Source organism: Coptis chinensis, chromosome 7 (assembly GCF_015680905.1).
Source record: "Coptis chinensis isolate HL-2020 chromosome 7, ASM1568090v1, whole genome shotgun sequence".
Classification (NCBI taxonomy): Eukaryota; Viridiplantae; Streptophyta; class Magnoliopsida; order Ranunculales; family Ranunculaceae; genus Coptis; species Coptis chinensis.
This window is the reverse complement of record NC_141462.1, coordinates 30695927-30768015: the sequence shown is the minus strand read 5'-3', so window position 1 is coordinate 30768015 and position 72089 is coordinate 30695927. Positions and strand designations below refer to the sequence as shown.

Here is a 72089-nt window from a genome sequence, read left to right as displayed (position 1 = left end):
ACAATGATGGTTCTTAGAGGGTTGAAGGTAATGTAGTGTCTCTGCAATACCTATCATAGATATGTTATATATCCATCATTGACCCACAGCGTCAAGCCGGTCAAAAACTCATAGCAATCTTCATTATATATAGATCTGCCGAATGGAAAAAGTGGGAGGAATCAATCGCATTACCGACGGTTCGAGAACCGGAAAAAGTTACCGATTGCCAAGTGCCCAAGTATCTATTTTTGGGTCTCCGGCAATATTATCGGATAAGAAATGCATGTCTTCCTCGGAGCACCGAGTAACATTGTACAACGTAACATCCAATGCACCCGGAGTGCTAACAACATTTTCTCTCTTCGATCTACAGCTCCGGTTCGGTAAAACCAAAGACATGCTCACCGTCAGCTCGAGTTTTTCAGGCTGTAGGATATTGGAGAAAATCGGTTGCTATAAGCTAGATTGTGAGTAGAAGTATTTGTTTTTTGTGATGCTGTAAAGTTTCATACAAATCCTCATGATTAGTTTGAAGATCACTACGACCAATACAGAAAAGGCTTCGTTGAATATATCACTGCGAAGGTTTTGCCATATATCCCAGAAACACACAGTGAACACATGTTGTATTATTGAAGAACGTTTTGGATATCTTCATTGAACTTGGGATGGGGGTAATGGATATATTGCTATGCAAACGACTTTGAAGCAGCCTTTCTTGCTGATACTTCTGCTAATTATGATGGGAAGGGCACTAAGTGGATTGAAGAAGATTCCTGTGCAGAGTACTGAGTACATGTTGAAGATTCAAATGTGTTTGAGACAAGAGAAGGACAGGGTTTCTCATTACTTGCATTCTAGCAGCAGAAAGAACCTCGATCATACTCTACCTTCAAATTGCTTCTTTTCCGTTAGTCGATCAACTTTCATGATCCCCCAAACTTGAAGCCTTACATTTATAAGCTCTTCCCCATATCTGGGTATTTAAAACCTCAATCTCAATTGGGTATATTTTTTATTAGAATTTCTTGGTTTTGTATTCCTTCACTTAACTTTAGAGTTCCGAATTATTTTGTTGCACCCAATTGATTTGCTACATGTTTGATTCTTTATTTGACTTTGTGTTTGAAAATTTGAAGTTCTAAAATCTAATTAGTTCTACTAATAAATTAGTTTGACGGTTAATAGTTCTTGTGGAGTTTTAAATTTTGTGTAGTTATACCATAAAGGCAAAACCCATAGATAATCGTGTGGTTAGTATCTTGGCCAAAAGATTTTGATCATACTATTGTCTGTTTGAGTACTAATTAGTTGCCCATCGATGCTACAAAACATATATTGAGTTTGGATTTGGTCTTTATTCTATTAAGTTGTTATTTTTAAACTTCGCATTTTTACCCAGTGATTTGTGAGGAATAGGTGCTTCACATGTACGACATGGACTTGATTGATTATTTGACATCACCTGTGTAACAACTTCTCTCGGCTGTTCAACAGGACGTTTGGGATCCAATTGATTGAAACAACAGTTGAGGTACTTTATCAGTTTTTTGTGGTTTACCTTATATTGGTTAAGATTAGTTGGAACTTTTTTAGTGATCAAGATGTAATATTGGTACCTCAACTGTGCTATATATCCAAACCATTTTATAACGAGAAAAATATATAAAAAACCAAGTTTAGCCATTTGCAAATAAATGTTCAAGAGATTGGCTTTTCATTTTTCATTCAGTAGATAGCAACAGATGGTTGTCATTGCAATGCAATGGAAGTCAAAGACGTTGGTAGCGAAAGACACGCATTTACTTAAGATCATCTTTGTAGGTATGAGCAATGTTACGAATTTGTATGTTGATTGTTGATTTTGCCTTAATTTATGTTTTGATGCAAAATGAAGTTGGAATGCGCCTTTGGTTTGGTGGGGTTGAGATAAATTACCTAAGATCATGTTTCTTCTTTTTGTTGACTCTCCCATCCTCTTCATCAGCAATTCTTATTTTTCGAAGTCTCACATTTAGTTCAAAGGTTCGTTCAGCAACCTTGGGCCATTTCTTATCTTCTCTTCTTTTAATATATTTATTTCGGGATTTTTTTATGGTTCTCTGAAATATTTTCACGGGGTTTTGAGTTCACTAAGAGTGATTTGGGGATTTCTTTGCAATTTTTAGAGCCAAGTTATGTGTTTTTTGACATTTTGGATCTTCTTTATGATATTGAGTTTTTAGGAATTGCAATGGGAATTTGCGTTGCTTCAATGTACAACTAAAGGTATCATCCACATCATTCTCTTCTTTTAACGTTAATATAGCTTAGTGTTAACGATAAGGTAGCATCGTCAGTAAATCCCATATATTGTCTAATGTATCAAAAACAGAATGCTCTCGGATAAAGAACTTTAAACAATATCATATTGGATTTCTGATTAAATTGTTCGCTTTGGATAACTCAGTTGTTTGAGTGGTAAATGAATACACTCATTTCCACTTTTGTTTTGCATTTGTTTCATAGGCCAGTTCTATTAATTAGTTGCACTGATTATATTGAAGCAAAACATAATTGATAACAGGATTTGGGATAAAATTGTCAATTAGAAAATAATGTTGTATCTGTTATCAAATTTAAACGTAGTAATTAATGAATAGAAACTTTTTTGAGGTTTAACGATATTTGTTATATGACAGTGGAGTTCCAAATGCAGGTAGTTGCATGAAGTAAAAGTTTACCACACTAATCGATTTAATATATTATGAGACAGTTCTTACTCTTAGGCTTGGGATTTCATTAATGGATGTGAAGAAGTAGGATGTAACATTCATTTTCCAGCAGCTAAAAACATATTGGTAAATAGAGGAGCAATTTGCAAAAGGACGCAAGACCTATGCTTTTTAATTATGACTTATGAAGATTGACTATACTTGAAATTAAACAATATATATCTTCCACCTTTGCATTTTTACGTCAGCTCTCTTGGAGGTGCTGCAATGTTTAAGGTAGTCAATAAAATAGGAATTGAGGTCAGAGTAGTGAGGTTGCATGAACATATATGTTGTTTAACTCACGTACATACACCTAATATGGTACTACTTTCATTTTTGTCCATACTTTCAGCTAATTTGTTGCGTGATTATACATATTTTCTTAATTTGTTCATGACAGACTATTTTCAAGTATTTTTTTCATCTATACAAGATGTTGTCAACAAAATTTGAACCAGTTAAAACGTTACATAAAAACGATTTAGCATAATTGGGATTTCCGTTCTTAGGATGGGTTTAGTATAAGTTAGATTCAAATTAAAAATGGTCTGTTTTCTAATTGATCCTCCAGATTTAATTTATAAAAACTCCTATTGATCTCGTCAAATAAATCAGGATTCAAAGTAATAGCAAAATCAATGAGACATATCTGAGACAAAGCACCGACATCACAGTCATCACAGGTAAGGGCAATTTTTCTTTTGTCTCACTATCGGTTTGGTTTCTCATCTTCTTTTTTCAATCAGCATTTACTCATTTGTAATTTTTATATGAAACAACTATTAATATATGCAGGTTTGCAACTCTTGCTATGGTAGTTGTTTGTATATAGGTTTGCAAGCAAAGGTGCTCTATGCACTTCACTCTAATCTGGTACAATTTTTATGTTATAGTTACTATAATCATAATAATGTGGTTGCACCATAGATACTTAAACTTTATAGCTTTCATTTGTGGTGTGAGTGCTAATCATTAAGCAATAGTGATTTCATCATAGCTGAGTTCTCTAAGTTGGAACTATGCATGGTATGTATCAGTGCAGCTAAAGAGATAGATATGTTGTAATGTCAAATTAATTATTATTTTCATAATCGGCATTTTACGTCTTACTTCAATCCCTTTACGCAAGTACATAAAGTGGATAGAACTGAAAATAAACGACTAGAGTCCATTTACACAAATATATAGACAAGAGGGTTAGTTCATGTTCAGCCACTATAATTTGTTAACATGTGTATCTATACTAGCAAAATGAGTGTGTCATGGACGTGAAGTGCTAATGTTTGTTCCTTACTTGGACTCATCTTTGTTCATCATGATTTGTTTGTAAAGTTGAAAAGGGTTCATAGATTAACTCACATTACATACGACAAGCGCCTCAATTAGGTCATTGGTGAGTTTTGATAAGATTTCATTTTGAGAGTCAATTTTCTTTTACCCATTGATCGAATGCATTTTGTTTTCTTAAATGGTTAAAAATAAATAGAACTTGGTACATAGACAATGTAATAGACAATGCATATCATGCCTTATGATGAAGGAAAGTCAGTGGCAAATTCACTAGCTAGACAATGTAATAGACCATGCATATGTGTTATGTTTTCTTTTTAATCGTTATGAAAATATACACCCTTTTATCACAATTATGATAAAAAAAAACACTTGGATCCTTATTGCAGGACAAGGATATTGTTGCTGGTATTGTTTTTTTCTTGCAAATCATTCTTTCTAAATTTTCAATGAGATTTTGAGTTTTGTAATTTACTTACAAGGAAACAACCTTGATGACTATAAGAACCTAGATTAGAAGCTTTGGAGAATATCCCTACATAACATAAAGGTGAGTTGAATGATTGGTGCCATTAATAGATAATGATGGAGAGGGAAAGAGTATGTGCGTGACAGGAGGTGGAGGGTATCAAACATCGTGGTTGGTCAAGTTGCTCCTATCTTAAGGTCAGAGACCCAAGTACAGACTCTCTTTCCCTGTACTTAGTGCTAATAATACACTACACATGCAAATTCTCTTCCTCAAAGATTAAAAAAGTCAGTTTTACTTTGGTTTTCAGGTTGCCAATTAAGCTTTGAAATTGTGTTTTGGGCTTTTACATTATGCAAATTCTAAAGTTGATTCAAAGCCACCAATGTCGATAAGTTATTCTCGAGTTATTGTAAGATTATATTACAATCAATAATTGTACTTTTGCAGCTGTTCCATTTTATTTCATTTGCATTCACAGTACCTGTAAGTTTTAATTTCTTTTTAATTTCATTATTATAGTTGGATTCATCATTGTTTGCGATTAAGTTCTTAAAAGTGAGTCTCCGTGTTCTCTTTGACCTTTCGGTCTTAATACATAAAGTTCTTTTTGGTAAGTATCTAAGAGTGTGCAACGACTTAGTAATATCAATTGTCTTTCGGAAAATTTATCTTCTCTTTTTTGTAGCCCTAAAATTCTGTTTGTTTTTCTTAACTTAACATTGATTCTTCTGACTTTATAGGGATTGTTGCTTCAGTTATTATTATTCCCTGATGGGGAGAAGCTAATCCGATCCCTTGAAAAAGGTATTTATGAAACTATCCTTGAAAAAGGTACTGAATCCCAAACTCGATCTTTTCCTGTTTTGAAATCATCTAATATAGATTATCTAATTATATTCTTCCATCGGAAATGATACTCATTGTTTGCATCACATATTTGTGAATTAGCAAGAATTTTGAGTGGGGACAAGGGTGAATTGAATCATTGCCGGTTGTTTCCATTTTTAATTTTTAATTTCTTTCCTATGAGTTGATTGGGACATTATTCTTTTTACTTGAATTTTGAGGGCTTTGCAAATTTCTTATGCTTACTGGAACATGTATTGTTAATTTTGTGGTTGCGGAAAAAGATATGTCACGGGGACCCTTCTTTCAATTAGGTGCATTTCAGTTTTATTATCCCTTCACAGATTCATGTGTTGAGTGTTATTTAATGAGAGTGGGGAGCCAGATATAGGGAGTTAATTAGTAGAAGTACGTCCACTCCAACAAATGGTTTGTAGTCTTTTTTAAGTTATTGGTCACTTTAGTTTGCCCTCATGATATAGGTTGGCTGACAATGAAAGACCTTCATATATTGTTTTGATACCGCAAGAAATACTTCATGATACCTTAACAATGTAATTTAATGCTCCTTTCAAATTGAAAGCTTACATAGTGAGGCTGCCTTGATAATTCTGACCAAGCCTTTGTCTGTTGTACATAAAGAATTCTTATTGAGCTAACTCTCTGACATACATGATACCATTAGAGGGTATGAAGGACTTGAATTTAGGATTGGTTGCAAAGAAAATAAAATTTGAATATGTTGCCTATTTCTATCCTACTAATATGATGGCTATTTTTCAGAGAAAAAAATAGTAGTGCCCAGAAAAGGATTGGCATAAAAGTGATTGAACAATCAAATTAAAGATGTGTTAATATTGATAGCCTAGCTTAAAGTAAACTTGGGTTAGCTGGCTTTGGTATACTGAACATAGTTCATCATGTGTTATTCTACAAGTTCTCCGGTGTGATTCCCAATTCTCATTTGTTGGCGATAATAGAGTGTTGAAGTTTGCTCGGGGATAAAAGGCTTCGATAGGCTATGGGTAGAATCAGATTCGGTTGTAAGATCGGTTCTTCATACTTGCCATGGTTCATTAAGCCTGGGTGAAAGACCTACAAACAAAGATTGAACATCTGTTGTGTCTAAAATTCGTGGATTGAAGCAATTTTTGTTGCAGACAACTAAGCATGCTACCAACTTATAAATTCAAGTTATTGTTCTCAATAAAGGAAGACTCAATGGCTAAATGTCTAGGAGTTGCACTTTAGAAAGTAATTAAGAGAAAGCGGTGTTCATAGCTACAACATTTCAACTGATGTCCTTAAGTTCAAATAATTTGGTGCCTCTGCACACAATTATATTGGACCTCTTATAACATCTTCATCGTCTGTTATTGCAATCTTGGTGATTAGGATATGATGGTGGCTGTAAAAAAATTTTGTATTCGTCTTTACTTTTGTTTATCATTTTGTTTGTGTATGTACGCGTGAGTGCTATCAAATTTTGGGAAACTTTCATAGTGAACTTCATTTCATCTTTGTAATTCTATTATTGTACTAATGGAAGGTTCTTTGTTTATAGGAAGCTTTGTACTGTGGCAACTATCTTTGACGGCATTGATGTCTATTTAAGTTTGAAAATCATTTCATTGGAGTGATAGTAATAAACTAAGAGTAGTCATATTTCATGAACAAATTAATTTAACCGAATGCACGTTCAAAGTGATATTACTGTTGTTTTCTCCAATAACATTCAGAGGATTGGGATCACAATTAAGTCGAATAATAAAATCTCATAATACATTCATGAATTTTCATAATTGTAACCGAAAAGTTAGGCCTTCATCTTCTAAACCTTCTATTCCCCACTTTGAACTTTAAAGAAGTGAAACACACCAAAAACCATTTCAGATCTCTTATAACTCCCATTAAAAAAAGAACATCTTAAACACTTCTTATGAGTCTTTTTCAGTCTACTATTTAAATAATGCTGAAAAATGGAATTGGGAAAACCAAACTTTGTCCCTCATACCGCCATTTCCCAAGACCTCATGAACATTTTTTATCCTCCCATCCCAATATTTATTGCAGAACCAATGACATGAAGCTAGGAGACTGCTTTGCTAATTCGCATTAAGGTAATACTCTGTATTTGGGTTTTGGAGTTTAAACTTCTTTGTAGAGGTTTGAGATTTTGTTAATTGGGGTTACTTCCCATTGATTATCATTAACATGGATAGATTTTAATTTGATCCTATTATATTAAGTTCAATTCTCTGACCTAGGAGTATCATTTCAATTGTTAATGTCGCAGGGTGGTGGTAGTAAAGGGACTCAAGGAGATATTTGATTGGCGGACTTTGCCACGCTTGGCATGAACCTTAAACCACATGTAGCAGGTATTACTTCTTCATCAGGGCATTGATTTACAACACGTAAACAGATACCTTATTTATTAGTAGATGGATGGATTTTTGCTTTGTACAGATTTTGTTCTTATTTTGGATAATATGCTTATTGTGAAAGTTGCCTTGGTTTGGTTTTTCATTTATTAGAAGGTACCTTAACAACATAAGTTGCAAGGGGATTGTAAGTTAGTGTAGGTGCCTTGACAACTTAAGTTATCATAGTATGCATGGTAAGGACATTGATTAATTAGAAATGCACGTTGGAAACATTGGAGTAATAGTAATGGCATGGACACAAACACAAGTACTAAATTTTTCTAAGGATGTAAGCTTTTGTTTTTTTCCCCTAATTTTTTTAAAATTTTCTTTCAAACCATGGTGACCCTTTCAAACCAGTTTTCAAGTTTGATAGTATCACTTGGTAAAATCTAATAAGAGTGTTTACTTTTTATTATTGTCTTTTATTTCCTGCTGTTGTTTACAATTGTTCTTTTCACTTATGGTATCCCATTTCAGTTGTAAGTGTCAGCTAGATTAGTTGGTAAAACCTTTAGGTGATAATACCAGAGGTCTGGGGTTCAAACCCCATTTGCACTCTATCGAGTTACTAATCTCTTTAGAAACAGGCATGCCCACAAATTTTGTAGGTGCTAACGTACAAGCAAAGCTCTTCTATTCAGCGGATAGGGAACTTAAAGATATATTACTGTTAGAGCTACTACAAGTTGCATAATGTCTCTACTCACAACTTAATTCATTGGAAAAAATGAGACTAACAGTCAATGTAGCCAGGCAAAGTAGAATGGAAGTTGTTACTTTCGAAGGGGATGCTCGACAAGCAGTGAAACTATTTCTGAAGACTTCCAACTCTTTCAACTGGGTTTGGTGACCATAGATAGTATTTTTGTTCATGTAAAAAAAAATATTCTACTACTGTTAGAGCTGTGGACAAGATGTCAAGTGGTGCAATACTCAATGAAAAAATGTTAGGTAATTCTGAGATATTAGTAGAAAATCCGAATTTTTATTTAGCAGGATTTAGGAAACCAGTGGATATATTTTACATGCGAACTTACAAGTTATAATGCCCTCAGGCTTACCTTCGATGCCAAATGTAGATGCCAAATAGAAAAGATAATGATTGTGTGAAACAATTAGGTGCTACATTCTTGATAAGATTCTGAGTCTGAAAGCATTGTTCAAGTAACCTTTTAGTGTAGTTGTAGGTATATAGTAGTTGATCTCTCTTTAAACTTTTTAGAGTAGTCACTTTGTTGTTTATCCTGCTAACTCCCCTTATTTTTATTGCTTTAAGTGCACAAAAATTGAAATCAGGAAAACTACAATAGCTGTCAAGCCCATTTCTGAGAAAAATATTGAGAATATTCAGAGGTATGCATATCTTTTGAAACTAAAATTGTGTGCACCATTTAATTTAGTTAATCACAATGGGTATTTGTTCATTTTGCCATCGACGCACCACTTCTCACACTTTCCAAACAATAACCAAGTGCCATATCCTAATACAAATGCAGGTACAATAGATCAAATATCATATACCAATAAGAAAGAGGATTTATATAGATTATAGAAAAAATCAAAATGCATAATTTGGGGAGGTTTAATATAGATTATAGAAAAAAAACCAAAATGCATAATTTGGGGAGGTGTTAATAATTTGGATTAAAATGAAGGAGAAAGTAACAAATGGGGGAGGTTTCTCTAATTTACAAACTCACCATATTTTTAGGAGTCTTTAATATTTATTTGTTAAGAAAATAGAGGCATATGGTGAGAAGAGAGAAAATGCGAGATCATAACAGTAATTAGTTCAAGAGAGAAGATTTGCTTTTATACAACTGATCAAAAGATACCGAAAGTGTTTACCATCTCTTTAGTAATTTGTCAAAATTTTGGATGGTGGTCTTCAAATTTTTTGAAATCATTGAATTTGAAATCCTACAAGTACTACAAACACATTATGAGGTGAAAGTTTATATCCATATGCTGTCATTTTCTCAATGAATTACAAAACATAATTTTTTTGATTATTAGTACAAATTTAAATAATTACTAAACTAGAAAGAATATTTAAAATAGTCTATGATTCATATTCAACATTAACTGGAGTTCTATTTGTCATGTGGGTAAGACAGTTGTGAGCAACAACACAAATTCATTAACAAGGCACAGAGATAAAGAAATACTAAAATGTAGTATTGGGTAGTTAACTCAAATGTTGCCCTTGGAAAGGCAAGATCTGAAGATCTCAGCTCAAGTTCATTGACACGTTTTAGGATGGACAAGAAAAGAACATTAGTATAAGGTTCTTGAGCTGAAAGGTTAGTTAAGCATGCATTTAGACATTGACACATTAAGACCAAGTTTGGGAGCCTAATAGAAAGATAAATTTATATCAAGCATTTGTTTTCCTTTTTGATAAAACTTGCGGAAGAAATGATGGCTAGGGTTTATAAGGATCAACCTTTAAACCTCTTTTTTATTCATAGATGTAAATGTATAACACCCCTAATTCTTATTGAACAAATTGAAGAAAGAAATTATATTGTTCATTTTTCACACAAAGAAAGTATATGCTTCCTTCATTGAAGAATCTATCCTAAAATAACCTCTCAAACAACTTGGTTTACATATAAGCTATCATAGGCAACAAATACGTTTTTTAGTTCGTTAGGGATCTACTTCAGTGTGTTGGACACTACCTAATTGTTTACAATTCTATAGATGCTTAGGACTCTTAGAAGCTTCTTTCTCAAAAGATAACATCTATATAATTTGTTATCAAATTTTTGTAATGAAAAAATAAGTGTTTTTTCTCTGCTTGCTCTTTTGTTTTCGATATGACATTGGTATATGTATAGGGTTTGTCTAACTATATATTGTCATTGTTGCATTCTGTATAATAGGACTGGCTCTTGCTCATTATGGATTTGGATTTTAGCACTAATGCACCAGCAGCTTTGCAGGTTAGTGCTTGGCCTCTCTACCTCTAACACAAAGGGAATGAATCCATAACAACTCTCCACTCAAAGGTTTTTCTTCACGTAAGATTTAGAATAAATTTGCACATTTTCCTAAGTTATACATATACACTAGGGTCACCCAAGAAAAACAAATCAGGGCCGCTAAAAATTATGGTTCCTATCTAAGATTCACACTTTCAAAGAACTATCATTAGATACCTATGTATAACTTGGAACATTGTTATATTATGGAACTAGGATAACTTACTCTAGAGGTTGCACCTTATATATAATTTATGTACTATATTACCACACAAAATTTATTAAATGTGATGAAGTTGTTGTAGTGTAGTGGTCATCATGCTTGCTTTACACGCAAGATGCCTCCAGTTCGAACCACGTATTTAACTTTTTTTGATATAGGTGTACAGAAGGAAAGAATGTTTCCTTATGATATGTATTTAGCATTGAATCATAGTGTTATAGAAATTGCATGTTTGAGACTTTTGAATCTAATGTGATCCAGGAGAACCAAAGCTCATTCAAAATTTTGTTGAAGATCACGCATTCACTAGCTAATAGTTCATTCAATATGGTATTAAATGTATAACTGGTATGTTTTTTTTTTGTTTTTTTTCCCTCCAGGTCTAACATAATATGCCTAACTGGGTCTGTTTTGATCGCCCTAATAGTTATAATCAATGTGCTGCAAATCTTTGACAATGTCAACTCTTTAGAGCGATGATGAATTAACAATTGTATATATATTAAGTTTTTCCCTTCATTTGAATCTTTGCCCTATTATTTAGAAAAAAAATGCATAGATGGGTAACAAACTATACAAGAAATCAAACATTGGTGTATAAACTTTTTTTTTAGCAAATTTGGGTAACGAAGTTTACCATGTTTTGCAACGTTGGGTTGTTTCACTTCTCAAGTTTTTCACATATGTCAAGTTTTTTCATACGTGTCAAATTGCCACTAGATAGCCACATAGGAAAATAAGTGACACATAATTAGAGAAAAAAAAAAAAAAAAACTTGACACGTGTGAAAAAAATTGGACGGAAGTGAAGGAGAACCCAACGTTTAAAAGCGTGGTACACTTCGTTACCCAAATTTGCTAAAAAAAAAAAAAGTTTATATACCAATGTTTGATTTTGTGTATAGTTTGTTACCCATCTATGCATTTTTTTTTTTCTATTATTTACTAATAATACAACATAGAGTTTGGTAATTCAGTACAATTTTGTGTCCATGCTCGACTTTGTTTGGCTTTGCAATTTGGAATTTAAGAATTGACGGATGTCATAGTTATTAAGACCGGTAACCAAGTAATCTCAATTGTAAAGTTGCTTGAGAAGATGGGACATAAAATCAATTTATGTTGCGTGAGTGAGTGTCGGTATTTAGGCGTATAACATTATTATATTTTGTTATGCTTGAGTAGTAATCACTGATCTACATTGATAAATCTTATATTCTTATATTGTTGTTCAAGAGTTTATGAATATTTGAAGACTTCACAAAGTTAGTTGCTTTCTTCGGTTAGATGTAGATGATTGTTGCAAGACCGCCGACACGACTTCTCTGCCCTGAATGGAGAAGATGAGTTGGACAAAACCATATTGTACAAGATCATGCAGGTCAACGACTTTGGACATGGCAGAAGGACCAATGATTCAAGTACGTAAATAACTGTAAAATCTATAACTTTTACCTATGTATCTTATGGTTATTGAATCTATTATCAGCTTTCTCATCTATATTTATTTGTCCCATACTTTCATAGTTTTCATTTCAAAAAGCTACTTCACATCGTTAGTGTAAGTGTATTAATGCATATAATTAGAATGTGGTTCGTACAAGTATTGAGGTGAAGTTAATGATGATGTTTGTGGTGGCTTTTGTTGTTTGAGTATCATCAAAATGGAGAATTTTTAGGACTTCAACTCATATAGGATCCATACATATATAAGTTCACAATATAGAGGTTTCTTTGTGTAGGACAAAAAATCCTTAAGAAAAGGGAAAAGAAGGATGGGAAGGACTTGACATTTGATAATCAAAAGAATGGAAACCAAAGTAACACTAAGGACTAGGACAAGCTACACATAAAAAAGAAGAAAGTGTAACGATCCTGTATTTATGTGAATTATTGTATATTTGAGAATTGAAACCCTCAACCTAAAAACTTGAGATGCAAACTTGCTTACCACATACGAAGACGAATTGGATAATCAGCTAAGACCATAGAAAAAAAATATTTCTCTCATCAATTATAAACTAATAATATGCTTTGTTCTAAAAGAAACAAAACAGCCTTAAAAGTAGAACAATGTCATCAATTAATTTTTTACATGTTAGTAAATATTGTTTGTCTTCTTCACAATTGGAGTTTAGATTTTGGTTGACATATTTACTAGCTTAGAAAAAAAAATAAGTAGCAAATTGGAAGAGTAATGGGAGAGCAAAATACGAGAAAGATAGAGTAGCAGAAGAAAGTAGGAGAGAGACAAGATATTACGTAAGAGAGAGAAAGTGTGTGCACTGGACTAATGAATACTACTTCCTTAATCCAAATATTAAAAGTTAAGTAGATTATTAGTTTATGTGCTAATAAACCATTGGAACAAATAGCCAAGATCCCACCTCTTCCAATTGTGCATAATGTCAACTGATCGATAATTAGAAGATCATACCAATTATTTTATGTGAACTAATCCTGTTTAAATTATATGCCAATAGATACTTCGTTCTTAGGATTGGCAAATTTCTTCCCTTTGAAGAGGGCCATGATTGTACCTCTTTAACTTTGTTGCTATGTAAAGCTTCACAGTGGTTTTTCCATCTCCCGGAATCTCTGAAAGTCAGGTATGTCAAACTTATTTTCAGGAATCACAATGCCGATCGATTGGGGTGTATGATCAAGGGACTCTGGCTGAGTGCCCATTCTATATTCATAATGTCGTTCCTTCTCTCCTTGGTTTTGTTACTATTATGGTCTAGCTTGGGAAGATTGTTTGCGTTATTTTCTGCAGGCTGCAGCTTCTCTAGAGATTGAGAGCTTGCTTGAGTTAGCATGGCAGAGGGTGAAAGACACCGCAGCAAACTTTGTTTAATAGTAACAAAATGAAACAAATTATTGGCACTAGGAACTTTGATCAATTAATTTACTGTATGAGTTTCAATATGGTTTGGTAGCAAGATTTTTTATACATAATAATAAAATGAAAAAAATTATATAAAAAGGGTCCCCGTTCGTTGAATGGGTTCAAAAAGGAAAGGAACTTAGAATGGTACCCTTTGTGCATTGAACAAAAGAAGGCTATGGTGCCCAATAGTTCCATGGACACCTTGTTTGAAAGCCTCCGAAGTTATGTAGCTCTACCCATAAAAGTTTAGGAAGGTATAGATCGGCATAATGCTCTCTTCATTTGGATTTCAATTTAAGAATCAGCCGGTAGTGTATTTGGAGTGCTTGGGTTTAGCTAAAATATTTTCTTCTCTTTCGAGGTATATATACATACCATTGCTATGATAGCTGATATGTTTTCTACATCTATTTTGGTTTTGCTTTGCGTGTTAGAATGTTAATTTAAACTGTCAATTTGGCATTATAAGCTCCATTGATTGATTATCAAGATCTTGACATGGTTTAATTGATAAGAAAAAGATGTTTGCACCAAAGGCAAATGCATCATAGGATGTAGAGTGAAAGATTTATGTATCGTATCACCAAGGAGATCGAGCATATTGTTCCCTTGCACTTCTAATATGTGGTTCAGTATAATATGACTTTACATTATTAAGTTTTCATTATATAATTCATTATTATGTAATTAGTTTAAAGCAAGATACTAACATTTGATTATATTAACATCTCTATAAACTCTACATGGTCAGTGGAATTAAAACATGCCAATGGTTATATACAATAGACTGTGTGAGTTGAGTTTTAAAAATTTCAACAACCCTTTTTTTTTAACACAAACTATGGGTCTTAATGAGTAGAATCTACTGATAGGTCTCTTTTGCCCTATTGAACCACGAACCACTTATGAGCTTTTCCAAAACATCGAGAGAAAGAAAGGAGGGAAAACATTAGGTTAATGTTGCAACAAGCATTATAACTAATGTATGATGAAAAATAAAAATACACATCTTTTTTGTTTGGAGGAACACTTTATACAAGATCTCTTTTTGGAAAAAAAAAAATATAAAGCAATTGTAACATCTTTGTGTAACATATTGTTCATATATCCTAGAGAAGGTGATTTAACCCCTTGGGAACTATTAAAATGCGCCTATATTTTGGTTATGTGTATTCTTATTTGAGAATGAAGCACTGAAATGTTAGCTATACACAAAATTCTGATTAGTGATTACAACCAATATTCGCCCTTCCATGTATGAGGATTCACAATTTTATTCCTTTCTTAGGGTTACATGATAAATTCTCCAGGTTGTGTATAATAATATTTTTGGAAGAGAATCCCTTCCCAAATATATGTGCGGTGCGCTACCATATATGCCTCTAGATCAAGGATCAACCTATGGAGCACACTTTTTGAATAGTGAGGGGTTGATGAAAGACATTCATAATTGGTAGAAATATAGATGCTTGATTGAGGGTTTTGCATAACAGGCCATGGATCCATGATCATAGAATGGGGTGGAAACTATGCCATCTAAGTCGACTATGATTTAAATTGGTCGACGTGGCTTGGCAAGTTTCATTAGCTATAAGTCCCCATCATAAGTTCATCTAGAAGTACTATCATTTGGAAAAACAAATTAACAAATGTATGAATATATTGGAAATGATGTTATAAGTAACAATTTTTAATCCCTTTTGTTAATATTACTTAAATCTCATATATAATATTTTAACTACTTAGTATGCTATTTTATTGTTTATTACTTTATTATTTCTTACCTTCGATTCATTTTTCTCTTGCATAATTAGCTCATGCCTCATGGTAATCCTGACTATTAACAATAATGCTTAGATGTGTTTGAGTTTATTCTATCGAAGCAATAACCAATATTTTACTTTGAGGTTATTCTTTCCAAACAATAACAAACTTTATACTTGGCTTAGCTAACAAATTTTAGTGGTAACTATGATTATAGTGTTTGTCTTTTTGTTATTTATATAGTTATCAAGAGAGCCTTTGTTTTGGTGCGAGTAAGGTTCTTGAATAAATATAAATGCATATTGTGAATCAACGGGCATTATAATTCAGCATGATTACTTCATATAAGGGTTACTGAATAAACATAATATGCATATTGTGAATCAATGGACATTAAAACTCACCAAGATTACTTCATATTTTGACAAGATCTTACTCTATAATTCTCGTGGTGATATTTGGAGACATTTCCTTGGGTTGAAAACAAATACCTAAATTTTGTAAGTATGCAATATGGGCTAAGTTTGTAAATCAAAGGACTTTGGGCTGAGATATTACTTGAACTAATTTTGTAAGTATGCAGTATGGGCTTTGTTTGAAGTGGGCTTACTTCAAAATGAAAATTCAATAGGCTTTATTTGAGTTGGACATTAGTGACGTTACTTCCATGGAAAATCCAAAAGGTAGGGCATTTTATCAAATTTGGCCTTTAAATGAACTATGGGCTTTAGTTAGTTGTATAAGTAGAAGTTGGGCTTCACAAAAATAAACTGCAAAGAAAAAGAAAAAGAAAATATTGAAAAAAAAAAAAAAAAAAAAACTATTTGTTTAATAGATTTTTTTTTAAATATACAAAAAATTAGACTTCAAAAAAATATGAAGAGGTAAATTTCAAAAAAAAAAATTGTAAAAGTAAAAATAAATTAATATCACTTTTAGTATCTTCATGCAAAAATTGATTTTATTTAACGGACTCCGTTCCCATTGAATAAAAAACAGGTCTTTTAGTCTATGGTCAATAAATTTACTGTATGAGTTTCAATATACTTTGGAAATAATATTTTTGATCAATAAATTTACTGTATGAGTTCAATATACTTTGGAAATAATATTTTTAATACATAATAATAAAATTTATAAAAACGGTCTCCGTTCGTTGAACGGGTCCAAAAATCTAGTCTAAGTACATAAATAAAGACCGAGTCACACCCAACATTTCCCTGACTCTCATTTGCCCCACTTCCCACTTCTACCCTTCCATTCCATATCTCAACACCCAAATCAACGGGTCAGAATTCCTAATAACGTAAAGATAGAACCAAATTTACCTTTTTATCCTTCTCATCACATCACATCTCCCGCGCCCATGCAAATCCACACAAACTTTCTCTCTCCAAAAAAACACAAAAAAATTTCCTTCCTTTTTTTCTTCATTAAGTTATTAAAACCAAAAGATATCAATCTTAACTAAATAAAGAAACATTAACATTTAAGCCCACACCTAAATAAAAACCAACCAAAGACAGTTTCTTTTCTTGTTTTCAGTTTTTTCATAAACTTTTTTTGTGTGTTGTGTGGTTTGCAATGGCGGTAGTAGCAACAATTACTGTACAAGCACCAGCATCACTTTACGTAGGAGACTTACATTCAGATATTAGTGATTCAAAATTATATGAAGCATTTTCTGAACTTGAAAATCTTGCTTCTGTTCGTGTTTGTCGTGATTCCATTACTGATCGTTCTCTTGGTTATGGTTATGTCAACTTCGTTTCTCCTCAAGATGGTAATTTTATTTTATTTTATTGTACATTATACATCCCCTTCTGTTGTTTTTATTGATTGCATTGTTATTTGATTGGTTTGATTTGTTGCTATTGATTTGTTAGTGGCTGGAATGGTATTTTTGTGGAAATCAAGTAGCCCCTTTTATGTTTTTTTTTTTCGTTTATAATGTTGTTTTGAATTGGATTGATTTTAATGCTGGCTGTTTTTGGATTTGGGTGTTTTATAATCGACTTTGATTTTGTTGAATATATAGATTAGATTCATTGGTTTTGTTATAATACGGCCTTAGATGGTGTTTTTGTGGAATTAAAGGGACCCTTTTTCCATTTAATCTCGATTTTATTGTTTACGAATTGGGACAATTGTAATGCTGTTTGTTCTTCTTGACTGACCGGTTTTTTCTCTCATTCATCTGATGGGGTTGTTTTCGACATGGTCATGTAACAGTCTAGGATGATTTGTTTCTCTTGTTCATATTTTAAGAAATCTTACTTTCAAGAAGGATGTATTTGAAGAAGTATACTCTTATGGGAATTGGTATATCAGTTACATGCATGTCATCAAGTAACTTTGTTAGACTGATTGTTCTTTATTGCATCTGGTCTATTATGATTTTGATTAGTCTTCCCAAGTTGTCGATGCATTTTGCCTTATTTTTGTAGGCTAATTTAATTGTATCGTTTGACAATTTTGTTAAGGTATTATGTTTGATTTCTTCTTTGCTGCATTCTTTCGTTATCAGTTGTTTTCATTACCATTCTAGCTCCTTTCCATGATTCGTCAATATCATATGTTAACTGTTCTCATGTTAGTATCTAAACTAGTAAATTGCATTAATCTACTTGGGGATTGTTGTGGTGTTTTTATATATGCTTATTCCTGAGCATCCATTCGATTTCACATCTATCTTATTTTGAGTTGTTCTTCAGTACATTTACATTTACATTTTCTTCTCTTTTCTTATTGAATCTTTAGCCATTCGTGCTATCGAGAAACTGAATCATACTCCTGTAAATGGAAAAATGATAAGAGTAATGTGGTCACATCGTGATTCAGAAGCAAGAAAGAGTGGGATTGGAAATCTTTTTGTTAAGGTACGTACAATGTTATTGTTAAATCCAGTAGAGTTTCTTGGGTAAGAGTCAGTATAGTTTATATTCAGATATTTAGGTTGTATTTCCTTTTTTCTTTTTTCTTTGCAGAACTTGAGCAGTTCGATTGATAATGTGAGGCTCCATGAAATATTTTCAAAGTTTGGCAATATTATGTCTTGTAAAGTTGCAACTACCTCTGATGGGAGAAGCAAAGGATACGGGTTTGTCCAATTTGAAACTATTGATTCTTCAGATGCTGCCATTAACAGTCTTAACAATTCTACTTTTGATGAAAAGGAAATGTATGTGCTCATCTCCTTTCACTCCATGAACTTTCTGGACAAACTTTTTATTTTTGCTTGTACAGGGTACTTACTCTTATACGTTTTGAATGATGTAGATCCGTTTGTAATTTTGTTAAAAAGACCGATCGGGCTTCATCCAGCCCAGATGTTAAATATACCAACTTGTACATGAAGAATTTGGATCAGGAACTGACAGAAGAATATTTGAAGGAGAAGTTTTCTGAGTTTGGCAGAATTACTAACTTGGTTGTCTCAAAGGATGACAATGGGAACTCAAGAGGTTTTGGATTTGTTAATTTTGATATCCCAGATGCTGCCAAAAGGGCAATGGAGGCAATGGACGGAAAACAGCTTGGTAAGTTTTAATTAATTTGTTTAGTAATTAGACTTAAGTCTTATTCCTATTGAGAATCTAATCCTTATTTTCACCTCTGTGACTTGTGGATGAGTAGGTTCTAAGGTTTTGTATGTCGCAAGGGCACAGAAACGAGCAGAACGTGAGTTGATCTTGAGACGTCAGTTTGAGGAACGGCGCAAGGAACAGATCCAGAAATATAAGGTATTCATGGCCATGCTTTGTGTGGTGGGGGGTGTGCCTATATGTGTCTTTTTGATATCATGCTTACCATTATTTTTCTCTTTTTCATTTTTTTTTATAAATTCGTTACTTTTCGCAACTCAGGGATCAAATGTGTATGTCAAAAACATTGATGATGATGCTGATGAAGATGAGTTGCGAGATCTCTTCAGTCAATGTGGGACAATTACTTCCATAAAGCTAATGCATGACGAAAAGGGCATAAGCAGGGGATTTGGGTTTGTGTGCTTCTCTACTCCTGAGGAAGCCAACAAATCTGTGGGCACTCTACATGGTAAGCCAACAAATGTATCAAATTTTCAGCCATTAGTAGCGAGTTGTTTCAAGGTTGGTGATGAGGATTCTCATAGATCGTTCTGTTCCCCAGTATGTGTTAGAGAATATCAGATTGGGTAAAGAATAGGAGGACACATTAACATATAAATAAGGGGTGGGACTGTAATACCGTGTGGGCTTCGGGTGCCTTGGTGTGCTGCCTTTGCTGCTTACACAAATTTGCTGTGTTGCATGGGTACGGGATGGAGTGTCCGGTTTGGACATGGGTACGACGATTTGGACATGGCGAGATCTGAGAATTAGGGTCTGTTTTGCTTGTGTCCGGGTATGCGATACAGAGGAAATTAGGGCGTACCCATGCAACAGAGCAAATTTGTGATAGGAGGCTACCTAGTTTGATGGGTCTATCATCTGTGTATGGTGTTGTTATGAACTTTTAACCTTGTAGGATGAATATAATGCACGTCAGATTTGAATTTTCACAGTATACAACTTGCCATCAGGTTGTGAGCACAATTCCTTTGACATGTTTCTTTCTAGGATGGATAACTTCATCCTTAGAGCACAATCCCTCAGTGGTGTTTTTTTAGGAAGTAGCTTAATTCAATAAGAATCTGACGTGTCTGTATCTCAGTCAGAGTCTCTGTTTTTGAATGATAGAGAAATTAGCTCAACCATTCATTGATACACTCATATGCACATAACGCTCAGATGGTCTTGTTAGAAAAGCCGTGGGGGAGGTGGTAATTTTTTTGATTCCTGGAAGTGTTTTTTTTTCTTAGGAAGAGTAGTTCATTGGATCCTTTGGATACCATGTATGCTCGACTATATTGTTTAATTGAATAAAAAGGAAAATTAATCTGTTGTGTCTGTGTCTTAGTCAGATTTACAGTATGTGAAGGATAAAGACATTAACTCAACCATGCATGGATACTCTTATTTTCACATAATGCTCAGATGGTCTTGTTAGAAAAGCTGTGTATGCAGGGAGGGGTTATAGTTTTCCATTTCTTGAAGTTATCTTTTCAACCTGGCAACTGAACTTTGAATATATTTCAGGGCACATGCTTCTCCGAAAGCCTTTATATGTTGCTATTGCGCAAAGAAAAGAAGATAGACAAGCACAACTGCAGCTTCAGTTTGCTCAGCGTGCTGCAGGATTGGTAGGGCCTGCTGTTTTACCGGCTGGATATCCTCCTCTTTACTACGCAACTTCTCCTGGTGTGGTTTCACAAATGACTCCCAGGCAGGGTCTTATGTATCAAACTTTGGGCATGAGACCCGGGTGGAGGCCCAACGGGTTTGTATCTTCAACGAGGCCCGCTTTTCAACCTTTGCCACATTCTGCGGTAAGTTAATATGATTGAAGCAGCAAGTGTAATCTTCAAATACTGATAAACATGAACTAAGGTTGCGTTGAATTTATTTCTTCCTTTACAGATTCCAAATGCTGCTAGACAGCAAAGGCAAAATAGGGGCAGGATGAATGGGCATTTGATGCCACATGGTGGCATTCATTCTGCACCGTTTGTGGCACAATGGCATCAACCGGCTCAGACAGCCAATTCACCAAAAGATTCCAGCAATCAGCAGGTATGTCTCAGTATTATTTTGACAAGCTGTTTTCAGTTATAAATATACAAATAGAATTGATGCCTTGGAATGTATATTTCCTGAACTTTTCATTTAGATAACCCTGGTTTCTACCTGCCTCGTCACTAGGGTTCATACTGTTGCAAATTTCTAATACATAGCAACAAATTTCTTGTGTAAACAAATATCTTACACGTAGCAACAAATATCTTTTAAAAACAAATCTCTTACATGTAGCTTCCCTTTTGTTGTTCTGGCGTAATGATAAGTACCATATAAACATTTTGTGTGTATCTTCTTGTCCCTGGTTGTATGATTGTATTGCATAAGCCCTTGGCCGCATGTTGTCTCTTCACGTAATTAAAATTAACCATGTTATTCTGTAGAAGTACAAATTTTTACTAGTGATGGAAGAAATAAGGATATTAACAGGAGAAAATGGAGAGACAGAGATTTTATTGATTGTATTTAGTAGAATTGTGAAAATTTAGAGAAAAGTTAAAATCAGCGAGTTGCTTATTTCATCATCTACATTTAATTTTCAGTACTTTAATATAGCTACTTTAATACATACTTCAGAAATAATTTTTTGTCTTTTAAAACGGACCTCTTTCTAAATTTGTTTCTTGTCCATCATAACATCCTGAAATCCTTTACGCTTATCCTATCAACACGTTTACGATGTCTTGCAAAGGAAAAACAATAGATGTTATATTATAGGAAAGTGTAAAGGAGATTGTTTTGGGAATGTATAATATCAATGGTCAGCCGGGAGCATTTTGATTTGTCAAGCAGTCTGGGGTATGGTGAGTGAGAAAAAGGTGAAAGTGATAGGGCTGGAAGTTGAACTTGTATGGTACATGATATGTTGATAGACATTACTAATGAAAAGAAAAGAACAGACTTATGTGGACTCCACAACAAGATGGATATGAGCATAGGTGTTTACGAAAATCTTTGATAGGTATTTCACTATGTTACATGGACACACCATATTTCAAGAATAATCTGTGTCGGATACATATCCACGTGTCCGTATCGGAGACACACGGACACATATTGTGTGATATACCTTAGTTTTTGATATTTCGCCGTGTCAGACACTCCGTATCACTCTGTATCTGTGTCGGATACGGACACACGTGTCCGTGTCAATGTAACTGAGGTATTTCATGTTTCTGTGATTGAATTTTAGATTTTTATTTATTTATTTTTTTTAGAAGAAGCTAGGGGTTAAGGATACCCCAACCTTTATTCATAGAATCAGCTAACTCTCGGGTACACAATTCCTTCTTTATCCTCCCTAACAATGGAATCTAGATTTGAGTCTAGGGGAGGTATAAAGTACACCACATCCATATCCGGATAGTCATAGACCTTAGACAAGTAATCGGCTGCCCTATTACCTTCTCTAAAAATATGAACTATGTTGAATGATACAAACAAAGTACTAAGACTCTTAATCTCGGCTGCTAGATTCTTGTAGTGCCGTGGCGCTTGCTCCTTCCAGTTTACAATGTTTACCGCTCTGAGGGAATCAGATGCAACTTTGATAGACCTTGTGCTGATCATAAGAGCAGCCTTTAGACCAGCAACTATTGTTTGTAGTTCCTAGTATATGATTGAAATTTGTCTTGATCTGCCATTGTAAGCCACCTTCACTTGACCCGCTTCATCTTTGATCAGTCCACCATATCTCGCTATATTATCCTTTACTGAACCATCTGAGTTAAGCATATACTCACTGACTGCTGGTCTTATCCAACTACACCACCTAGTTTCCTTCTGCTGGTATCTTGGGGAGATACCCAACCTTTGTAGTAGTATTCTCAACTGGATAGTGTCAGGCATTTTTTTTTTTTTTTTTGCTCGGTAAAGATGAAATCTCATTAAATATGAAAAGAAAGTAGGCCGAGAAAGCCTACTATTACAAAGAAACAACCTAAAACTAAAAACATAGCCACAGGAGGCTAACCCGAGAACTACAAATTATTCTACTTCTAAATACAAAAGTCTATCCTATCTCACCACAAAATACTCAAAAGGGATACTCCTAAACTCTTTAAAAATCTTAGACCACTGAAATAATAGAGCCTTAATAGATATGATAATCTCCTGCTTAGATGCGGAAATGCCTTCAAAGTGTCATTTGGCCAAGTATTCCTTCATGGTGTAGGTTAAATTTTTGCTAACCTCTTTTGCTGTCCTGACCTAACTCTTTAGTCTTCTCCTGTTCCTTTCACATTAAATGGCATGTACAACAGCACAAATCAAGGCCTTAACTACTTCTGAGAACATCGAGTTGTATCTACACAACCTCAAAAGGTAGGTCCATTCTTCTCGTGAACTAAGGACCGTCTTTGGTAAACCAATACTATCTTTCATTGCTTCCCAGACAGCCTTCGAGAATTGGCAGTCGAAGAAAAGGAGTGAGGTACTCTCCTCATGAGAGTTGCAGAAGATGCATTTCGACTGAGAGAGGATCTTCTTCTGCACCAACCTGTTTTGGGTAGGCAAGCATCCAACGAAGGCTTGCCAAGTAGTAAAGGAATGTTGTGGAACCGAGAACTTTTCCCACACCAATTTGAACCATTTTACCTTTGGTCTGATGTTCTTAATGACGGCATATGCTGACTTGACACTGAATTCCCCTGTACTGCTCGGTCCCCATATAACACTGTCATTGTCTAAGAAAGAGTTAATAATGTAGATCTGACTGGCGGAAGCTTCAGTTTACTAGAATCTACACTTTAATTGAAACACAATTTAAAGAAGACCTAAAATCACTCTTTTATTGAATCTCTCAATCACAAATCACACACATAAACACAACTACTTAAACCCTAACTACAAGCCCGTTATTTAAACTAAACCTAGAAAGTATAAACCAATAGTAACACGACATGTGTCACAACTACTAATGGACTCGAACCATGGGTTTGGACTCAACTAAGGGGCGCACGCCCATAAAATGTAGAGGGAATATAGGTGCACACCTATGTCTTCAAAGCAACAAACTCATGTTCTACATCAGTTAATCTCAGTTCGCATAATTAGGTCCTTAACTTCACCATCAGGTAGCCCTTGTATCACATAGTTCCACTGGTTGTCTTCTATGATGACACTAACCTTTGCATTATCTGGGATAATTTCTCCTAGACTGGCTCGAGCATTGGCCATATGGATTAAAGGAATAGAGTGGCACCAAGGGTCATGCCAGTTTTCATGTCTGTAGTTTTCATAGATATTATTAAATACAAGAAGCCTCCTAGTGTCTGTAGTTTTCATGTGATCCTGGGTACATCTGAATAGGATCAGTTCTAGGTGTTGCATGATGTACTCTATGTACGTAGGCTTTGGTTGGCCAATCGAATTTGGGATCCATTGAAAGCAAAAGAAAGTAAGCATATTGGTAATTGAGGAAGAAGATGAACCCCAGGAGCACGGAAATGGAAAACATTTTCTGTATGCATTTCAAGGGAAGGGAACTCTTTTCCAAGTAAAGGGGATTTTTCATCCGTTCTTAGATGAACAGAGCAGAAGTTGTAAGGTGTCCTCTTCTTGTTCAACATTCTCTCCCTCTTGATTGTTCATGGAATCCTTTTCAGTAACCAAAGAGAACTTAGTATATTTAAATGTTAGGAGTGGTCACCAACTAGCATTTTTTTTCTATAATGGGCTCTTTTCCATTATAGACTAGTGGATTCCCAGGCCAGTTTACCCTGAAGACTAGGTCTGGGTCTTAATTTAGGCATTATTGGTGGGGCTTTCTGGGCTATGTGTGATTTGGTAGAACAGTGTAACCCTAGTTGCAAACCTTTTCATCACCCCCAACATTGATAAAGTTATGGAGATATAGATAATCTTCTTGGACTATGAGCGTAGTTGTGAAATAGATTTAGGTTATTGGATCCTCTTCCTGGTGAGCCACCACACCGCTGACCAAAATTATTTAGTTATTCTATAGTTCTACTCTCTTTTGTGAACTCATCTATGTCTGCAGCTTCTCATGCCAACTGTATTTACTCTGAGATATAGTGTAGAATCGTAATTTTATTGATGCTCTACTGTTTATTCTGTTTCTGTCTTTTGTTATTTAAATTCAGACTCTGATTGGGTATTAAGTTTACTATTTGGTTATGCAAATATTAAGCTTTGCCGATGCACTTAACTACTTAAGTGGCTCATGCTTGGAGTAAATACTATCACTGTAGCTAATGACTCTGCTCTACCTTTCTGCAATTGCTGCTAATATTTTCCTTTTTTATTGAACAAGACTTTTCTCTTTTCCTTTGTGTTTTACACAATTTCTTGTGTAACAGCAGGGTGGTCAGGCAAAGGATGTAGCAAATGGGCATCCACGTGAGATGAATAATGGATCTGCAGTCTCGTCTGCTGCTTCTAACTCATCAGTTGGATCTGGTTCCCAAGAAGTGGAGATGTTGAGCAGCTTGTTGTCTGCTGCTTCCCCTCAACAGCAGAAAAACATATTAGGCGAGCGTCTCTATCCTCTTGTCGAAAAGCTACAGGTAACATTAGTGTACAGAAGCTTTAATTTCTGCTTGAGCTTTACAAGCTTTCATATTAATGTGAAGATGCTTATGCGTTTGCAGTTTGATCTTGCTTCAAAGATCACTGGGATGATTTTGGAGATGGACAACACAGAATTGATTTTGCTGTTGGATTCTCCCGAGTCGTTAGCTGCTAAAGTCGATGAAGCAGTGCAGGTGCTCAAGCGTTCTAAGACTAAAGCTGCTGGACAAGAAGTCCTCCATCCCAATTATTTATCCACCGAAGTTGCTGTCAATTAGGATGGCAGTTGGCTTTAACAAACATTTTTGCCTGCAGATGAGGGTTATGGGTTGAAGTTCAGGATTATTAATTTTTCTAGTGGTGACAATTAGAACAAATTTTCCGTCTATTAGGATTTCTCTGTAGTATTAAGAGCATAATTTCAAGACCATCTTTTGCATTCTTGCGCTTGGATCTTTTGGAATTCACACAAAAATATTGGTATTGAATATTAAAGGAGAATTTTAAAGACAATATCCGTATGCTCTTTTGCCTGTTCTTGGGCAGGTTTAGATTTTTATTCCTATTAAAGTTGATGGTTATAATTCTTGTCGGTTCTCCCTTTTCGTCCCATCATCGCGACCTTGTGAATAGTCAATAGTCATATGGTTGGGTTCTTGTAGAGAGTTTTCCTTAGAGTGTTGCATCTCCTAGTGTTTGCCTGGGCAGTCTCGAACTCCTGTAATTGTTCAAGCTCGATCTTTGAGGCCAATGTCACTATTTGTATTTTTTTTTTAATTTATTTATTTTCATAACAATCAAACTTCATGCAATATCACAAACTTGCAAATACAGTATTGAAAGAAAATGCAATTCGAGTTCGTACTTCACAAAGTATTGTGTAAAATGGTGTAAGTTTCAATAGAGTTCACATATTTAAATAAGATAGAAATGAAAATTTGAAGGCATCGCCATGGCTTCAAGTATTCTTCAATTCAACCTACTGAAACCGAAGAATAATATGGTTCCATACTTCACGATGCCATCAAAGTTTCAGTAATTGGACATTTGGACATAGGAAGCAAAATCATTGTGCATCAATAATATGCTCAAGGGCATGGGTTCCCTTTCACCATTTCGTGACCATAATTCCTCTATTGACATCCATCAGAAACCGGAAAATACATTGGTGCTTCACACATGCTCTAATGGAGACTTGGAAGTGCATTCGGAAGCCAACCTTGTGTGATCCATGATAGTAAGCACACATGCCGGTAAGTGGACATTAGTAATTAACCTAGAGCTTCATTTCCTCTTGAAATAATAAAGCTTTTCATAATTGTATGTTCTAACACACGCTCTGGCCACTTTTTTTTTTTTTTGTTTTTAACACATTAGGAATTATGAAGAGATTAGGAAACTACTCATTCATCATGTTTAGTCTCAAGTCAACTTGGCCAAAATTGTGACCTTTAATAGGTACGATACAATAACTTGTTGCATAGATCTTTCACAAATAGCTTTCTGCACATCATCTAAGCCTTAGCTTTACTGAAGAGTAAAAAAGTAAGATGCAGGTTGTAGAATAGTATTTAAGATTTGCTTCAATCAATGTGCTCCAACAATGCATTGTCTCTAAACTAATCGATCTAACAACCCATTAAGAGACCAGGTTCAAGGTTTGCCCTTCCATCCCCCAAAGAAACAGTTAAACTATACTGAAATTTATTCCTTGTAAAGCTTTTCCAAGTTTATTATATCAAAACTTCACATGTCAAAAGCGTGCGAGAGACATTCAAAATCGACCATCATCAAATAAGAAGGTCCTATATTTTGGTAAAATCAATACAACCACGTTAGAAAATTAAACAATCCTACTCAATAGTAGTTTCAATTTAGAAAGTTGAGAGTAACAGTTCATAAAAACCAATGCCACCTATAGAAGAATGTTGGCATTCTTTTGATATCAATATTATTTCTTGGTTATAGGTAAGGGAAAATTCCATTCATTGGCGGGGGAAAATCAACTAACAAATAAAGACGAAGAGATTTTTGCACCTCGCAAAGTTTTCCTCCTATAATAACAATTGCAAAATAATGCACATTCACAAAATGTTCACAAAGAGGCTTGGAGACTTGCAGAAAGTGCACTTTGACAAAATGTATAACACCCCGTTTATTTTCTTTATATTTTTCCCTATTTATTAGGGTTTAAAAAATAATAATAATATTAAAAAAAAAGAAAAGAAAAGAAAAGGATAAAGATAAAATAAGATAAAAACGTGGGAGAGTTAGAGGGGTTTGGTTACAACCGAACCCTCCCTCTTTGTTAGTATTTTTTTCTGGTTTTTGAAATACAAGAGAAAAACAAAAGGAGACGTAAAGAGTGAAAAGAGGGAGATAGAGTGCTACTGCCATGAGAGTGGTAAAGAGAAGGTTTCGAAGGAGAAAAACTATCTTAATGACGGTTTTCGAGTTCGCCTGATTTCGAGTTTGTTACGTAAACTAACGTTTTTGCTTTTCGATTAATTCCGGTGAGTAGTCTAAACTTGCTTAATTCTTTTGAAATTTTATTGCTTATTAGATGTTTGGTATCAGAGCATATGTTAGCCTAGAATGAGAAGGTCTAGGTGATCTTCGGATTGTGGTAATAGGTGGTAAGAGTGTTTCTTTTTGGTGTTAAGTTTCCTTGTTGTTTTCATGTTTGTTTTGTTCTCATTTTGGATTTTGGTCTTATACATTGTTTTTAAAGGGTGGTGCATCGCATTATGTGGATTTGTATCTATGTATGTCTACATGTAAGATTATACGATATTGTATACGTGTATTCCTTTTAAGGTGTGTATACTTAGGTATACACTTATATCTCTTTTCTGATATTTGTTTACTATGCCCTTTGGGTGCAAGCTATAAATAACGTGTTTAATTAATTTTGCTTGCATGTTTTAGATTATTTCTTGAAGCTTAGTTGTTGGGATATAATCCGTTAACTTTAGACTCTATAAAATTTATTGTTTGGCCTAGTGTTTGTTTGGTGAATCTACATTCTTTTCTAGAATCTGCTCGGGACGAGATTCCTTTAAGGTATGTATATTATAACACACCGTTTATTTTCTTTATATTTTCCCCTATTTATTAGGGTTTAAAAAGTAATAATAATATTAAAAAGAAAAGAAAAGGATAAAGATAAAATAAGATAAAAATGTGGGAGTGTTAGAGGGGTTTGGTTACAACCGAACCCTCCCTCTTTGTTAGTGTTTTTTTATGGTTTTGAAATACAAGAGAAAAACAAAAAGAGATGTAAAGAGTGAAAAGAGGGAGATGGAGTGCTACTGCCTTGAGAGTGGTAAAGAGAAGGTTTTGAAGGAGAAAGACTATCTTAACGCCGGTTTCGAGTTCGCCTGTTTTCGAGTTTGTTACGTAAACTAGCATGTTCGCTTTTCGATTAATTCCGGTGAGTAGTCTAAACTTGCTTAATTATTTTGAAATTTTATTGTTTGATTATTACATAATTTGTAGTAGTTATGCATTTTATTTAATGGATTTGGAGATTTAAAAAGGTATTAATTAATTTTATCAAATTCATATATTATATATTATACTAGGGATTGCCCGTGCCTTCGGCACGAATACTCTTTATGGATTTGTGTAGACTAAATAAGCTACTACATGCATGTGGTGTTTGATTGTCAAATGAAACTTTTAAAATCTAATCTCCAACATTTCCATTTGAAGTAGATGTTTGAAAGTGCTGGGAGGCCTAAGAGCCTCTTAGATAGACGTTCGGTTTGAAGTCGTCCCTCTTCTATAAAACCAAAAACACATTCTAATCTTGAATAGGTTATCTACCATGGTTAGAGAAGTTAAGCAAGGTACTTTACAATTAAGAGATGGCTGCTAGTGAGTAGAATTTAGAAGGTCTATTATCTCAAAATTTAAACTGAGAAAAAACTTGCAATTAACAGATGCACTAATAGTAATCAGTTGCGCTATTTGTTTCTACACATCCGTGATGAACTGGGAGGTACTTATCTACCATGCCCAATAGATCGCATTCCAACCCAACCTTCAGTATTGAAAAGAAGAAATAACCTTTAATCCCAATCAAATTTTAACAATAGTCTCTCATAATAATAATGTAATACCAAAGAAAGAATGATTTACCATTGGGAATGGGAAATGATCTTTACTGTAAGAGAACCCATAGAAAAAATGTTGTCTAAATTGCCATAACCAAGTTGATCACGACAACAATGCATATGATAAAAGAGACATTTACAACTCTCAAAAACCAATTATCACAATAAATTATTATAGGTACAACGTCCTTCGTTTAATACGATAAAAGAATTACAAAGAATCTTCAAACTTTCAATTCTGCTTAGCTTAGCTATAAGAAAACCACTGGTTTCTCTTTAGTACCACCAGCTTGCATAACCAAATTATTATTATTCCATGAAGTCCATGAGCGACTATGCCTACATTTCATGATTTCAACAGCTTGAACAATAACTTACACACCCTTTTCAAACCTGCAGTAAAAACATATAATGATGTTAGCTTAGACATGGTTTAACCATGCAAATATTGTTGCTTCTAATAAGGACTGCTTAGTTTGAGTAAATCTGGGAGATATACCATCCAAATATGTAAAGTAAAGTAAAGAGAATCCAATGAAATGAGAGCAAGTAGAGCAAGGCATCTAAGCTCTACTGCTTGCTCTCCTTCATATCGAGGATTAACTTATCTCCCTTTGCTTGTTTTCTACCACTAGAAAATTCAACTATAGAAAGAACTTTGAGGGTTGGATATATATTTAAGTCTAATTAAGCAAAAGTAAGTCCAAACAATTGTTGGGGATTATACCAATACCAATCGATTCCCCACTATACAGATAACTTGTATATATATGAACTCAATTCAACTCCGGACAAAATCTAAATATCAACTACAACTTATACTAACATGCCCAACTCGCTAAACAACTATTAACAACAGATAATAATGTAAAGCAATAAAAGCAAACCACAATACAAAGATTTACCGTGGTTCGGCCAATGGTACCTACTTCCACAAGAGCTAGTCCTTTATAAAGTGGGAAGGAAGATTACAATCTCTCCTTTCAGTCTCTCACCTTACTAGATCACTCTTATCTCTTTACAGGGTTGTATCTCTGTAAAGGTTATCTCTCAATCTTGATAGCTTTCAAGATTGGGTTTCTCTCTCTTTGTTTTAGTATGGATTCCAATCCTTCTGACTTGTTAGGTTAGGTTTTCCAAAACCTTGATTTTTGGTTTTATCTCCAAAAACCAAATTTCGCAGGTACTGTAGCAAAAGCCCACGAAATTAGACCTGGGCGCGGGCGCACCCTCTTTGAGCGCGGGCGTGCGGGCGCGCTCAACGTACTGGAGTCTGAGCGCGGGTCGCGCCCCATATGAGCACGGGTCGCGCCTAGCATACTGGAACCTGAGCGCGAGTGCGCCCTATCTGAGCGCGGGCGCGCTCTGACTTGTGCGATGCCGAATTCGCCCCGTTTCTCTCCAGCTCTGTTTTCTCTCCTCATGTGAGGGATAACTCCAACAACAATATTATTATTGCATCATTCAGGGGTACCACACATCATTTCGTTATTATTTATGTAACCAAAGAATCTACACATTCAATGACTAAAGTTTAAAATCACAACAAAGCATCCGAGCGAGTATCACCAAATGGTAGCCAATACATCAATCTTAGATAGTTATAAGATGTAAATGTATGAAAATGTATATTGAACAGTAAATTAGTATTTAGTGGGTGTTAGTAGTGGGTTACTGGACACTTACTAAAAAAGGTATACAAACATATACCTGGTTAAGAAGCGCGACTACGTAATGACCATTTAAACACAAGATTAAGCAATCTAGAAAATATGATAAAAGTTTCACACGTCACCCTCCATGGAAATGCCCCCGAATGGAGTACTAATGATTGCAAGAAATAAAATGACGACCATTACCCAAATCAGTTATCCTCGGATCTCGATTCCTCAAAATGAAAATTTTGCTATCAGCAAAGTTCAAAGTTAAATAAGCATAAAAAATGAGTGGTTAACATAAGATATTAAGATTATCATGTTAAGCATATAAAATCGAAAGAATAAGTTGAGCGCAAAATGAAAATACCGAAATCGTTAACTTCATAACAGTAGGTTCGGAATTCATATAGAAAATCAAGTAAAAAGGCTACACGACTACACCACTTAAAGCAACAAAGAAGTTGTAGTCAAGCCAAATTTTGAGTGGCTAGAGAGAAGCAATGTAATTCTCCTAATTTAATTAACATTATTCAAAAAGTATCGGAATATACATTGAACACACTGAATGAGGCCTATTATTGACCAACTATCATTTTGCTACTTCACTTTTGTAGGACTTCGTCATGGTAAACCCAGTGTTACCTTAGTTCGAATTTGTTCTAGCCTTGTAGGACTTTTGTAGGACTTCGTCTGATGCTATCCTAGCCTTGCATGCAAGCTTCAGTAACTTATAGATCGAGTATTCAAAAACATGTAAGAGTATTCGAATATAACTATTTCAATTGGAGAAAATATAGAAGCGAAGGTCAAATTGTCTAACCATTTCCTATTGGTAGGTTTTTCAATTGTTGTTGTCTTAAATTGGAAAACAAAGATCAATATATATGACTGTAACACATACCTAACTCGCCGAGATTAGCCAGAAGAGGTTCAATAAGTCTTTCTTTATTTTCTTCCTTCCTTTCTAAACACAAAGCAATAAATAAAAACAAAACACCATATTAAATGTTATTCAGCAACAATGCTAAAAACTCTATTCCACCAAATCATCTACTGTTACCCCATTCCCATTACTTAAATAGATTACAAAAGAGTACCGCCAATTGACAAAATGACTCAATTAGAGTAATCATCGACTCTTCCAGTTTTTTGCTATTCTTAATTCGTTCGCCAATAAACCAATTAAAGTAGAAAGAAAATTAGAGAGTATGAGAGATGAGATAGGGAAATTACCTGAGAGCGGAGGGCTTTACAATTGAAAAATATAACAATGAAGAAAGAGGAAAAAATCATAAAGAAAAGAGGAGATAAGATGTGAACCTAAAACATTAAGAAGAACCACATACCAGTCAAGCTTCCTTGTTGCATTGCAATAGCTCTAAAGGCACCTATATTAAAGGTTGCATCACCCTAAGATGCACCCAGAGGCTCTTAGCAAATAGATTATATTTTCTTTGAATTCCTGAAAAAAAAGATCAACATCAATTTTTTTATTTTTTTGGTAACATCAAAACTGAAAACACATCAAAGATCAATTTACATATTGAAATTCCATGATTAAGTTTCCACTGTCTAATACGAATATAGAAATGACACCCTTCAAAAAGTTAAATTGATGCACAGAACCCCAAATCGATAAGGTAACAACCTCAAAATCTAACACAAAAAGGAAATTACCAAGAGATGTGCAAAGTACACAAAAATAAAAACTATATAACCCAAACTTATTTACCATTGAGTTTATGTTGCTACAGATATCCAACTTTCACTTATTAATGTGGAAATCCCCAAATAGAAGAAGCGCAAAACTGCAAATTAAATAGGAACGCATATTAGAAATCTCCAATCTCTGTTGAAAAATTTATATTTTAAATTGCAATATATTAAAATGCATTAAAAATTTTGTCACAAAGAAACCTATATATTATAGAGATCCGCCGGTATATTAGTGAGAATTGTGACATACAATTTAACACAATTCCAGTAAGCATAAAAAACTAACGACAATGATTCTTACTAATTCACAAATATATAATGAAAACAATAACTACCATTTTCGACGCAATTAGATATATATATATATATATGATTGCAAAACTGGAAAAGAGTTTGGGATTCAATAACCTTTTTCAGGGGTTTAGTTCCTCCCCCACCAGGAAAGAATGCCAACTGCTGCAACAATTCCTATTAAATCAAAAGAATCAAGGATTAATTAATATAAGAACAAACAAACAGAATTATAAAGCTACAAAGAGGTAAATAGAAATTTTTCGAAAGATATTTGTTCTTATCGAAGTCGTTTAAGTACTCTTACCAAAGAAGAACTACATGTTTTGAGACTGAAGAGTCAAAGATAAAATTAAAGAATCATTTTGCTTGAGAGAGATGGAGGAAGATAGCTTAATGGTGAAATGGGGAGAGAGCCAGAGAGGAGTATTCAATTCAAATTTGCGTTTTTCTTTTATGAGCACCTATCATAAATGGATACTAAATGGTTTCTATTAATTAATTTTGGTAACTGAAGCTAAAGTGAGTTAACATGGGCTATTAATGGGCTATTAAGGGAAATTAAACACAATTTTAGAAAGGTGCCAAACCCAATTTAGGACATTGCTTTAAACAACCTTGCTTTAAGCCGCTTTTGACCGTCAGACTCTTCTTTTCAAAAAACCCAATTTGTATTATGCGTTATTTAGAAGCCCAAGCGTAATAATTCATTTACAAACCATTTAATTTATTTATAAAATATTTAGTTCATTAATTAATATTTTTAAATGGTATTGAAAAAGAGTTTCAAAATGTTTTAGATCGTACATCTGCCCCAATCTAACTCAGATCTCCAGACGATCCCGACCACTCTTTGTCTTGCCATTGTATTTTATTATAATATATGTTACTTAGCAAGGTTGACAATTTGACATACTGTTCTTCTGTCGCAAGGTTCACAGTTGCTTGATAAAAAAATTTCATGGATTGTTAAGTGGTATTTGGTAGTCTGCAAGATGTTGATTGCTTTGAATGGTTTATTAGAACCTTTGGATTGTTTAAAAAGTTGTCTAAAGCTACGTTAAAAATCTTATAGATTACTATTTTAACTAAAAGGTATTGTTTGATTTTGATGCATGAGATAAGTACAGACGCCAAGATTCCCTTGTTGATATACGTGTTTTGATGGGTATTTTCCATGTTAGTTTCCTGTTAGCAAATTTCACATGCTAGTTTCTGGTGGTGGGTTCTCTAACTTCCTTTTTGTTATATATATATATATAGTCTAATTTGTGGCTAAGAATTGTTAACTTCAATTAAACAGGAATGTGTGGATTTGGTTATTAAATTAAAATAAGTCATGATATATGATTTCCATGCATGGGAGAAACGGGTTTTGAATACCAGGAGGTACAACACCCTTTGTATTTCTCCCCACCTAATAATTTGCAAGGTTATAAGTCTGACTTTAATGTGCCGCGTGAGCATAGCCTATCTATTAGTTTTGAACCATTTTCTTGGTGTATAAGGATATGAACACGAACCCTTCTATTAAATTTGATAAGTACTCAAATGGGCATACATTTTGTTCCAATATTGGTGCGTGTTGTTTGGTCCTGTTCAAGTCATAAATTTTGTCTGATTTGGAGACGAATTTCAATGTGTTTAGAGATTAATTTTGGTTTTCTTTAAAGCTTGTTAAGTAAGTGTTATCTGCCCTATTTCAAACTCAAAAAGCCCCATAGCATTTAGGTTTGGAATTGAGTTTTCACATAGTTAGGTTCAGATTCAAACTCTCGCCAAAACATAAAAAAGTGAGTTTTCTGAGCAAACCAATTGGTCTTGTTGCATTCCGAGGTCTGTGGAGATAGATATAATGTTTGGAAGTTTGGTTGATAAAAGCGGTCGGCCAGAAATCAGTTTCAAGACTGTGTTCAAGTCCAGTTTTAAAATAGTTAGGGTGAGAGTTAGAATTTTTATGAAACATAAAATAGTAAGATTTGGAAGTCTGATTTCTATTACAATTGGCCTCATCACATTCGAAGGCCTGTGGAATTAATTATGGCAACTGGAAGTTTGACTGGCAGAAAACACTGAGTCAAAAATCAGTTTCTGCGCACTGTGTTTGAGCCTAGTTTTGGCACATTTAGAATGTGATTGAGTATTTTTGTAAAACATAAGAAAGTAAGTTCTGTGTGTTAGATTTTCAACAAAAAAAGTCTCAATGCATTTGGATACCTGTGAAAAGAGTTGTGTCATTCGGAAGATAGTCCGTCAGAAATTTAGTTTGCTGAAAATTAGGGATTTTTACCGTTTTCGACCTAAGTTTTCTTCTTGATGGGCTGAGGTTGGGACTTTGAGTTCTACATGAAAACGTAGGTCTACATACCCTAGTTTCTAAATAATTAAGTTACATTTCATTTGGATGACTATAGAAAAATTTATTGCTTTGACAAGTTGGCTAGAAAACCTACCGTGTTATCCTTTATGTGCATGAACCTGTTTTGGGAAATATGTCTAGTAATGAACTAAGATTCTCTTAAACTCTTCTTGGGTGTTTTATATAGTGTTTGTAGCCTACTTTTATGCTGTGGTTTTATTTAGAACCGAGATGCATGGTTCGTAAGATCATTTTTTTTAGAATCAAAAGTAGAGAAATATCCATTTGTGAGTTTTTGGATTTAGTGTATCTCTGGGTATGAAACTTTACGTATATGATTATGGGAGTATTTGAAACTTATTGTATGTGATTTTATATAGTATAAATTGTTGTTTTCCTTAAAGGTATATACAAGGATGTTGATATTTATTGGTTAAAAGCTACGTAAGGCTTGATTCTAATCTTGAAAGATTGGATACGTAGGCAGGTTTTTGTATAGGTGCAGCCACTATATTATATATTATATATTAGTTTTTGTGATAACTATATGTGTATAATATTAGTATTTAATTGTGTACGTGATTGTGGATATTTGAATTATATTTGCTTGATGACCATTCGTGTTGCATTCAATGATATTTAAATGCATGTTTGATTTGCATTGATGCGTGAAAATAACTTTCTGCACGTGTGATCAATTATTGTGCATGATTAATGCTCGTATAATGATAAGTGAGTTGAGAATAATATTTTCAACGAGTTGACCACACCTTTAGAACTCTCCATGCCTCAAGATTTGGTAATGATATATTATGACTTGAGATGTCATGTGATAGGAAGGTATTCATTGAATGTGCCATAAATGACCTGTTATTGTATGATGGGTATGCCTTAAATGTGGCGGGAATGATCGAAGGTATTCATTGAATGTTCCATGAATGACCTGAGATATTGAATGCCAATAAGAGGATGTGATTATGTGAATGGAAAACCTAGAGATGGTTATGACTCACAAGTTATGAGTTTGCAAGATGTAAATATGTTCCTGGAGGCAATATCCCCACTTGGGAAATATGTCTTGTAGTGGTACTCGGTGTGAGAGAGGTACACAGGTATGTGTGATTTGGCAAATGTGTGAAGTGCAAATCGTGGAGTAAGAACTAAAGGTGAGGTAAGTAAATAAGTGATTAATAAACAAGATATATTGTGGAATTGAATAAACTAAAAGTATGTGAATTTGTGTGATGTTATGGATGTGAAGTGTGACTGTGAATAATAATAGTAAATGCTTGTGATCTTTTATGTGATTGCGAAATGACTATAACTTGATATGTTATTATGAAAATATTAATGACTTGTGATAGTCTGAGATCTATGGTTATGCACGCAGAAACTTTATGACATAATGATGTCATGTGAATGACTACCCTTGATATAGGTATTATGATAAGTGGTATTCCCGGAATATGCGGGACGAACCAGGTTGTATCAATTAGACTTAAATGTCTTAAATAAGGTTTGATTATGAATGGAAATTTGAGTGGATGAGATAAATCATTTTATTATGATGTCTAACTCTATTTTGCAGGAGGGTATGTAGGATCTATGAATCTTTTATGCAAGGACGTAAATATCCTACCCTAAAATGATGTGTTGGCTTAAATGTAAGTTGTATCAAACTCATATTTAATTAGGTTATTATATGTGCATTTAATAAGTAGAATGTAAGTGGTATTTATGTTGTGAGTTATTTTGAAAAGTGGAAATGATGAGTACTGTTGTATGAGATTCTTGGAATTGTATATTGGGGGTGAAATCTTACTTGGGAAGAAACTACATGTCGTTTTGAGAAAACAGAACTAACTTGTCTTCCAAGTTGAAATGATTGTAATAGTATATTCCTTTATTTGAAATATTGAACATATTGTTTTTATATTTAGCCTTACTCATACCAGCAAATACAATTTGCTGACCCATGTTTGCTTTCTTTTGCAACGTGGGTGTGTTCTTGGAAATATAGATGATGGAGTGAAGTGGATGAGGACACGTGATTTGGATTTGCTCTTGGAGTCTTATGGTTTAAGTTTTTCTGAAGTGTATGGTTTTGTTTTAAAACAGATGCAATAGGGTTGGTTAGTTTCTTTGTAGTTTAATAATGTGATTGAAGGATTGTTCATTTTGGTTTTAAATTTGATCTTAGATTTTAATATCGTAGTTGATAATATGTTATTAGGTGCATGTTTTCATTTCATCCTGGTTTTCAGAATATGAAATAGGGTGACGACTGAGATAATTATATCTTGGATAATTCCCTATTTTTATTTTCTAGAAATTTAGGGTGTGACAAAATGTTTATTATTGTAGTTAAGAATTCTCATCTTCCTAAAGATGTCTTGCATTCACAACGATAATAATGTTGATCCTTAGGAATCATCATGCTGCAAGTCCTTTTAAAATCATTGACCAAAATTGAAGAATTTAAGAAAATTATCATTATTAATACAACAATGGAAATAAGAACAGATCAAAAGTAATTTAAAAGTGATATGATATTGTGGGTGAGCTCTCCCTGTCTAAACTTAAGGTCTGTGGATTCTACATGATAGAGGTTCCATTCAGCTTATACTATTAACTTAAAAGTCATTTAAAACCGCTTGGGTAACAAACTTACTTGTAATAAGATATTTAATTTTAACTTGTTTAATTTGCTTCATCGTTATATTTAAGTGTATCTTGAAACCTGTCATTGATAAACAATAATAGCCTTATGCTTTGTACGTCATTTTGATGATTTATATAACTTCATAGCTATTGAATATGCTACTACTTTGTCAATATCATTATGAACAGATGTCCATTTATTTGTTCAATATATATAGGTACACTTTCCCGTGGTTCTCAAACAGAATAATTAGTCTCGAAGTACCTTGTCGTTGTCTCACACCTGATGCACGTACTCGTTTTTAGGGAGAAGCAATTTTATTGGCAGTTTGTAAAGGAGTACAATACAAAATTAAGGGTTATATCTTTCGGATTTAGCTGCATCAATAAGCCATTATGATGAGGATGGGATCTTTAGGTGTATCAATTTATTAGTTGGTATTTGATAATCAAAAGAATATTTCCAACGATGAATATATAGATAGTCAGATTTTCCAGACTTTGAATTGTCCTGATGATTAATTCCAACGGGTTCAGTTAAGTGTGTAAACTTCGCACTTCAACCAAGTTGGTTATAAATGAAAATAGCTTCACTAAGCCCTATGTATCATAATAACAAGTTTAAGGATGTACTTGTATATGTGTCATGTACAAAATACTTGGTGAAAAAAAAAGTGTGATGTACAAAACGCCTACCATGACAATTATACGGAAAAAAAAAAGTAATAATGGTATTGTAACAATTGTGTAAAAAGAAAAAACAAAAAACAAAAAACAAAAAGCTAGAGATCACGCACCTGGGAAAGGGACACTGTGGGATTAATGTACATAGTAGCATGATCAAACAAAACGTTCCACTGAGTCCAAGTAGCAAGATTAAGCATGCGCATAAGCAAATTTGTTGGCCAACAACACCTCAATTTTATTGGTTTCCTTATCTTTTTCCATACCGTCATAATCTATAAGTGTTTTATGTTGTTAACAACATATTGGATCAAGTTAAAGTAGAAAATATCTTCCGCCTTATATGATATGCAGTGAGATTTGTTGAATACATATAGTGGTGCCAATGGATACTTCAATCAAGGGTAGTACACTTTGAGATCAATCAAGGGTAGTACACTTTGAGATGAGAGAAATATCCATAATTCTATACTTCACATAAGGTGATCCATCACTAGATACTTTTTTAGTACGAAGAAGATAAAGTATAGGCGCGATTAATTACATGAACGACTGTATATATAAAGATTTCTCAATTGGAGCTGGTTGTATGGGATTTCCTTGTGATGTAGAGTTAAGCCGTAGATCTTTGTAGAGATTATTTATTGTAATTAATTGTTATTAAGAGAAACAGAGTTTATAGGAAACACTCCCTAATTATAGGAAACTTTTTAATTTCAGAATTAAGCTGTAATCTTTGTAGAGATTATTTCTTGTAATTAATTGTTATTAAGAGAAACAATGTTAATAGGAAACACTCTCCCTGATTATAGGAAACTTTTTAATTTCTAACTTGAGTTAGAAATCTATGACTCTCTATGAGTTTTCCAATTGAATTAGGAAAGTGTTTAACGTGGAAATCTCTATTTATTTTGAAGTGTCCACATGGTAGAACTCTCTGTCAAGAATGCACCACATAGGAAAGAGACTGTCCAATAATTTGTCTGTACTCTGCTTTAATATAGAGAGAGGTGATTATATAGATATATTTGTCACATACTCGCATCCAATAATTTTGTTATTGCAATGCAGCAGCGACAAAGTGATCATAACTCACAAATCAATGAAATCATAACCCCTAGAACAACTATGGTCACAAGAGACTGCAAATATTCGAGAGCTAAAATCAACAATTTCTACTCGAAGAATTTCAAAAGCAAGTTCACACACATTGTAAAACGTCGTAGTAGTTCTTTCCATATGACTTTGTTCATCGACCAATCAAAACATTCTTAACAGATGTTCCTGAAAGGACTTATCGGTCAAAACATTCTACTTGTGTGAGAAACATTCTGCATGACTAATCACACGCTACATACTTGTTTTCATCGTCATACAATTCTCACTATGTTAAACTAACACCATCATCTACTTGTTATCTCTACTACTTATAAACAGCGTGGGCGAGTGAGCCGATGTCTATCAGTTCTGCAGTTCTGCCCTCCATGATTTTGTGACACGTGTTCATTTTAGTAGTTTTGTTTTCTGTTGGCCCACAAGAAAAAAAAAGGTAAGAGAGAGTCAGATAGACCATAAAAGAAGAGAGAGAGACGTGAGAACCATAGATAGTAAATTCGCGTTTAATACCTGTTTTATACACGTTTTATACATTTTTACTTATAATATGAATAATAATTGAACGTTTAAACCAAATTAATACAAATTCTATGATCAAGCTTTATAATTGTCGGATAATAAGGTCCTTTTTTAAATCCGTTACAAAAGGTATGATGCAACTTCAAAATGGAAGGTTTTGAAAATCCACTTAAGTTAGAACCTTTCATACCTAAAGAATATTCAAGAACTAAAGTATTTAAAATATAAATGAAAAAATTTATGTATGTGTAGTTAATGGGCAATTTGACAAATTATTACATTCTAAACTTGTAAAAAAACAAAACATGTTAATTTTGTTTTACAAGTTTAGAATATAATAATAGTTGGCAAATATGCCCCTTATAAACATGTTCATTTCAGTATTTTAAAATTTATATTGAATATTATTAATACTTTGGTTGTTTAAATTATTCTTTAGAAAGGAAATGAAAGGTTCTGTCAAAGATGGATTTTTCAAAACCTTCCATTTTGAAAAAGCATCAGGAGATGGATTCATGTTTTCATTCGATCCAGATTTTATCATTTAGAGAAAAGAGAGATTTAAACATCTATCGCCAATCAATAAACTTTGATTCAATTCATCTTCTTCATGTATTCATCCTTTTCATTCATTTGATTCAAGTGAGATTTGTGATCTTAGAATATTAAGAAATAGACAGATATATTATACGCGATAAAAAAATGTATGTTTGGTGTTTTTTCGTTTTTAAATTATTCAAAATTTTGAATTTTTGACAAATAATTTCCGTATCGAATTTTTGCTGTCCGCGAATTTACTAGCTATGGTGAGAACCACGTGAGGGAGAGTGCGTAAAATAAGAAAGAGAGAGGTGGGAAGTGGGAACCACGTGCCCAAGACTAGTCTATTTAATTTCTCTTGGAACAATATGAGTTTCACTGTGATTACGTTCCAACCTAAAAAATGTACTGAGAGCTCTAATATTACTTTTACTTAAAAATGTTCCAATCAAATTTTGTTCGCACATTGAGAAATTGGAGAAGATTGAAAAGTTTTATAAGAAACAGGGGCTTACGTGCTAAACTTGGAACAATCTAAGCACCTGCAAATAGGACATATATATGAAACAAAACTTGTGTTGGAATTCATAAATTCAACTTTTGGTAAATCAAATTCTAAAACAATATTTGCATGTATGGAGAAGATCAGTTTAAAAACACTTATTGTAGTTTGAAATTACTTGTTTACCGATGTATTGAATTAAACAGAAAGTAGGCCGGTTACATAGCATGCTACAAAATTGTCAAGTGTTATTGTTAAAAACAAGAATATAGATTGTTACAAACTTCAAATTAATTTTTTTTCACCCAACTCCAATCACAAGTGTGGGTGCAACGTGGCAATGAACCACCGCCAAAAAACAACTTTGGAGCCTTTTAAAACCGGTATACACACAACAGAAAGAAAGAACCAAAAAAATGCTTGGGTCAGCACCGATTCCAATTGAAATAGTGAGTGAATTCATTGTTTGTGTGACAAAGGAATATTGTTGATAGGTTTTGGATTTATGATGTAGGTTTTAGATTGTTGTGGTAAGAAGAAGGAAAGCTATACGTGTCCCTCAATCCAAGCCTACAATGAGACACATATGACATACCCTTGTGATTTTTAATTGTCACACCTTGGTTCACATTGGGTCAATTATTTTCGATCTAGTTAAGCTAATTAACTCCAGGGCTTCATTTGAATCTATTTAGTTATATATTCACTTTCATCCATCTCAATTCACTCTAATAAATGGAGAACACTCTCTACTTGTTCTTCTAGAAGAAGAAGAAGATATTGGGACTAGTAGTCAGAAAGTATATGTAATGATTATCTATACTAGCAAAATGCACATGCAAAAAGCACGTGGTTAAAAACAAATCTAATTAAAGAGTTGATACAATTCCAATTTCTAAGAAATTTTAATGGTGGAAGTATAAAGTCTTGGAAGTTGGTAGCTATAAGCATTATAAAATCAATATGTGCGTGTTCTTTCCAAAATCAATATGTGTGTGAAAGTAGATATTATTTACCTCGACCCTAATACCCCATGGCCTAATGGAAAGCAATGTTGGTTTCCAGCTACCAGGTCATGGAATCAAGTCATTGGTGGAGAGAGAGTAGATACGGTTTTCAACATGGGAAAACTTCAAACCTGGTGAGTTGAGAACCCATTAACGCACAATGTCATAGAATAATATAGGAACATACAAAATTTGCACATATGATCAGTTGTCTCGATCTTAACCAATTTAATATAGTTTGACAGTACACCTGAGATGGTTCTAGAGGTGAATACTATCAAGTACTCAAGGCTCTGCATGTTCATTGTTCTGCATTTTAGCAAATAGAATAGAAAATGATAAAGATGCATTTGTCCATCTTGAATTGAGCTCAAAATTTACAATGGCGGTACAATTTCTTCTTGTTTTCTTGTTTAAATAAGAAAGTTACAGTAATTACTCCATCCATTACATGAGTGAAGTGAAATAACTACAATTTTCTAAAGAGTACACAAGCTAGAAGGAGTGGAGCTAAGCTTGTTGACAGCAAGTGCATAACTTCAGATGGCCTGCAACACGTGGAGGTTGAATTATAACATTTTCATAAGAATTGGAGGTTAATGAAATATGTATCATGAAATTGAAAATAATTGCTAAACGTAACCAAAATAAGGTATAAACCAATGTTACACTGGTTAGGAGGAGGGCCTGCTTCCCAAGACAATTTTGAATGATTGGATTAACAAAATATCACTCAATACATAATGAGCTTCAACAGTAACAAATAAGATATAGTAACAAACCAGCACAAACTTAAAATAATAAACAAATTTTTAGTTCGTCAGCTATGTGGTCTTAGTTCAATGCCAAGTCAATTTCATTGTAAACAACCTTAATTCAAGCAAACAATAATATCATAAAAGTCATAACCAACACTCAATAAAAAACTACATGCAAAATTTGATTGATCAAACAACTCATCTAAAAAGTAGTTTGAAAGAAAAATGGTTTGAAGTTTTAGTTCCGACATGATCTTACCATACTAAGTACAGTAGACACGGTATAAACTCATCAAAATAACGAAAGGTTTAGTTACACATTTCAGCCATAAAATCATCAAATGGAATTAACCTTGGACAAGGAAACCTAATAACAGGGTTTATATAGGAAAACTCCTTGTACTTGAAGAAAAATTCAAAAAAAAAAAAAAAAAAAAAAAACGGGATGTTACATTTAATGCCTTAAACTAATTCATATTTAAGAAAATGGCGCTATGACAAATCCCAATGAACAAACTCCACCAACAAATAGTATTGATTAAAAAAAACACAAATACACTTTGAAGAAAAACAATGAAAGAGTGTTTAAGTACAGACTTGAGTATGGGGAAAACAAATTAAAAAGTGAAGGTCATTCCATTATTCACAAAACAAATTGATCAACACTTTCCATTAAATTTGAACACTGCGCTGCATTCCAAATTTTAAGAGATCAATCCAGGAATGTTTTTGTAATGCATACACTAAAGCATAAGAAATGAGCAATTCAAAAGACATTGAAACGTTACAATTTAGAGGGAGTAGAGAAGGTCGATCCTTTGACGTTGAAGCGTTGATTGGTCAGTAAACTAATTGAAACGGTTAAGATTAGAGCATTGTCTAATAGAAGTGAGCAGTATGTCATTATTTAAATGCAAAGATTCGGTAGCAACCTACATGACATATATAATTGAATATGGGCATAAAAGAGTATTAGCTACATATAAAGACTTTATCAAGATCTCTAAAGCTGAACTCCAGTTGAGTCTCATCTAGCTAGGTGATTATGATATTTAGATTAATCACACGAAATCACAGTTGAAACTCAATCTAAAAGCCAAAGGACCTACCTCCAACGAATCGTAAACTCATTTTCAGACGAATGTCCCTACAAGTCCTCACCTCACCTCCAATAAATCCGGTTTGGTATTGGCTCCACCTGTTTCATCAATAACACCAACACTTGGCTATAGAAAATCAGGGAAAGTTGCAAACAACAGTCAGCCCAATGAATAAAATCAATTGTCTACATCAATGGAGTGTGTTGAGTTCATGCTCTATGCTAATATTTGATGTGTACAACAATAGCTGTTGTATCGTTGGTTCGGTTCTCATGCTCAAACCGAAAACATGTATGTCAGCATTAGCTATTACATACACATGCTTCCCTAGTGTCTTCATATCTTATAGCTTAGACAGAAATGAAACAGAAAACTCAAGGAGATATGTATATTATATATAGATTAACTGTAATAGCTATGAAAGCAACAATAATTTAAATAACGTCTTTTCACTAATAGCAAGCAAGCAAGGGGAGTACCATAACTTTGTTGGAGAGGAATTAAAAAAACTCCGTCACTCGCAATCATAAAGAACAAATGGCTCGCGTATAAACTGAACCATTGATACCTCAAGGACAGAAAATCCAACCAATCTTCTTAGCTATACTATCTCTTAAATGCCTATAGTTCCGGGGTATATAATCTGTCATGTACCCAGAGCTTGGTTAATCACATCACTCACTTTCACTATCAACCCCCAAGTTTGAATATATATCATGATATTGCAACCATTCTACTTGATCAACATTTAAAATCCCTGACACCACAAAAACACTATAGTCTAACAAATGCAGCGGATTTATATAAAAAAAAGAACATATAGAGGAGAAATATGTTACTATCTGGTCTTAGTATTGGATTATCATAATGCACAACATAAAAGCTGCAAAACCTGCATTCCATGTCATGAAATACAACAAAATGAAAACAAAGAACTAAATGAAGAAGAAAAAAAAAAAAAAATTAAGCCAAGAAATGATGATATCATCATTCGAACACCAACTTCAAGTTGAAGGACAACACACAAAGCAATTGAAATGAATGTCTACATAATGGAACTTGAGTTAATAAAGGGTGTTTTCTTTCCTTTTTTTATTCTTTTAGCTAGAGAGAATCTAATGTAGTACAAAAAACTAAATTCACTCTCAACCATCTTATCACTAAGGCATGAACACCCTTACGACTGAAGACATAGTACAACGAAAAACTTAATTGTTAACCATATGATGCACAAATCCTTTTTGAATACCGGATACATCAAAAGACAACCAACATGTCATGTGTGAACAGTGAAACAACATGAATGACTGCTAAACTCATTCCTGAATGAGGAGGCACGTTACAAAACTACCGAAGGCTCTTGGACATGGAATACTAAATTGAATTCCCTTATTAATCCTACATAATTATATGTGCTTTTACCCAACAAAGTCAAAGTCTTTATGTTTATCATATTTAATGGAGTTTTTTGTGTGTGTGTGTGGGGGGGGGGTTGTAATATTAGTAATTTAAACAATAACAGAAAGAATACAAAGCTTAAAAATTAGAAAAATCCAACTATGTGCTAAATATTCAAGAAGGACGACTCAAGTTCGAATCTCAGGTCATTGGGGTTAGCAAGACGTGTGGTATTATGGTACCAGCTTCCTAGTGCTAAAAGGAGGAGACAAAATTTGCAACAAGAAGTAGACCAATAGGTACTTGAAAGAGGAAACTGGCATGTGTATGATGAAATGCAGCACCTACTACATGTACCTGCCACACTGATATTTTTTCTTGAAAACATTCATATGATTAGGAGTAAACTTCCAAAGGATTCAATATGGAGTTTACCCCTTGAAGTTAAATACAAAATAACATATTTCCCACGACCAAGACAGTCTGGACATGTCACTATTATCGTTCTAAATTTAAATCATTAGATTGGTCAAGGTGCACCCTTGTGTTGGCTTTTCTAGATTGGTCTGGCCTATAGAACAGGATATCTTTACGCTCAAAATTTTGATGGATGAAAAAATGATGTTTTCAAAACATTGGTAGTGAATTTGGCAAGGCAGACTTTACTATTCAACGGTCAAAAAATAAAATAAAATAATAACGTAATAAAATGTAATATGAATCTAGATAAGTCTAAGAGTATATTTTTTTCACTGTATTAAAGGTATATCAAAAATAAAATATTAGGTTATACAGGTTTCTAAGAGAATAGTTTCTATCACACATAGCAAACATAGATCAATATGGGATATGATGCTACATAAAGTAGAACGTTGTATAATAGGAAAAGAAAATAATAATGAAGCTTAAAAAAGAGTACCTAAAATTTTGTAAAATCTATTCTCCAAATGGAAGGCAACCTGCAAGGCGGCAACAATAGTACACTGAATCAGATAGAGAATCAACATGAGGAATCTGAAGATGCGTGATTCACCTAAAAAATCCATGATTTAAAAAAGAGGAAAGGAGTCATAACTCGAACTCAACACAATTGCTACTGGTGAACATTCATTAATAGTGTCATTAGCTTGGTCACTTGACTCAACACCAACACCTGGACATTAATATCAATTAGCAATATCGGATATGTAACTTTTTGATAGCCATCGGAAAAATAAAAAATCATTCGGCCTTAATCAAGAACAACAAATACATAATAGAATAATAGTACGAATCAATCAAATGGATGAATACAAAAAACTAAGAGAACTTTTTAAGTTGTGTCATGGTTTTCAATACTTGATAATAGTTATATTTGGATTAAAATGGTATGGATGGGAATAGAAATTTGAAATTTAACTAAGTACCGTGACTTAAAATTTGTTGTACCTTAGTCAAAGATTGCAGTATTCAGTTCGAAACTCTTGTGTTATGTAGTCAAATTTTTGTTGTACCTCGTTCTGCAGACATTTTATGCTTCTTAAAAAAAAAATCATAAATCTTCAATAATAGTTAAATTTACAGTACTTATATAATACCCTAATCTACAATGTTTTGTATCACGTTACAAGTTTCCAACTTAAATTTACAACAGTAAGTGTACAAAGATACAGAGTTACCTTAGGTCGTTACTTGAATTAGTAGAATTCCTTCACTTTTGATCTGTATATCCTCTATTATGGCAGAAGGAGATCAAAGAGGAGGAGCTTGAAGAAGGGGAATCTCAGCAGCTCACTACACCCGCTGATGCTTCACATTCCAATCAATTAAAAGAATTAGATGGGGATGCTAATGGCAGGCCTTCCAAGCCGCCGGATGGTGAAGAAGAATTTGCTGACGATGATGGAAGTATTTTTTTTTCGATAATATAATGGAAGTATTTTGGGTGAGCGAGAAGAAAATAATAGATGGTTTACTTTGTTTGTACTCTCTCTCTAGTCTTTTCATTTTCTAAACGTCTAATTAATTTCCTTATTTAATTACCTAATTAAATTGCCAATTAATTGTATTTATGGTGGGCGTACAATTTAATTTGATTGCGTGGATTTGGTTTTTTAATTTACCACCACGTGAAATGACTGATTACTCCCAGTTAAGCAATAAATTCACTAAAGGAGAAAAAGACCAAGTTGTCCGTCTAAATAGTATTGGAGTGTTTTAATTTAATTATTCATCGAGGGGCATTATGCGTAAGAAAAAGACCCGGATGAATTTAAGAGGCCACGATCAGTATAGGATATGCTACTAGTAGAGATATATTGTAATGAAAATTCACGAATGGTGTGAAAAGAAAATGGAATATGGTCTGAAGCTACTGATGCTATGAAAGCCGGTACGGATCGCCATACTAAGCTTGAACAAGAAGTAATGATAAGTTTATTACATTATAAATTACATCACTATACTGCATTTACTTACTGTGTATATATCGTTTTCATTGCTTATTCCAGTAATTTTAACTTTAGGTACAAATCTTTAGTTAGAGCATCATCAACGCGTTGTCATTTTTCATTTTCAATGTGACAGTTGACAATTTTTATAGCAATTTTCGTCACCAACGCGTTGCCAAATGATCGTTTTGATTTTAAGAATTATCAAAATTGGAGCCAAATTGGTGAAGAATATAGAAATGGTGTGCACTGGACAACTTGACCCGTCCAAGAGTGGGGCGGGACTACTTTAGCCATCTAGCATTTTTTTTTGTTTTTTTTTAATAAAAAATTCAAACGGTTCAATTTTGTACTGTTGGGCCTGAACGATTTTAGAAGATTTGCAAAAATTGTACCGTTGGGCTTTTGTACTGTTGGACCTGAACGATTTGAGAGGATTTGCAAAAATTGTATCGTTGGGCTTTTATACCATTGGGCTTTTGTACCGTTGGGCCTGAACGTGTACTTGAGTGGTATTAGATTATGTTTTAGCGTACTAATTTATTTAAATTTTATGTTGTAATATGTTTTTATTGTTTATGTATGTTTTTCTTAAAATAAAATTGTATTTTGTTTTAATTATAGTATATTTTCTTTAAAAAATGTGTTTGTTTATAAGTTGAAATTAAAAACAAATCAACTCAACTAGAAATGAAAAATATTACAACTTAATTTGAAATAAAAACACAAAACATCTTATAAAATTCTATGGAATTAAAAACACATGCAAAACAATTAAAGACAATACACTAGGGAATTAAACAAAATACAAATATTACATATCCTACACTTAAATTCTAAGAGGTACGAGACTTGTTTCTCCATCACAGATTGAAAGATTGCATTGATCGCACAAGCCACACCTAGGGAAGAAATCTACTGCTTCCTTACAAAAATGACATACAGGTATGTCAACCTTTTTTGAATGATAGATGTTGATATTTGAGGGACAATCATCAACATCACACTTTAGAAGTTTGTCTTCCAATGTTCCATCATCATTGCTAGCTATGACCACTATCATCATACCGTTGCATTCAGGTTTTGGGCATTTGATGTTAATGTATGGACATGAAGTAGCGTAATGACCAACTTCCTTACACCACTAACAAATCTCAGGTGTAGAAATGTGGACAATATTTGATCCGCCCATATTGGTAGTTGAAGTTGAGATAGAAATTGAAGTTGAGAAAGATTAAAGAATGAAAATGAGAAGATGAAGTGAAGAATGAAAATGACTTTGAATATATATGCAAAGGCCCAACGGATAGAAATATATCCGTTATAAATAAATTTCAACAGATAGAAATATATCCATTGGGAATAAATGCCAACGGATATAAATTGATCCCCCTTGGGAATAATGCCAACGGATATAAATTGATCGGAGGAATAATAAATTGATCCCCCCTTGGGAATAATGCCAACGTATAACGTATAAATTGATCTTTTTGTTTTAGTGTATTTTCCCTTTATTATGCAATACAGTTTTGGCTTGGAGGCCCATGGGCTTATTAGTCACGTTCACATGGGCTTGATTGTTCACATGAGAATTTCTTTGTCTACATAATAAAAAGCATGTATAGATTCTAAGTAATAATTAACGTAATGTCTTGAATTTAAATTAACGTAATGTAATAATTAATTTAATGCATAAAAAAAATTGGACATAGCCTCCTTTGTTTAATCAACATAATTCATATACCTAAACTTGTTAAGATTCTCAAAAACCTGTTCAAACCCTAAAAAACAACAACAACCAACAACAACAACAATGACATCACTAAATTATTACAAAATAGTGCAATATAGCACTATGGAGCACTGCCTTGACTGCTCTGGCCACTCCCTCTCAGTTTTCGCCCTCTCTTATTAGGAGCACTGTTTTGTTGCATGATATCATTAGCAATTCTTTGAAACATCAACACAATGCAATTAAAATCTAAAATTGGATATATAAAAAAAAAATGAAAATGTAAAACATATAATAAAATTACCAAGGCTTCCAATTCGTTTGTCATCTTAGCCATCCTACGCTCAGCGTTTGCTCTTTGCGTTCATTCTTCATCTAAATAGCCATAATACTGTTGAGTGTGCTCAATTAAACTAGCTCGAAGCCCCTGGTTGATTTGCATTTCATCTGATAATCGAGCATGCACTATTTCCTGCATTGTGTCAATATTGTATCTAAGTTAAATATACATAGTGTGTTTAAATTAACATAATGAAATATAAATATACCTCATTAAACTATTGTAGCTCAGGTACAAGCACCAAACGCTCCAAGTGAAATGTGGTCTCCATTCCCTGAGAACTAACAACGTGGTATGACCATGGGTCATATGGATCACTAGATGGGGGTGTATAACCATGATATACTCCAAATGTTCTTGTGGAAGTTGCAGGTTATGGGAATTGGACGTCTCGCCAAAAACTCTGACTAGTTGCGACATCCATGTTTGCACCTCTATACAGTGGACCCGCAAATAGGCTTCCCCTAGAAACTTTCCACCAATAAGTCTCATAATCAAGACTGGAGTTCACATCAACATAATATGTAAAATACGGCCACACACTTTCAACGCGATACCGTTCAATCAAATTCTCTGAAACATCCATGGCATGTATATCTGTGGGTGGGGGAGCAGGAATATATGTATATCCAATGGTTTGCATAGTCACCCTATCTCCAAGGAACCAATCACGTATATCAGGGGCTTGGAATATGAATCTTTTTAACGACATTAGAGTACTATGCTGACAGATATGCATATTCTCAAATTGAGAACCTTGCCACGAACTCCAAATAATAGATTTCATACTTTTCATCTCTATTTGGATCCTAGCAGCTTGAAGATCATTATGGACCTCATCCCTTAATCTAGCATGACCGTCTGCAGCCCATCCCTGTGGGCGAGGCCATAAGTCCTTATCCCAATCCTCTCTCAGTATAGGGTTTAAGCAAGCCAAATACTCATACCACCAGTACTTAAATAATCATATGAAAGTGTATCTAATTAATTTAAATTATATAATATTTAATTAACAAAATAAAAGCTTATATCTTAAAAGTTAAATCATATTGAATTACCTGTAGTATCCAAGTAATTCTGTTGCATTGCTTCCCCATTTGATTTGTTTGTACAAATAAATCAAGCCCTGTATATAAATGTGCCATGAAAGCACCTCCCCAATCAAAATCTTCCAAGCTATCAAGTTCTACAAAAGACGCTAACCAACCAGCCCGAACCCCAGATTTTCCTGTTGTAAAACCAATTTGGCCCAAAAAATATAACAAAAAAATCCTGATAAACTCATCCTCCTCCGCAGAGTTTGGGTCCAAATATAGGGCATCAACTTCATGTTCTAAACAATATTCAATATCCAATAGGTGCATGACTTTTTCTCTAATGTGCAGGTTCAAAATGTATCTGCCATCCATATTCCCTGGAACAAGTCTACCTTCAAAATCAAACAACGAAGGCAGTAGAGTCTTCAACCTTTCAAAATCATCTTTGATACTTGAATCAAACAAAACTGGCTTCTTCTCGCCCACACTTAAACCCGTTAGCATTGTAAAGTCAAGTGGTGTGAAACCAATCTCACCACATGGAAGGTGAAAAGTGTGCGTGGTGTGCCACCATCGTTTCTCCAATGCAAATATCAGTGGACGATCAGTCCGAATGCTCGTACACGATATCAATGGACCAAAAGGTGTTCCCAAAATTTGAGCTCTTACGTGCTCCATTTCCTCCCCTCTTTCCACTAGATGACTCCAGAAGTCTTTAATACTCGGCATTGCACACTCCATCTCGTCGAACTCATTTTCTACACGTTGAGGCATTTAATCAAACAGTTAGTATACGTTAAATTCTAAACATGATTTTAAATCAAAATTAATTGAACAACATTCATAAACTCATACTTACTCCGTCAGTGTTATATAAACACGAAACATGCTTATATGGATCGGGAGCCAACGTCGGATGATCAACAATACTTAATCTCCGTGGAAAATTGAAATCATTTTCTGGTACGAGTTCACTCTCATTTTCTCGAGGATTTGAACTCCCCGAGCCACGCATAATAGTCTTCTTACGTCCAGCTCGACGACGTTGATCCATTGCAAAAAATAGAAACAAATTTGGTTGAAAATCAAATTTTTATTTGGTGATTGAAGGTTTGGGTTTTGAGTTATCTTGCTGAGTTCTTGGGGGGCAAATGTTATTGGAACCTTGTCCGCGCGTTTTAAATAAAATGGGTCAATAGGGGACAGGACAACTATTCCCGTTTTAAAAAAATTTAGATTCGCACGGGACAACTTGACCTGTCCAAATTTTTTTACTCAAATTTACCCAAGCCGGCCGCGCTGGTTCTTCCATTCATTTTAGAAATTTTGAACCGCCAAAACTGATGAGTTGTCACAATTCAAAATGGAAATGCATTGATGATGCTCTTAGAACTCTGAAAATGGCATTATAAAATCCACTTTACACTCACAAGACATAGTCATCAACAAAGCAAGAACAAATTTAGTCAATTAAATTTGTTAAAGTACATAGTATTTAACTCAATTATAAGTTACTTTTGAATCGATATTGTGATTTGTGAGAACCTTTTCAATCATAAAAGCCCATTCTTGCTCTTTGTAAAGTGACTTTTGGTTTCTATTGTACCTATAATAAGAACTGATTATAATTGCTCCAAATGTTGATGCTTGAGTTGTATTTAAAGAGCAACTCATAATACTTAAAACTATCATCCAGTTCTTAGACTAAGTGATATGCAGTATTATATGTTGTGAATTCTTAATTTGTGATGGCACCTATATATTTTTCATTCTTGAGACTTGAGATGAATTTTGTACTTGAATGTGATCTCTTGTTATGAGAACTATGCACAACATTGAAGTTTTACTTTAGCATTTAATAGGCCCAAATCCTACTTTCGACTAGGAATTGGGGAATTAAGGGTTTAGGTAAATACTTTCTTACCATAAAAAAGAAAAGAATAATCAATCGATCAATTTTTGGAATAGTAATTTTCCAACCAGTTTATTCTGCAACTTGATCGTAATGAATCTCTCTCTCTCTCTCTCTCTTCTTAAAGTAAACTCTTCTTGTATTGATATGTATATCTAAAGTTTCTATTGTTGTGATATATGGAAAAGCAGGTTACACAGAAGGTATAAGTTTTTTATAGATTGGCAAGCCTGTTTTAAATGAGATAAGTAACTCTTTTTGAGGGTTAAGGTAGACCCACACTGGTTACCCTAGCCCGAAGGCTCATCAACCCCGAAGGGAACCTAACCCGAAGGCTCTCGCCGATGCACCATTTTGATTTTGAGTAAACCCAAATGCATCCACCTTATCCATGAAGACTTGCTTTTGCTCCTCGGTCCACCCATCGTAGTAGTACCTTGTCTCTTGCCCGAAGGCTCACTTGGCTTGTTTTTGCTCCTCGGTCCACCCATCGTAGCAGCACCTTGTCTCTAGCCCGAAGGCTCACTTGGCCTAAAGGCCCATTCACATAACTACACAAGAAATAAATTCCAACCAACACTTGGTGAGATTCGGACTTCCAACCTCTCCCATGAGGAGAGGGGTACACAACCAATTGAGCTAAAAGCTCTTGTCAAAAAGATTGAAGATTCTTGGGTAAATATTAGGGGGACACAATGACACATTAACATACAAATAAGGGGTGGGACTGTGATATCGCGTGGGCGTTGGGTGCCTTGCAGCTTTTGCTACATACACAACAACTTGTCATAGGAGCCTACCTAGTTTGATGGGTCTGTCATCTGTCATCTGTGTATGGTGTTGTTATGAACTTTTAACCTTGTAGGATGAATATAATGCATGCCATATTTGGATTTTCACAGTATATCGCTTGCCATCAGGTTGTGAGCATAATTCCTTTGACATGTTTTGTTTCTAGGATGGATAACTTCATCCTAAGAGCACAATCCCTTTAAACCAGGGGCGGAACCAGGATATAACATTAGGGGGGCTAGTTTGAAGTTCACTTCTATGATTTTTTTTTTCTTAAGAGAACCAATCAATTCAAACCATTCCATCCACTCCTTGTGTCAAATGAAACTATGCGAATATCTATTTGAGATCATAATTAACTAACATTGTAAACAAAAGAGTTGTCATTTTCATTATAATACTCAAAATGGACAAAAGAGTGAGTGTCGTCACTACAAACCTAGACAACTATAACAAAGACATTTAAACAAAGTACAAAGTATTGCACTAGCAAAATTTCGCCTTACGTGGCTTCTTAATAAATTCATCTACTATCCCATCCAAATCGACTTCTTCATCAAACTCTCGTTCAATATAGACAGTCATACAATCGGCAAGAAACACATCCCCATCTTGTTACGAAGCCGTGTTTTGACGATTTTCATAGCTGAAAATGCTCGTTCTGTAGTTACCGTGGAAACAAGAAGTGTCAAGATAAGACGAATCAATCTATCAATAAAAAAATAGTGTTTTGACTTTTTTATTTCAACTAATCCTTGACATAACTCAGAGATTGTAGACATTTTCTGAAAAAGATCATGATTAACCACATCAATCTTGTAATGTTGCAGTTGGCATCTCAAAATATATATCTCCTGCTTAGTAAAGTTTTCACAATAAAAACAATTGGCGAGCTTGCAAATATCATCAATATCAAAGGACTTAAAAGCACCACTTGGATCCAAAGCTGAGCTAAGAGAAAGAAGCTCCATTGCTTTATCGGGGAATCTATTCTTTAACTCCAGTAACTGGTAATCTATTACAGCATTAAAAATATCGAAGTGGTAATGATGCTCAACTATAATGTAATCTCTCTACTGACAAGAATGACCTGTACCGGCCACATAACGAGCACCCATATCAAGCATAACAATATCATATCTTTCGCAAAATGAAATCACATCTCTAAGGAAAGTGTCCCAACTTGATTCTCTTAGTTCTTGAAGAAGTGTTTTTGTACTCGAGACTAAACTGATAGCATTTAAGATGTCTTGAGACTTTTCTTGCAAAGCTTGACACAATAAATTAGTGATTCCCATTATCTTGTGCAATAAATTCAAGATAAAGACAAATTCAAAGTTTCTCATTGCAATTAAAGCACCTTTAGCTTCCCCACACATAGGGTTACTTGACCCATTCTCCATGACACTTTCAAGAACTGTACAAGTTGCACCAAACAACTCTATCAAGCTACTAACCAATTTAAAATGAGAACCCCATCGAGTATCTCCAGCTCGTTGCAAGGTGGACACTTGATTAGCTCCTCTTCCACTAATGATTTCACCACTAACTACCAACTTATCAATCTCAATTTGTCGAGCCTCCTGTAACTCAGCTATACGCTTTGGCAAAACATGAAAATTAACTATAGAAGCCAACTTTGAGAAAAATAACCAAACATCTGACACATCTTTAGAAGCCGCAACTAAGGCAAGTTGTAGACGATGTGCAAAGCAATGCACATAGTATGCATATAGACACTCCTTAAAAAATAATGTTTGCAATCCATTTCATTGACCACGCATATTGCTAGCACCATCATACCCCTGACCTCTCAGATTTGTAACAAGCAAATTGTGACGAGCAAGGACATTGGATATAGCTTTTTTCAAAGTTAATACACAAGTGTTTTTCACGCCAATAATGCCCAAAAACCGCTCTCTAACAAAACCACCACTATCAACAAATCTTATGACAGTCGCTCTTTGCTCTTTGTTTGAACTATCTTGTGCTTCATCGACAAGGATACAAAATTTTGCATCACCAACTTCTTCACGAATCATCTTTCTCACTTTTTCAGCATATATATTCAAAAGTTCCTTTTGAATTTTAGGTGAGATATATTTGGCATTTCTTCGAGTTCCATGATATTCATCTTTTTGCTATGTTGGAGATTTGAATCTCTTCCTTGGCCAAAATGCGAAACAAATATTTCCTTACTTACGATCTTCGTGTTCATATAATTTGGAGTAGGGATTCGAACCAACCTAAATTCTAGGACCACTTACAACTTGGTTTTACTATTTTAGGAAACTAGTGAGTAAGTTTAACTATGATTGTATAAATACTAAATACTTGGTTTCTTTACTACACAAAAATTTAAAACATTAAGTTAAGTAAACATGCAACTAAGACAAGATAAAATTTTAATAAAACGAAAGTGGAGAGTTAATTTGCCTCATGTGAAGATAACTTTTGTTATTTGATTTTAGTAAGTGTATTTTAACCTTCCTAGAACTCATAGACAAGTCCTAATAAAAGAAAACTTGATCCCTAACATATATGACTTATCTCTAAGCTCATACATAGTAGCATGTAGAACCAAAGCAATGACTTATCTCTAAGCTCATCACTTTGATCCCTAACTAGACTCTACACCAACTATCATTTTGGGATAGGATGTAGGTCTAGTTGTTCTTCCTATAATGCTTACTAAACCAAATAACAAAGATTTTCCCTCACATGAGTATTATTAACTCCCCACAAAGGAAGGTTTAGCTCATGATCCTTGGGCTAAAAAAAATGAGAAGTACAATTTATAATTCTAAAAGAAGAAAGAATTAAAAGAAGAAGAAAATATATAGATGAACTCACTTGTATTTAGATTTTGTTTTTAACTAGAAGAACACAAGGTTACCTCCATTAAAACTATTACAAGCTTTCTACCAAAACTAAAAACTAAAAAAAAACTAAGGCTAAGGAACTAAAATAATACAAGGTAAAGAAAAAGAAGTCAATGGAGTAAATGGATTGTCCCCCTTGTTTTGTTTTCTTCTCCATTTGAGAGAAATCTCATTTTCTCCCACGTGAAACACCAAACCACATTTACTTCATTTTTATCCACCACATTAAAACAAAGTGACACCTTGCCTTTTTTCACTATTAACACCTAATCTAATTAATTACATGCAAGGTGTCAACTTTGCACCGATAATTTGGCATTTTTGTCTTGACATGCTCCATAATTGATGACTCATTAAATCTTGTGGGCCTGCATAATGGGTCAACGTGCAGTCCAATGGTGGTCCGGTCTTTTGGCAATTTTACAACTTCCTGCCTATGTGTAGAGTTCATCGCCCTGATTGTCTGCGCAGCTCACTTGTCGAATTCGGAGTCCTGGTTCAAGAGGTAAGAGCTTCGGAAGTTTGATACTTCTGGATTTGTTGGGCTTTACATGGCTGATTTGGAAGAACTCATATATACGTTGTTCCCCGTGCTTTAACGTAGGTTTAACCAATATTTTCATGTTTACAGCGAATACCTGCAAAAGTACGAAAATATATTTATTTCATGATTATTAAACACATAATTAACCAAATTTATATGTCTAAATGGGGTTTCATATTACAATTTTGGGTGCTTATCACACTACCCCCAAACAGCACTTTGCTTGTCCTCAAGCAAAGAAGAGACATTAAAACAGATAAGAAGCCAAAATGTGTAGTCCTAACTAATTCTCGTTTCGCAGAGTGCGGTTGTATTAACCATATGTAACAAGGCCTTAAACCACTAGGAATTTCCTAGTGGACGAGTTATAGCCCCGTGAGAGTTTTCTAGAGAAGATACTCACAAACTTCATTTATACTACAACGACTCAGTGACAAAAACTCGTCTCCTAAATTAATCTAAGATATCCATACATCTCCTTAGCAGGGAACGAGGATTGATTTCTTTGAAACTCAGGTTAATATGCATCCAATAATTAAAACATCTACATATGATAATGCATACAATGAACTTTGCATTGAAATGTACTAGTAGGGCCATTTCTGGATCCTTTGGAGAGCGTACCTAAATGGGTTCTCACAGGTATGTGTCTAAACATAATTCCACTCAAAATTTTACCACTCAGGTTTTGTTAACTCCAGTGTGCAGTGGGCACACATTTTCTCACATCTCAATGACAGTCAGAGTAGCCGATGTCGATCAATCACGTCTACTACTTATTATCACACCACCCTACTCCTAATTGAACTAGATGTCTTTATTAGGTATTGCGGGGCTTAGGTGATAGTGTACAAGAAAATGGAAATGGATAATCAAAATTTACGAGTATGAGAGAATAAGGTCTTTAAGATATTTATACTAGAGAATTCCTTGTTTTCTTTCCTTCTTCTAACTGAGTTTTCCAACCTTGTTCTTAAGCCTCTGGATACTGATGATTTTATTATTATTATTTTTTTATTGCTTAAGAACATGATTCTATTTTTCTTTCCTGAAGCAAGTAACTGACTTTTATTTGGGACAAGTCTTTCTCTTTATTTTTTCACATTTCATCCTATTTCTCATACTCATCACTTAGGTAGGTTCTTTTATTTGGTTTAATAGATGGGTAAGGAATTTTTGGTGAAAGTGAAAGGTTTGATGAAAGGTTCAGTGGAGTGACTAGCGGTAAAATTTGTAATAGGTAAGAATTTTTAGCTATGTCGATCTAAAGAAGGCTTAAATTCTCGCCTAGGGTTTGGGTGGTGATCAAGTAAGTAGACGCGTGATTTTCTCTAATTGGACAAACTACTCCTCTGTGTCATCACACACAAATCACTCATGTCAAGGCTTTTGGTTAGATTCTCACAGGATTTATAGTTTAAGTAACTAACCATTGGTTCCAGAAACTTACTGCTATGTACAATCGATGATACTCAGTGCATGAATGTTCATGAAAAGATGTATAAACTATTGCATACGTATTATCTTAAGTTTCTTAAAACAAATCCTAATCGGATACTAATGTGAGATTTCTAGACAATTTTCATCATTGAAAAGGAAACAAGACTTTGTCACTAAGTACAATTATTAACCAGAAAATAAAAACTATATACAGGCTACAATTTGCATAATTTTTGCTACAGGTTAAAAGCACCCCCAAACAGAATGATGCTTAGTCCTCGAAGTATCAATAAATAAAGAGAGAAATTACCTAAGAACCGTGAGCAAAATTAGGGCTAGATTGCTGGAACAGAAAGGTTGGAGAACATAATATATTATACAGAAAGGAACAATGTAATGTATAATATCACACGAAACATAACACACGAAACATAGCACACGAAATAATGAAAGACAATAGCACACGAAACATAAATTTTAGCTAGATATATGTATAATGGCAAGCTCAAATTTACCATCCAGCAGGAGGTGTAGGTCTGGCGTCTGATAAGTGCTCAAAAAGTGCTATTTAACCCTCGATTATGCCTCTTGTTTAGCCATCTTAGTGGACTAATAGTGTTTATAAGTTGTGTTTTAAGATTCTACAGGTGAAAAAGAGAGTTTTGTAGAATATTAGAGAAAATGGGGTAAAACGAAGCAATTCGGAGCATTAAGGATCACATGGGAGGGCCGTGGACAATCATGGAGAAGGCCAAAGAATTGGAGCTGTTAAAGATGCGACTTGGACCTATATTAAAGTCTATTTGGAAGCCCAAGGCCAAAGGATTCGTTGCTTGGACCAAAGCCCGCAAAAGAGGATAGAAGGATAGAGCAGAAGAGAGAAAATCGGCTTATGCATCTGGGACGCATGGATCGAGCGTCCAGACGCATTGATTGAGTCTGGGACGCATAGATCGAGCGTCCAGACGCATTGAATAAGTCTGGGATGCATGAATAATGCGTCCAGACGCATGAATCGACACTGTGGCCAATTCCTTCTCAGTTTTGAAGACAAAGTCGGACTCTGGAAGAAGTCTATTTGTATTAGGAAATAAATGACGGTTTGGAATGCTTCTAGAGCTCATTGTAACCCCTATAAATAGAGGACCTACGTGCCTCATGTAATTTGCCAATTCACTTATATTCTTGTCTCTCTAGAAGAGATTAATAATAAAAGATCGGTTTTAACTAGAGTCTTAATAAATTAGTCTTTCTAGTCTTATGTTCTTCAACTCTTCTTCTTCTCGTTCTTCGTGTTCTTCCTTCTATATGGAAGGCTAATCTTCTCCTTCAAGGGAGGAGATGAAAGCGGTGCTTAAGGTTTAATGATTCTTTCCGGTTTTATGGTGTTCTTCAATTAGGTTAGTTCTTTATGTTTTTAGTTATTAGTTCCCATTGCCCACCGGGGGATGGAAGTATAGATTAAGGTTTTTATTTATTACAATTGAATATCATGCTAGTTTAGGGTTTTCTTTATTGCAATTGAATATTTGCTAGTAACATTCTTTTATTTATTGCAATTGAATATAATGCTAGAATAGATTTTTTTATTTATTGTAATGAAATATTATACTATTATTCTCTACTTTTCTTCTAGTTGTGTAGTGTTTTAGAGTAAGGGAAGTATTCCTTGTGTTTGCCTTAGATGGTGATTCATTGAATAGCTGCCCAAGCTCACATAAAAGGAAAGAAGATACTAGTAACATGAACATAGGAACAACCTTAAGTAGAGTTAATTGTTTAACGATGTTTCACCAAAAAAGGCATTTCATTTCGCCGATTGCCCGATTGTAGTCTACTTGGAGAACAACATGAAGCAAAAAGTCATTGAATCAAAAGCATTGGTGGATTTGAATCTCTTGAATCTATCTCTCTCATATTGTTTCTCCTTATTTCCAATTCTTAGCTTTAGTATAAGTTTAGTTAGTTTAGTTTAGTTTAGCATTAGAATCTACAATCTCTACTATATTAGTTTTTAATCCCTCAAACCCCCTTTCCAGTCCTGTTCTTCATATAAACATACACTTAAAAGTGGAATGATACCCTACTCATCCTTTACTTATTGAGGGATAATTAGGTTTTGATACACTTCTCTTTTGTTCAACGACCATATACCATCTACATACACAAAAAGAGAAAGTGTCAATGGCGTCCGCTGCCGTTTTAAGTTGTTTATGTTTAACGTTTTCTTTCAAGATTAGAATTTTGGATCTTGAGGTAATTTTAGCCACATCATCCATCCTTTTAAGAAAGAAAGAAGCTTGAAGGACATCTCGAAGACAAGATCTACCATCCAGGTTAGTCGAATCTTCATTCTTTTTATTGCTTTCTTAGTTTAGTTGCATCATAGTTTAGTTTTATTGTTTTCTATTATAATTGCATTTAGGATCTTTTCAACAATTGAAGTTGTAAGCCAACACAGTGAAATATCAAACTCTAGTGTTTCTTGTCTGAATCTTGACAAAGCGGACTATCGATGCGTGGGACGTGGTACTTAAGCAATCCAAGTGATTCACCATAACCCTAGAAGAGACAGCTTTAGACAACGGGCGAGATACTAGCTGTAAAGCCCAACCCAGTTGAAGGAAAGTAGTTTTACATATTAACCAGAAAATAAAAACTATATACAGGCTACAATTTGCCTAATTTTTGCTACAGGTTAAAAGCACCCCCAAACAGAATGATGCTTAGTCCTCGAAGTATCAATAAATAAAGAGAGAAATTACCTAAGAACCGTGAGCAAAATTAGGGCTAGATTGCTGGAACAGAAAGGTTGGAGAACATAATATATTATACAGAAAGGAACAATGTAATGTATAATATCACACGAAACATAACACACGAAACATAGCACACGAAATAATGAAAGACAATAGCACACGAAACATAAATTTTAGCTAGATATATGTATAATGGCAAGCTCAAATTTACCATCCAGCAGGAGGTGTAGGTCTGGCGTCCTCAATAAGAAAATGCATTTCCTTAACATCGCGCCAAAAGATAATAGTCTGCCAAATTTTTGCCCATTCTTTGTCTCTGGATTTGTTCAAATATTTGTTCATATTTTCATCCTTCGGGTAACAACGAACATGCCTCAGGTACCGAGTGGGACGTTTCCATTGCCTAAACCTTAATGAGCGAATGATTTTGTTTGCTGGGCACATAGAATCTACCTTGACCCAGTCATGAAAAGTAGTTGCAAACTGTGGGAAATGTGTCTTCATGATTCGGCAAGCGGTTACAGGCAAAAGAATATACTGATCCTGAAAAGTGCGAGCTCATTTCAGGTTAGAAATAACACAACCTAAGATGTTAAATAATGTATGACCTTAAGCCAATGCACTGAATACTACGCAGGCACCCTCATTGGCAGTAGAAAAATGCCAATCTCCTATGATGTTCAGGAGTATAAACAATATCACAGTCCCCATGTTCATGGTCATGCTTGCTAAGGGAATGGTGATGCCGCGCCATGGTACATGGCCGTCTCCTTCTCGTTTAATCTCAAGATCATCACCGTAAGTTTCGCGAAACACTTGCCACTGAAAGGAACAGTAAGAATTATGATAGATGTAATGCCATGATGCGGCCGGTTCGTGATATGGAAGATCCAAAGTTAGGGCAAGCTGTTGTTCAGAAAAAATATGATGTGTGTCACCAACTAGGATTGTGAACCCGTCTAAGTAGAAGTCATGCGCATGATTGAATGCTGGTGTGTCCTCCATATTAGCATAAAAGTATGCGGCTAAACTAGGAGAATAAGTTTGGTCAGGTTGAAGAACTAGGGAAGACCACCCAATGTTAGTGATGTAGTCACGAAAGAGATGGCCATAAGTATTGGAATCCATCATAGACTGAAAGGATTGCTCAGGAATGAGTTTTGGAGGTGTCATGTTTGATGAAGATGCAATTTTTGAAGAAGATGTCATGGTGGATGAAGTAAAGAAATGGGCAATGATAAAGGCAAACTGGATGGATAAATGAGTATGGAAGAAAATAAACCCTCCTGTAATGACATTGAAAATCATATGTTAAAATTAGTTAGTCACAACGTAAATGATTCTAGCAAGCATTTCTTACAAAAGAAGACACAAAGATAAGAACAAAATTAATAATACGACGAAAAATGTAATAATATATACAATTATTTATTTATTCACTTAGTATTATTATTCCATTTTTATTCAATAAGAAAATCATAGATTATTATGATGATATTGGAGACACATATCGTGCACCACAGTGTTTAGTTCTTCAATTTGTTGTCTGAGCTGCATCTGAATGTCCCCTTGGCTGGCAGAGAGTGTAGTTTGATTCTCCATTAGGAGAGTGTGATTTTGCAAGGACTGAGAATGATTTTCCAAGATTTCCTCTTGTTCAACATCATGCATTGCTTGACGTCCTGGAATTCCTTGAGAGTTGTAATGATGATATTCTGACGAGCGTATAGTTCCCGCATGCCGTGATGAAGAAATTGAATGCCTTCCATGGAATTAAAAATGTTTATCATGGCATTTTCATCAAAGAAAAGTTTAAAGTTTGAGCTTGGGTCGTTCTGTTCATTTGTCAGAGTGTCAGGAGTCCAAAAACCAACGGAGTAGTCTGTTTGGAGCACACTAATAGTTGCTCTTTGAAGGGTTGTCTCTGGAGAAATTATTGGATAACCCTAACGCATCATAATCTGCATGACTAAAGTAGGTAGAGGTGCTGACCTTTTTGTTTTCCTGGTGATCGCGTTCCAGAGGTGTTGGATTAGACAAAAATCATCCCTTTGAGTCTACAAAACCCAAAGTAGGTGAAGTTGAAACTTTGTGACTTCTGATTGGTGTGATGTACCTACCACATTGTGTCCCAACCAGTGGAGCACAACTCGTTGATTCTGTTTCAAAGAGCGTTGAAGAACAATGTGATGTATATTTCCTACTTCGCCATGAGATACGGTAGCTCGTAGTAAAGTTTTGACGGAATCAAATGATGACTCTGGAAAAAAGAACTCCTGGGTATTCATTGGGATTTGAAGTATGTCGGAGATAATTTCCCTAGTCAATTCCAATTGTCGTCCATAGGCATTGAAATAGCATTTTCCATTTTCAGTTCCGCTAAATTGGTAGAACATCATAACCAATTCTTGGGAATAACCAGCTGCTGAATGATATAGAAGAGGTGTCCATCCTCGACGTACAATTTCAGTGTCAAAATAAGGAGAAAACCGGCCATCTTCAAAAAAATTTCAGGTAGTCTTTCTCAGGCATTATTTTTCTTGGTTGATCCATTTGGAAGTATTACGGAGGGAAGTATAGTGAAGAATGCTTGAAAGAGAATGGCTGAAAAGAAAAGATTTATAGGCAATCTATGAGTCTGTACCAAACAGGATTCTAAGTTTAGTTAAATCCAAAATTAATATATGAAAACACAAGTGACTCATGTGTTGTTGTGACACCGACCTTTATGAACAACAACAATGAGTATCCATAGTAACTCTTTTCATGTCAGATTTCCACAAACAATTAATGAGATGTTAAAATGATAGAAAGTATGGGGGAAGGTTTCACATGACAGTTAGACCTACCTATAATTTCAGAATTTATGATCATACCTCAGTAATAGAATATGGATAGAATAATCGAGCTGCGTGTGTGACAAGTGTTATGCGTACCGTGTAGCGTGCGCGATCTTCTCTAAACACCATGAGTAGAGATAGAATTATTTTGGTGATATTTAGATGGTAATTTCTTTGTTATGGCTTTCTTAGTTGTTGATTTTTTTTAGGTAAAAATACAACTAATACACACAAATATTTAATACGGAACTTCTCCATTTAATACGTTGTGGAGAATTATTTAACACATCATAGTAATATACAAAGCGACAAAGGGAAAGAAAGATATCGGTTACATAGATCTAGATATTCTGGAGCATGCTATGCATGAGCGACAGTAGAACAATGATAAACACAGTTATCATGAATATTGTGACAGCCCATTCGCGTTGCTCCTTTTCCCATCGCTTAAGTTGATTCATTATGTTGAAGAAAATGAAAATCTGTGAAGAGGAATTTGTGAAGAGTGAGAGAAAGGGATGAGTGAAAGTGGAAGAGGAGAGTTGGATTTATAATTAGAAATCTGACCGTTGGGCATCTGACCATTTGGATCACTCCGTTGGGTTTTGACCATTGGGCTTTGAGAGTAGGCCCAGTGCATCAAGGAACAACTAATATATTACGAAGTACAATAATTTCATATCATAAACAATTTCTCATTCAAACTGTCTGGAGATACAAAATTATGAGAAATCAAACGATATATAATTTTTTTTTCACTAGAAAAATAAAAATGCAATGCACAAGGGAAATAAATGACAGTCATTTCTAAACCAAGGAAAATAAACAACTACTAGGAATCCTCAGGGTTAGCAGAGGATGAACTAGGGTTTCTACTTCGTCGGCTACGACGAACTTCTGGCTAAGCTGACTGGTCTGGAATGTGGCCTAAAGACTCTAGCAGTTGATCTTGGAATTGCTGCTGATTTGCCATCATCATTCTCTGGAAACGGCCTTGGCGATTACGCATTTCTTGCTGGAAGTCATTTTGGGAAGTAAGCATCTCTTCCTGACGAAGAAAAATCCTACGCATGCTAGTGTTCATGTGTCTCAAAGCTTCCATGGAGTGCTGATTCAGCGCATGGTATCCTTATTAAAACAGTTGGGTGGTGGTGAAGGAGGAGGAGGTACGTTATCATGCTCAATATCATCTCTCGCTATAGGGTCCCAGTGATCCATGACACAAGTCTCGAAAATCGCAAAATTTTCAAAAGACCTTGTTGGAATTAAAGGACTTGCGGACTGGAACCCTAAGTTAAGCATAAGCTGAGTAACAAGTACAACAAGAGGAGCTAACCTGGTTGACGCAGACGTAAGAACATGGCCCAAGAAATGGACCATACTGAAGGTATCCTTTTCCTCTGGGCCGATCGATCCACGGGTGTAAGAATGTCTTGTTCACGCCGGACATTTTGAAGTTCAATGACATTGTAAGCCAGCCACCGAAAGTAACGCGTCTAGTTGGTTACGTCGAGCAAGTCTTTGGTACCGCGATTCAAAGACATTGTATTAAGCCCTCGAGAAGCGTGTCAAACATCAACTCTATTATATTCGGATACTCCGAAATCAGCAGTGTCGCACTATCGGAGTTGATTGGAATATTCGTCGTTGTCGATATCAATTCCAACGTGAGTTCACATTCCAACCCATTCGCCGTAATCCAAAACTCATTCCCCCGAAAACCTCCATTGTTGTAAAACTTTAAAACTAAATCTTCCGAGTAATTAGCCGTCACTTTGTGCAACAGATACTCCCACTCCCTATTTGCAATTTCTTCGTCGAAAAAGGGATGAAACATGCTCAAATCGAATAGATTTTTAAAATTCCTCTCAACTGTGATTCATCGACGTGCTGCCATAGAGAGGTCTAGCTGTTTTTCTGAGGGTGGAAATTGCTTAGAGTGATGGAGGAGATGGTGCTAGAGCAAGGGGGCTCGAATTGGTGGTGTTTATCCCGCGTGCGCAGGTCCAAATCAAGCTTATGTAGCCGCGTTCGCGAGTTGTTTGTGTGGGGGACCAAGATCCGTAATCTAGGGGGGAAGAAAAGTGAGGGGATGACGCGTGGTTTGGCCCGCTGGTTGGGTTTTGTGACCGGATCCATGATTTTTGGTCAGGTCCAATTTTTGGCCCAAGCCCAAATGATATCCATAAATTCCCCTTATGTCCCGAAATTTCAAACATAGAATTTCGATTCGTTTTAACTCCGAATTGGACGAATGAGATATCAAAACGATCGGCATTAAAAATGCCATCCACTGGAAAATGACAAAATCACATTCAAACCTTTTTATTTTTATTTGGGGGTTTGAATCTTGTAAAAAAAGCATAAACCCCATTTTTTTTTTTTTTTTTTTTTTAGGAAGTTTATTTATTTACAAATTTTATATACAAATGTACAAGGGGAGATGAACGTGTTAACAACACCGGATTTCAAGAAGAAAATCATTACTGTAAAATCAGGCAACTGTTATGTCGGCTCTAGGGCGAACCCAATCCAGCCAGACTGTGGCTTAACTTTTTTGTTTTGGGGGCCTAGGGTTCGAATTTCAAGAAGAAAATCATTACTGTAAAATCAGGCAACTGTCATGTCGGCTCTGGGGTGAACCCAATCCAGTTAGACTGTGGCTTAACCTTTTTGTTTTGGGGGCCTAGGGTTCAGGACGGTACCATCCCTGACCAATGTGCAATGGTCTAATAATAATATTACCCTTAGTACATATGGTATAGCCTCAAAAACTGTAATAATAAAATAGAAAACTATTCGGGGTTGGCCTGGTGAAATCCATTGCCTGTGCGAATGAGGGACCATCCGATGTTACATATCACGACTCTCTTTGTGCACAACACTTAGTGCAAAGGTGAAAATAAAAGACACGAGTATAAACAAGTTGAGTCTTTTAACGTCAGATCCTCAAGACGAATGTGAGTCTTTTAACGTCAGATCTTCAAGACGAATCCCAACCTGTGGGAGCAATGGGACGACGATGAAGTTTATCCTGCTGAGCTGGTGTCAGACAATAATATATCTTATACCAGCTCATATCGGATAGTAGATTAAGACCTGGACAGAAAGGTGTTTGACAATTCATACACCACCCCATCCTTTTCACCTGTCGCTTTCGAGCAAAAGTACTACGACCATTACCTATTCGAGATGGGTGAGATTTACACCAAATGATTAGCTGAAGTTCGCGAGGAAGAGAATAGAAAAGGGAAGAGAAGGAGGGAGTTGAAATTTTTGGTACCTATTGTTTACCAGAAGGCACGTTTGCTCGATTAACACAAGACATTTATACTCAGTTCTGAAGTAGAGTTTTTGTGGACTAAGGTTTCGGCGCTTGCAACCACACACTCTAGGGATTTTAGAAAAGAAAATAGAAGAGGGCCCGGCTACCCTAACGGCGTACTTTCCCCTGTTTATATCACATGGGAAGAAGTACACCCGGTGAATCTATTAATCTGTGTATTTGGATCTTTAAGAAGAGTTTCTTCGACATCCGGAGAGCTTAACTCATGATAATGTTTAACGCAGCGTTGGTCATTTACTTGAAATTATTTGTCATCATTTACATTTTTCAAAGATATAGCCCCATAAGGTGGTGAGAGAGACAATGAAAGGACCGGACCATCGAAGTTTTTAATTTTCCTAGAAAAATGTGTAATTTTAAGTATTGTACAACAAAACATTTTGACCAACTTTGAAATCTTTTCTCAATATGTGCTTGTCATGCACTCTTTTCATGTTGGCTTTGTAAGATTTGAGAGAGATCATATGCATCACTCGAATTTCCTCAAGCTCCTTTAAGCGCAATTTTCTCTTTGTGCCTACCGTGCATTAGTATTATAATTGAGGCTTTTGATGGCCCATAGAACCACGATGCTCAAGTTCATTTGGCGGTGACAAGGTTTTCAAAAAACGAGGCGATAAGGAGACATCCCTATAGGTGTCTTAAAAGCATTACGTGTATGCCCACAAGGTATCGGATAATCGTAGAGACCGTTTTTTTCTAGATGGATTAACAGTTTTTCCAAAATGGATTTGATCTCTCTATTAGAGACTTCTACTTTGCCAACTGGTTTGAGGATGATACGGAGTTGCCACTTTGTGTGTGACTTCATATTTCTTTACTAATGATTCAAAAATTTTATTACATAAATGTTTTCCCCCATCACTAATAATAGCTTTTGGAATGCCAAATCGAGAAAATATTTTCTTTTATGAAAAAATGACAGATTTATGATCATTATACGACATGCCAATGCCTCAATCCATTTTGACACGTGAGTCAACTGCTACCGGTATGTAAAGAAAACCATGAGAATTTGGAAAGGGACCCATGAAGTCGATGCCCCATACATCAAAGATTTCCATAATTAAAATGGGATTTAAGGGCATCATATTACGTTGAGTAATCGCCCTAGTCTTGGCGGTTGCATGCTTTGCAATGCTCATGTGCATCTCTAAACGGTGTTGGCCAATAAAATCCACATTGTAGAACCTTGGCGCTGTTTTCTTACCACTAAAATGATCACCACAAGATTGTTCATGGCGGAAAAGGATAACACGTCATTGTGTTCCCGGTCGGGAATGCAACGATAGATTAGTTGGTCGGAACAATACTTGAAGAGGTAAGGATCATCCCAGAAATAAAATTTCACAGTGGATAAGAACTTTTTTCGGTCATTACGAGACCAAGATGAAGGGACTTCCTCGGAAACTAAGTAATTTACTATGTCAGCGTACTAGGGGGACGAAAAAATGGAATATAAGTATTCATCCGGAAAGGAATCACAGATAGGTTCGGTATCAGTATCAATATCAGCGACAAGTCTTGATAAATGGTGCGCAACCACATTTTTGCAACCTTTTTTTATCTCTAATTTCTAGAGTAAATTCTTGCAAGAGGAGAATCCAAAGTGGATCAACCTCTGTTTTGCATCTTTTAAGCTAATAGGTAGCGAAGCCGCATGAAGTGGGTGTAGACAATTGTGGAAGAACCCACTAGATAAGGGCCGAAACTTATCCAAGGCATATACAACAGACGAAACTCTTTTCGGTGGTTGTATAGTTACGTTGAGCTTCATTAAAGGGTTTTACTTGCGTAGTAAATGACAATTGCCTTATCTTCTCGGCGTTGCCATTGTACATCTCAATAGCATAGTCACTCGCGTCACACATTAATTCAAAAGGTTTAGACCAATCAGGTGGTTGAATTATGGGAGCGGTAGTTAAGGCGGATTTTAAAGTCTCAAAAGCTTGTTTGCAATTGAAACTGAAGTAAAAAATGTCATCTTTAAGCAAAAGATTGGTTAAAGGTCGAGCAACCTTTGAGAAATCTTGAATAAATCTTCTGTAGAAACCCGCGTGTCCTAAAAATACTGCGAATGTGGTTGTTTTTGGTATAGGAAGTGAAGCAATTTTTTCTATCTTAGCTTTGTCGACTTTGATTCCGTCTTTTGAAACAATATGTCCTAAAACTATTCCTTTTTTAACCATGAAATGACATTTTTTCCAATTAAGAACAAGGTTTTCTCTTCCTGGCGTGTAAAGACCTTTTCAAGATTTGATAGACGACTATCGAAAGAATCTCCATATATTGAGAAGTTATCCATGAATACTTCCATAAAACGTTCAACCATATCACTAAAAATGTGAAGCATGCAGCGTTGGAAAGTACTAGGTGCATTGCAAAGGCCGAAAGACATTCATTTATATGCAAATATACCAAAAGGACAGGTGAACGTAGTCTTTTCTTGATCAGCATGATCTATAACTATCTGAAAATATCCTGAATAACCATCAAGAAAACAGTAATACACATGACCGGCTAACCGTTCAAGCATCTGATCGATGAAGGGCAGTGGAAAGTGATCCTTATGAGTTACTGCATTAAGTTTGCGATAGTCAATGCATATTCGCCATTTCATTGGAATACGAGTGGAGATGCATTCATCTTTATCATTGCGCACAACTATAATGCCAGATTTCTTTGGAACAACATGTATTGGACTCACCCAAATATTATCGGATATAGGGCATCGAAGTAATCTTAAAACTTCCTCCGTACCACATCTTTCATGGATGGGTTTAGGCGATCTTTGCGGTTCACGCTTGACGTCTTAGCATTTTCTTCAAGATGTATGCGATGGGTGCATACATTAGGGTCAATGCCCTTAATGTCATCGAGGGACCATCAATAGCGAGCGGTGTTGTTGAATGATATCTATTAAGCGGGATTCTTGATCATCGGTCAATTGAGATGATATAATAATTGGATGACTACCATCCGGATCAAGATATACTTATTTTAATTTGAAGGAAGAGGTTTTAAGTAAAGGCGGTGGAGTGGGTATTAAAGATTCTTGAGGAAAGTCATCATCCATAGAGTAAAACAGATTGATGTTCATCCAAATCATTTGGACTTCACGGTCGTAGGGTCAAATAATGGTATTGACTCTAATAACTTGTTTACTTCTTGTGTATAATCATCGTCCTCAAATTCAGAATCGCTAAAGGAAAGAAATTGGTATACTTCATCTTCAGGAAAAATGTTTGTTAAATACTCTTAACACAATGCTATCAACCCCGTTCACCTCACCATCAATGTCGGCTCGGAATTTGTTTCATCATCTTGAACACATTTACCTCGACCGAAAGATTTCTGAAGGACATGGTCATGGAACTATCCCTACATTTAATAAGAGCATTAGCAGTTGCTAGGAACGAACATCCTAAGATGATAGGAATGGAATCACATGCAACTTCGTATCCAAAATAACAAAAAGTACGAGGGATAGAAAAAGTCCCGGACTTTTACAAGGGCGTTTTCCACAATTCCTTTTAGATACTTAATGGAACGATTGGCTAACTGTAGAGTCATGGTGGTAGGTTTCAGCTCATGAAGACCTAGTTGTCTAAATAAGTAATATGGAAGTAAGTTCACACCAGCTCCTTGGTCTAGTAATGCAGTAGCCGTATATTTGTCACCTAAGGTGCATGGAACTGTTGGTCTACCAGGGTCCTTGTATTTGACTATACCATTTTGTTTGGTGATGGATGGAAACTGTTCGGTGAGGAACGCTTGTTGAGGAACA

At 34.8% G+C, this 72089-nt stretch overlaps 1 protein-coding gene and 2 long non-coding RNA genes across 6 annotated transcripts; 1 reads left to right on the top strand and 2 right to left on the bottom strand.

Moving 5' to 3' along the window:
* Positions 1 to 17000: 17000 nt before the first annotated feature.
* PAB7 (poly(A) binding protein 7) lies at positions 17001 to 26335 on the top strand. Of its 2 annotated transcripts, none has more exons than XM_086573456.1 (10): positions 17001 to 17421; positions 18399 to 18517; positions 18626 to 18819; positions 18918 to 19177; positions 19275 to 19381; positions 19505 to 19694; positions 20756 to 21045; positions 21137 to 21289; positions 25615 to 25818; positions 25903 to 26335. In XM_086573456.1, exons 1-10 carry the CDS (start codon positions 17223 to 17225, stop codon positions 26098 to 26100), a joined length of 1914 nt encoding a protein of 637 aa, XP_086429582.1. In that variant the 5' UTR covers positions 17001 to 17222; the 3' UTR covers positions 26101 to 26335. The 2 variants fall into 2 exon arrangements, with proteins under 2 accessions (XP_086429582.1, XP_086429581.1); XM_086573455.1 differs by having other exon boundaries at positions 17086 to 17421; positions 25612 to 25818.
* A 3870-nt stretch (positions 26336 to 30205) lies between these two features.
* On the bottom strand, positions 30206 to 33418 carry LOC147487089 (uncharacterized). 2 transcript variants are annotated; one of them, XR_015202466.1, is made up of 5 exons: positions 33331 to 33418; positions 32945 to 33060; positions 32832 to 32845; positions 32500 to 32562; positions 30206 to 30333 (listed from the first exon to the last, which is right to left on the bottom strand). It is a non-coding gene; the product is annotated as an uncharacterized LOC147487089 (long non-coding RNA). The 2 variants fall into 2 exon arrangements; XR_015202467.1 differs by lacking the exon at positions 32832 to 32845.
* Positions 33419 to 43329: 9911 nt separating this feature from the next.
* On the bottom strand, positions 43330 to 48188 carry LOC147487088 (uncharacterized). Of its 2 annotated transcripts, XR_015202075.1 has the most exons (6): positions 47908 to 48188; positions 47678 to 47748; positions 47325 to 47402; positions 47169 to 47208; positions 44861 to 44977; positions 43330 to 43541 (listed from the first exon to the last, which is right to left on the bottom strand). It is a non-coding gene; the product is annotated as an uncharacterized LOC147487088 (long non-coding RNA). The 2 variants fall into 2 exon arrangements; XR_015202076.1 differs by lacking the exon at positions 47678 to 47748.
* Between the last annotated feature and the right edge of the window lie 23901 nt (positions 48189 to 72089).

What these genes read in the sequence shown, in the direction of transcription:
- PAB7 (XM_086573455.1), top strand. Translation starts at nt 17,223, where the DNA reads ATGGCGGTAGTAGCAACAATTACTGTACAAGCACCAGCATCACTTTAC. An exon ending in ACTTTTGATGAAAAGGAAAT is followed by an intron (nt 18,820 to 18,917) that starts GTATGTGCTCAT and finishes TGAATGATGTAG; the next exon opens with ATCCGTTTGTAATTTTGTTA. An exon ending in AATGGACGGAAAACAGCTTG is followed by an intron (nt 19,178 to 19,274) that starts GTAAGTTTTAAT and finishes GTGGATGAGTAG; the next exon opens with GTTCTAAGGTTTTGTATGTC.